Source organism: Magnolia sinica, chromosome 19 (genome assembly GCF_029962835.1).
Source record: "Magnolia sinica isolate HGM2019 chromosome 19, MsV1, whole genome shotgun sequence".
NCBI classification, from domain to species: Eukaryota; Viridiplantae; Streptophyta; class Magnoliopsida; order Magnoliales; family Magnoliaceae; genus Magnolia; species Magnolia sinica.
This window is the reverse complement of record NC_080591.1, coordinates 58,835,407-58,907,495: the sequence shown is the minus strand read 5'-3', so window position 1 is coordinate 58,907,495 and position 72,089 is coordinate 58,835,407. Positions and strand designations below refer to the sequence as shown.

At 39.6% G+C, this 72,089-nt stretch overlaps 1 protein-coding gene across 3 annotated transcripts; it reads right to left on the bottom strand.

The window, feature by feature from the left end:
- Positions 1-23,638: 23,638 nt before the first annotated feature.
- Positions 23,639-59,354, bottom strand: LOC131234818 (5'-3' exoribonuclease 3-like). 3 transcript variants are annotated; one of them, XM_058231792.1, is made up of 25 exons: positions 58,959-59,342; positions 56,066-56,171; positions 50,647-50,723; positions 50,351-50,542; positions 49,552-49,671; positions 49,269-49,310; positions 49,086-49,148; positions 47,870-48,046; positions 47,465-47,635; positions 46,435-46,512; positions 45,970-46,080; positions 40,845-40,910; positions 40,669-40,749; positions 40,416-40,508; positions 40,011-40,106; positions 37,284-37,354; positions 37,061-37,189; positions 36,911-36,987; positions 36,056-36,084; positions 35,867-35,941; positions 35,610-35,767; positions 35,379-35,483; positions 34,834-34,909; positions 24,655-24,728; positions 23,639-24,560 (listed from the first exon to the last, which is right to left on the bottom strand). In XM_058231792.1, the coding sequence occupies exons 1-25, from the start codon at positions 59,160-59,162 to the stop codon at positions 24,047-24,049; spliced, it is 2,985 nt and encodes a 994-aa protein (XP_058087775.1). In that variant the 5' UTR covers positions 59,163-59,342; the 3' UTR covers positions 23,639-24,046. The 3 variants fall into 3 exon arrangements, 2 of the variants coding, with proteins under 2 accessions (XP_058087775.1, XP_058087776.1); XM_058231793.1 differs by lacking the exon at positions 49,269-49,310 and having other exon boundaries at positions 58,959-59,340; XR_009165789.1 differs by lacking the exon at positions 23,639-24,560 and having other exon boundaries at positions 34,834-34,928; positions 58,959-59,354.
- Positions 59,355-72,089: the final 12,735 nt, after the last annotated feature.

The window sequence follows — 72,089 nt, the reverse complement described above, 5'->3', positions numbered from 1 at the left end:
CCAACAGCCAGTGCTGCCCCCTTGCATTAAGAGAGACGTACACCTTTGAAGCACAAGAAATACAACAACAGTTAAAGCATTGCCCTTCCAAATATGGATCTAATCATTTCAGTCCATGTGCAAGAAACTAAGATCTTACCACATCATACTTCCATAGAGGTTTCGGTTTACAGTCGACTATTTTTATAAGCACTCCACACAACCTTTCACACTTCATGGTCCCATGATCCTTGTGGTTCCCAGCACCATGAGTTCACAACAGGTCAAGTTGTTGTTCCATATATTGCTATTGATATGTTGAATATTATTAGAAATAAAAATGATTAATGACGTTTTAAAGACAGCTACGGTCCTCAAATTTACATTCCCGTAAATAGTGACGAGACGAATGCGCAGTTCTGTCTACCTCGTGGTCGATGGTCCTGGCGTGCTGATAGGTATCTTAGGTATAGGTCTATGGCCTATGTAACGTGGAAAATGTCTCATGTGACTATAATATTCATACATTGATATGAAACAATGAAGGAGAAGGGTTATATTCATACATTGATATGAAACATTGATTGAGTCGACCCATGAATTTGGGTCATAAACACTTTTCAACCAGACGAGTGAACCTGACTCTCTGACAACTCTCAACTCGTCCTCTTCGGCATCGGTTAGAGCTCGGTGGAGTTCACTGAACCCCCAACGAGGCTTTATTACAGTTAGAGCTCTGTCTGGATCATCCGTAACGCAACGTGGTCTCCCTTCCTCGCTCAGTTGCGGGGTAACGATGTTGAGCTATAATAAAATGACATATTATCTATGGAGTTCATAATATAATGTCTGATTTAAACCACGATCCAAATGTAATTCCACGTACAATTGCTCCCGTAGCGCAGCATTCTCATCTCTAAGATGGGTCATCCCAGCTTTAAAACTAGAGACCTAGCTGATCCCAACCTCAAAATTGGAGCTATTGACATTAACCATGATCCAATGTGGAACACAACGACCTATTTTTCATTTCATATACAATTATTTCTTGTACCTCCTCTCTAAGCTTCATTCAAGTAAGCATTCTCATGCCTAGGAGGACTCGTTGAATGGGCAAGGGCATGTAACAACGACCCTCACTGGATCATGGCCATTACCTAAAAAGGAACACAACATCGACAAAATATGACAAGGGAAAATTTCAATTATATACCTTTATTCGTTGTATTTCCTCCCCATGCTGCCTCATTTGCTCCAGCAATGAAGCATTCTCTACGATCAGAGGGCTAGTCGAAGGGACATTATCCTATAATGAGATCGTATATCAGAAATGGTTATTACAGCCACTGGAGCCTTGTTGTCATCCATAATGGGTCATGGTTCACATCCATGGAAGTTCGTGGATGTCACGAACGATCCAATATGTATGGTAATCACAATCCACATTGGATGGGAATAACGATCGCAACAGATGATGATAACAATCTACACTAAACGATAATCACGATCCACGTCTCATGGAAACCACGTCCATTGTCTAGATAGAAAACTATCATGTTATGTCGATCGCGACTCATCCACTATTCAGTGTGCATGTCAACCACGACCCCTGGTGTATGATAACAACGATTCAAAATAGATTCAACTTCATATACCTTCATTGCCTGGATCTCCTCTCTGAGTTGCTTCACCAGCTCCTGCAGTGAAGAATTGATGTCCTCTCTGATTTTCTTCACTTGCTCCTGTAGTGAAGCATTGATCTCCTCCCTGAGTTGCTTCACCTGTTCCTGCAATGAAGCATTGATCTCCTCCCTAAGTTACTTCACCTGATCCTACAGTGAAGTATTGATCTCCTCTCTATGCTGCTTCACCTTCTCCTGCAATGAAGCATTGATCTCCTCTCTATGTTACTTCACCTACTCATGCAGTGAAGCACTTTCTGCACTGAGAGGGCTGACCGAAGAGACAATGTCCGTATTGGGTCATGGCTAAAAGATATGTGGGTGACAGTTATGATCAAGAATAGGGTCGTCGTTATTACAACCAATGGGTCGTGGTTGTCGTCCATGTTAGGTCATAGTTAAACACACAATCCATCGTGGATGAAAACCACGATCCACTGTGTGTGATAAGAGTGATCCATATTTCATTTAAACCACTAACCACGTTACACGGAAACCACGACCCTAGGCCATCAATGTTGGGTCGTGGACCCTAAGTATATGAAAACTATGACCCTTCCCGTATGATAATAACGATCCTGTGTGGATGACAACCACGATCCATATTTAGTTTCCTTTACAATGAGCTATTAACAAATAGGTTGGATGAAGCAAGGAGATTTCACGTACATGTTTTGTATTCATATCATCTCTCATTGACGTCACTTCTCGTAAAGAAGCATAATCCTCCTTGAGGTGCTTTATTTCTACTCCAAACTCATTAATCCGCTTCAATTCACCCTTTATTCATTGCACCTCAGTGGCAAGGAAATCAATCCACTTATTAGATTTCCTTATTGTGGATCTTTTTTATTATTATTTTCTTTCAATACATTCCGCAAATGGGCAGATTTCCCATCGAGGTCAGTTGTTTTTTTCATTTCCAAGAGGGAGGCTGTAAGATCAGCCTCATCTTTATTTCTTTCGTCATCCTCCATTGTCTCTGTCATGGGTGCTGACCACAGAGCCTTGTCCTTCATATGAATGTCGTCGACAGTTATACTCCTGGCAACCTCGGTCTCTGCTTCTTCGACCGTTGGTCGAAGCTCTGGAGCTAGCACCACCTACAGGAGCAAAATTAATTTAATAATTATAAGCATACTGCATCATTCAAATTACAATACCAATTGAAAAAACCTTACCGGCACAGTTATGAATATGACGGATATGGTTTCATATTTGCCTGTTTTCTTTTAAACCCAATTTAGGATTCGAGGAATCCTTGTAGGAAGTCTTCTAACAGCCCACCTACGGTCACCGGTGAGTTGAGGGAACCGTTCGTAAGCCCAAATCTATATAAGAACAATTATCATGCATTACATATTGGTTGACATGTATGGAAGAAAAAGGGAACAATTCGAACTCAAGTATGAATCAGGACAAGATTGATGTACTTGTAGGGAAAACGTGCATCCGCATATGTTGTATGATTTCGAGTACCGGCCAGTCGCCCTTTCCCCCTGAATAATATCGAACACAGCATTAACCCCATTCTTCAGATAATCATACCCTACACTGCCCCAGGGGTAGTTATTAAAATATTCTAAGTCATCAACCATGTCTATAAATGTATCATTACAGTTATTCTTTTGCGGAGATCCAACCAATAGACTCTCAATGCAGATTACTAGAGCCAGCTTCACCACGTCCATATGTTCGTCTTTATCGGCGAGTGACAAATAAGCTTCTTTCAGTTTTTGTTTACTAACACCCCCAGCTCTCAGGTAGGTCTCCCTAATGCCTTTTCTTGCCGCTGCACTTTCGGCCTCGACACGACCACCACCATCTATGCTAAGTGGTCCAAACTTCAGACCCATTATTAGCCCAAAATTGAGCTCTGAAAATCTTATCTTGGTGCCCTGAACATCGAATTTCAGATCACCAACATGCCTTTGCATCAGGCAATGCATGATCTGAGACTGTGCCGTCCACTCGGCCAGTGGAAAGTCCAGCAGAAATCCAAAACAAGTGTCTCTAAATAGTTTCTTTCTATTGGGTTTCTTCTCCATGTCTTCAACCAAGACTTTCATAAACTTGACAGAGCACTTGGGAGAGACCTGTGCCTTTTCAAAGTCTAAGCATGTGGTCGTGGTTGGCTTCTTTCGACCTAAATTCCAGTATGGTCGTAGATTGTTAATTAATAATGATAGGATGGTCTTGCAAAATCTAACATGGGTCATAATTGTACTACACAGTGGATCGGGATTGAAATCCATGAAGGGTGGTGTTTATAATGACTTCTAAAGGAATGTGGTTATCATGCTAAATGGTTCGTTATTGTCATCTATGTTGGATCGTGGTTGTCATCTGTGGTGGATCGTGGTTGACAGTCGTGCTATAGGGTTCGTTGAAGTCATCCATGTGCCTATCACCAACGATCCATTAGGCAAACCGACCACGATCGCAACAACAGCCGTGGTTGTTATGGCATACAAATCGTTGTTGTTGTCCACATTGAATCGTGGTTCACAGGCACGACCTGTAGAAGATGTGATCCACGATCAGTTCAACTGTCAACTATGACCCATTATGCATCAAACCACAATCACGACAATGATCGTGGTTATCATGCCATACATATCGTTGATGTCATCTGTGTTGAGTGGTGGTTCACAGCGACGACCTACATAACACGTGGGCCACGATACACTGACCCTGTCAACCACGATCCATTCGGCATATCACCACCGATCACAACAATGATTGTTATTATCATGCTATACATCTCGTTATAGTCATATACATTAGGTCGTGGTTCATAGCCCAGACCCACCATTCGGCATATCACCCTTCACCAAATTTATCCCTAACATAATAACCACCATACACCGTCTCTGTCAACCATTACCTTGCTTTGCCATTTATATTGACTAAGCTGCACTAAACTTGTAGATGTACTCGTTAAGTGGCGATGGATGGGCCCAGTGAAGAAGATTCAAAACCAGTAGAAAAAAATGGTTAGGTTAGGGATAGATTTAGAAAGGGTCCCAGGGAAGCAGCAGCAGTATATATAGTCGGCATTCTGTGTGGGGACAAGCGGTTGAAGTTATGCTTTGGGAATCGTAAATGTCCGTCAAAGCATCCGTTGATGTTCTACGTTTCAAATGGAATCGTAAGCGTCCGTAAAAGCGTTCGTTGATGTTCTATGTTTCGAATGGAATCGTAAACATCCGTAAAAGCGTCCGTTGATGATTTGCATTTCGAATGGAATCGTAAGTGTCCGTAAAAGCGTTCGTTGATGTTCTGCGTTTGGGATGTTATAGTCAGTGTTCCGTAAGTCAAATTGAAGTGCCTTTTCTCTAATCCGCACAGTCCATTTTATTTCTAACATCAAGAAACCCAAAAAATGGTCAAAATATTGGAATCCAATGAACCACAATAGTTCAACCAATAGATTTCCGCCTTTAGCATGCCATCTTTCGTGTATGTACATGCGACATATTACTTCCATACAAATAAAGATATATGGGGTCCACAATGATATATTATATATATAAATGTCATCTAAAATGACCATCGTATGTAATGTATGTATATAAAAGCATATCATAAAAATAATAATAATAAGATTTGTAAGGTGGATGTATGGCCCACGTAGTTCTCGACACCTTCAAACCGTTAATTTCGGAGTGATCAACTATGCGATTTATGTACAATAACAACCACAATATATATCGTCGTGTCAACTACGACCAATCGAACATTAACACTATGACCCATATAACATTATAACCACGATACAGAGTTGTGGGCCAGAGATTTGGGCTTCAAACTAGATATGTTGAGGGCCATCGTTGTCACAAATTGATCAAAGTCATCCATACCTTGCACAATGACAACCATGACAATTGGTAGATGACAACCACTATCCTTCACGTTGTCAAATACATGATCAAGGCAAAGGATCGTTGTTGACTCCAAACCTTTATTTTTTAATTTTTTTAATAGTGCTTTTCATGTAAAATGGATTGTGGTTGTTATGATATATATGGATCGTAGGTTGTCAAAGTTACATGGATCGCGGTGCCGGTTGCTATGGCCATGGTCATCATGTTTTATAGATTGTTGTTGTCGTATTTTATGGATCATTGTTGTCATGTTATATGGATCGTGGATTTCATGTTTTGTGGATCGTTGTTGTGATGTTATATAGATCACTATTATCATGTTTCAAAATATCAAGTTCGTTTGCCTGGAAACCAAAATAGGACATTTCACATCGGGCTGGAATAAGGATCGTGGTTGTAATATTGTATATGTCATGATTATGATGAAATATGGATCCTGGTTGTCATGTTATATGGTTCGTGGTTGATGTGAAGCTTGATCGTAGTTGTCATTTGATATGGATTCATGGTTGTCATGTTATAAGGGTCGTGGTTGTTGACCGTAGCGTAGCCTTAACGATGCGCATGCGTCATGGATATCATATTGTTGTAATGGATCAAGGTTGACGATGCGCATGTGTCGTGGATATCATATTTGTAATGGGTCATGGTTGTCATCCATACTGGAGCATTGTTGACTACCACGACACTGAGTAAAGCATGACCGATTATCATGACAACCACGATCCATATATCATGAAAACCATGACCTATGTTATGTACACTATTTGGATCTTTGAGATCGTGGTTCATATGCATAAAAGCTCTTGATTATCGTCCATATTGGGTTGTGTTTGTCATAATACATGGGTCCCCACTGTCATTGTATATCACTGTCATTGTATATGAGTAAGGGTTGTGAGGTTGTATAGGTCATAATTGTCATGATACACGGACCCTGACTGGAATGATGTGGGTCGTTGTTGTCATGTTATATGGGTCGTGGTATACATTAATCATTGGTCGTAGCTGATAAGGGACATGGTTGTCGTACGTGTTGATCCAGCGCTGACAACCGCGACCTAATGAGAAAGATAACCCATATGACATTTCAATTAAGATCGTATTGTCATGACAACCACGACCCATTGTTAAGTTCTTGTTTTCCTATATGGGTCGTGGTTCAAATGCACAATGGCTCGAGGTTAGCATACACATTGGAAAGTGGTTAATATGCACCAAAGTTGATGAATCAATAAATAATAGGTGTGTGTATATATATATATATATATATATATATATATATATATATATATATATTACAGTTCACATTACATTATCACAGGAAATTTTAAAAAAAGGCAATTAAAAAAAAATTAGTCATCTCTAGCCTCGGCCTCATCCTCAGCTAGCAAGGACGAAGGTGCATCGCCGCCGATTATGACCTATTTGTATGCATCTCGAGCATCTGGGTGTTGGCCTATCTTCTCGTTGGCATGTAATTCAAACCCTTTTCAGTCTCCCATGAGCTCTTCTAGTTTCTAGAGGCTTCGTATTCTCACATGAAACCTTCACTTCGTCTGAAATGTCCCATTGTGTCTTGCAAAGCACCGTGTAAACTGACCACCCATACACTTCATTTCTCTTAGATTCACTACATTGTTCATTCCCCGTGCGGTGATGCACTTCCGAGTTGCATCATCGTACACAACTTTAATTATCAAATCGAATTCAACCGACGCAGTCTTCATAATCTTAAGGTAATGAAGCACACTGGGTCGTAATCTTATGGCAATGAAGTAGAGTGGATCGTGGTTGTCCTACACATTGGATCATGGTAACGATTTACACTGGGTCGTAGTTGTGTCCAGTGTCATATCCCTGACGAGCACGATCCATATAACATCACAACCGCAGTTGTGACAAGTGGCAGCTACGATCCAAATACCGACACAAACATGATGTCACGGTTGTCTACCATCCAACGGTGTAGGTTTGATCAAGGTGTGCCCTACGTTGCACTCCCTTTCGCATGACCACCAAAGTACCTGGGCTTCTCAACTCTGTCCATCCTTCACCTTGGCAGATGCCTACCCGCAATTGAAACAGAATAAAATACTAACCTCGTAGTGGAAGAGGGTTTCAGACGAGCGAAGAGATGAGGAGAAACAACGTCGCTCTCTGGCCATTCGGTCCCTAGATCTTGGCTTCTCTAGGAAAACAAGAGAAGAGGAAGGAGAGGGTCTTTCGAATGTACATAAGTGCAACATTAACCCCTTCCAAAACTCACGGTGCAGGCGATCGGTGGTCTGTGGGCCCCAACATGATGTATGTGCTTTGTCCAGTCCGTTCGTCCGGTTTAAAATACCATTTTATGGCCTAAACCGGAAAAAGAGAGTGATAGAACTCTCCGGTGGACCACACTGCGGGGAAATTATAATTATTGGATATCCACCATTAAAATCCACCTAGGCCCTCTGTGATTGGATCATGCTCATTTTTTATCTCGTGTCATAAAATGATCCGTATAAATATATGGACGGCGTGGATGAAACGCGCACTTGGTGGTGGAGCCCACAGAGCGCCGAGCACCAGCCATTGGATGGTGTCCCAGGGAGTAGCCGATCCATCCATTTCTCAAGGGTTAAGACAGGGGGTGACTTCTGCTTCACGCCAGGACCGTACAAGTCCTGAACCAAGGTCAGGGGCATTTTTGTCTAAAAAAAATTCTAAAAGCTGTCAGAAGGCCCTTTGGGAAATATATGGAGTGTTGTAGCGATCGAGGTAATTGACCCAAAGTTCGAGGCGAGTACGGTCAATTTCCCAAAAAACTATCTGTCAGTGCATGCTGACCAATTTTGGTGGGCTGTGGTGCTCGGCGGGAGTGTGCACACTGTGCACATGCGCACTTTCAGTGGGCTCCATTATGATGTATGTAGGAAATCTGATCCATCCATTCGTTCTGTCACCCTATTTAAGGGGTTGAGACCAAATTTGAAGTATATCCAGATAACAGGTGGGCCCCAGATTAAAGATTTATGGGCTGATCTGTCCGTTGGGCCACTTTCACAAGGATCCAATAGCTGAAATTTGATGTGTATGGTTAATTTATGGTCCTCAGGCCAGATATAAAGTTTCGAGCCGAACAGATGGTGGAAACCCTGTGATCTTGCATTCTAGATGACTTTCAGTCCCGTTTAAATCCAATATGTTGATTTTCTCGGATCTTTGGCGTGTAAATTCTTTGATCTTGGTCCTCTAGGGTCCGTCCCTTGCCTTGGTGATTTATAAGTGTGAAATCCATGCTTTTAGTACCCTCTTTCAGTTCAAGCTCCTAAATTCACCTTGCATCACAAACATGATTAAAATAGGGCGTTAAACAATATCATGTTCATAAAATCAAGTAATAACTGGGGTGTAATATGCAATATTTGACCCTCAACATAATCCACAACCAGCATTTTGCTAGTCCTGAGCAAAGTATGCAAAAAATAATTTAAGAGTTACGGGACAATTCTTATAAACCCGAGTGATTTTTGAAAAACAATTCGGTTAATAGAATTCTAAGATTCATGAATGGTGGGCATTACTTTCTCCTAGACTCAAGCGCACAGTAAACTTCATAATCAAGTTCAATGCATTAATCCATCCATTAGAAAAATTCTAAGCATTGAGTTCCATGGGTGTATAGTGCAACCTCGACTTATCACAATTAAAGGTTCAATCGTCAATTTCCATGATAACATTGATAACCAAGAGGAACACTCCGGATAACCGAACCTAAACCAAAACTTTCCTTACAGTTCAATTTAATATTCTATTTGATCGGCGGCTTTCATGCCGTATCATCCTTGGAAAATCGAACCCTCACCTATAGGGAGCAAACCTATGGTGAAGACCATTCGCCCACAACCACATGTATCGGGTAGAGCCAATGAGGGGAATCGAACCCTCACCTATAGGGAGAAAACCTATGGTGAAGACCATTCGCCCAACCCTTTCCGAAGATAATTATTTTTTTTAACATGATGGACAAATTCCTCAGGTTGGCTCCTTCCATGCCCAGTGACTATCAGGTTAACAATTCAATCTCGAATTGAAGCTTTAACGTGTAAGTCAGGTGTGACATGTGAAATCATGACTCAATCAATGTTTAAAACTTCTAATTATGAATTAACAATCCGAACTTAACTATGAAATCTAACAGATGGCTAAATCCAAGAGTCATAAATTACCAATATTACGTATCTTATAATTCTAAATCAAAATGGCCATCAAAATCACTTCAAATTCATAAGAATTTTCAGAAGATTTTAAAAAAAAATTCATAATTTTTGCTCAAGACCAAAAAAATACTGATTAGGTAATCTAATCTCCCATCCCCAACCTAAAATCTACATTGTTCTCAATGTAAAAGATATAAGCATGCAATGTACATGAGACAATGAAATTGAAGGTGAAGTGATGAAAAGATAATACCTGATGAAGGAGTTAAGAGGCTTCTTCCAAAGAGATCTTAGTGTGATGGTGGTTCGGCACAAGACTCAATCCAACAAAAGAAAACTATCCTAAAACAACTGGCAAACAAACTATCCTAATGGCATAAAGTCGACTATCCTAGAACGACATCAAGAAAACTATCCTAGTCCTATGAAAGTAGGGGAAAAACTACTCAGTCATGCACAAGGTTCCTCTTCTGGCTAGTATCTTGATAAATTTCTCAGTAGGTTTCTCAACAAGATCATCCAAAAGCTCTTTTTGTAATAGGCTTAAATGCCCTGGAGCATGAATTTTCAGAGAAATTTATGGACCTCAGCATGAAATCGTCATTAAATTGCTTGACGTATCCAAAGTATATATGATTTACTTATGACCAAGACTCCATTGTGAATCCGAGACTATAGGTAGATAAAATTCAGAAAAATTCTCAGAAAGTGATATAGTCTCAACACATTCCGAAGTTCCAGACTTCGGCTCCATTATCAGCTCCTCCTCCTTTAATGGTAGACATTCAGGATCTGGGGAAAGAGGGGCTTTAGATAAGGGTTCTCTCAGTCAGTGATAACTACCAAGATGTTGTCTTGCAAGGCATTCACTATGTCTCTTATTATGGGATTGTTTGAATCTGCAAAGTGTGTCAAACAATCATCTAAAGAGTAGGGAAATTCAACTAAGAGTGACTCATTCTCCACATTGAAGTTTGTGATGATCTACTGAAGGATTCCATCGTCTTTGAAAGTGGATGGATGCATGCTCTCTTGCTCTTGCCCTGCATAAATAGATTGATAATCAATAGGGTAAGCATTGATGTGAACACTCTGTTCATTAAAGCTACTCAGTAGAGATATTGAATCGTCAAAAGTGTACAGCTCAAATGGTGGCCTCAACTGGGTGATTTCAAATTCCAGAGTCATATCGAGCGACACATCCCTCTCCTGAATCATATCATCATTTAATTCAGGGAAGTGGTCTAAACATGTCTCACAAGAGTTAAAAGGGTCGGTCGTAAGGGGCTCATCCTCCACTTTTAAATCAGGCATGTCGAATGAGTGGAGTAGATCCTGATGACCGATCACTTCATGTACTTCTTGATCACTGACCTAGACCATACTTAAGATTGATTCTAGGGGAATTTGGACTGAACATTCATGATCGTCATCCCAATATGCATCATCATCTAATTCCGTGAAGTGCACACTTGGGATGGGATCGTTTTCCTCACAATTTATTCCTAAATTGGGTTAAGGTTCAAATAAACTAACATCTACCTATTCATTAAAATCATGTGTGTCATATGAGTGAAGTGTGATATTATCATCATATTTGAAAGAAACCCACGTCTCTTGCCCATTCCTTTGGACCGTCATTGAGATCGACTCTTCGGGATTTGAACCATATGCTCATTGTCACAGTCTAACTTTTCATTCTCAATAGCAGTATTTTCCATAATCGCATCACGTGAACTCAACTGTTGTATATCTTTTATAAGTTCTTGAAATCTTTGGAGCGTATTTTGTTGGATGAGCTCTAGATTTTGATTTGAATTCTGAAGTGAATTCTCTTGGATCTCAGAGGTATATGACCCAAGAGAATTGTCACTATAATGCATTATTGATTCAACTTCTCAATCTTGATGTTTCTACTCTTTATAGTCATACGGATCATAGGTGGGAGAATATGATGGTTGATAATAGTCCGCACTCCCATAATTATAATCACGTAAGGACCTATTAACCGATGGAGCATAATATTCCAGTCGGTTCTCGATGATGGTTTCAAAAAAATCTTGAGATATAGGTTGAATTACATCATAATCATTGTACATTCCTCCCCAATATCTCTTATCCATCTCAGCAAATTGATGTACCCACTCTTCCATGGTGAAACCCTAACTCTGAGTCTAATCCTAAAAGAAAATAAAAGAAAAAAAAATCTACAGCAATATGGAAAGTAGGTAGAGGAGAAGTTAGAAAGAAGTTACCAGATTTGAGTGCCTAAGTTAAGGTCCTGCAAAACAAAACAAAACAAAATAAGTCACTTTCTAAAATAGAAGTTCTAAAGTTAGAGAGTTTAAAAATTAATTTTAAAAAAAAGATGAGTTAGTTTCTAAAAAGAAAACCTAAAATTAGAAAGTTAGGTTAGTTTCTAAAAATCAGAAAAACCTAAACCGAAAGTTAGAAAAACCCTAATCTTTACCTAGTTCTAAAACCAGTTAATTTCAAAAAAATGCAACCGTCAGTCCCCGACAACGACGCCAAAAACTTGTTCAACACCCCAAGTATAGGGTTGCGATGTAGTAATAATCTCGGTAAGATTGAGGTCGAATCCACAAGGACTGTACCTTGTACGTAATCTAAAAGTAACTTGAACTAGAACTAGAAGAAGATGTAATCTAAACCAAGAAAAATTAAGGGAATAATTGTGAATTTAATTAACTAAAATTTGAAAAATTCAAAGGTGGGAAACTAGGGTTTTCAAGGATCCACTTGTAGAGATCAGGGAGATCTACGCTTGATTCAAGAACACAACTGGATTTAGAGTCCCATCTTCATCCAGTTAGAGAATATAACTATAAAAATCAAATCTGAACTTCCTTTGATCCAGTTTTCAAGAGATGAGAGGTATGAGAATTAGACTTGATTCCATCACAAAACCATGCCCATGAGACAAAGCAAACAACAAAATTTAACCAATTCACAACCAATCTAAGAGAGTTATGAACGTTAGGAAGGGTTCCGTCATCCAACCATGCCCGTGAGACGATGGTGAACAACAGGGCTCTCATGTTCACAATGCCTATAATGTACACACAATTTAGGATGTTGTTTTAGGTGTTTTGTCACGTAATTGACAAAAGGGGAGATTGAAAGTGCCCTGGTTTGTCAATTAGCGTGAGAGTTGAGTCGGTACGACAAGTGGGCCCCATATGAAGATCATCAAGCGTCTGCCTCAACTGGATGTGTGCTCCGAACTCATCAAAGCTAAACTTAGCCTCACATCCCATGTCCCAAAACACCCAGGTATATAAACTCTTAAAATGAGTAGAACAACATAGGTGTTTTAGTATGAAAACTTATTTTGCAAAATAGGAAAATTTTTAAGTTTTTAGCCTTTCTTGATATATCGATATCACATCGATGTGATCGAACACCTGTTATCGATGTCCTTGGAAAGTACTCAATATCATCAAATTGATGACCTCTTGTGTCCAGCAACCAACTTGATCTTTGGACAAAATTCTCGATGAATCAATGGAAGATTCAATATCATCGGAATTCAAATTCTAATAACATTGAGACAGCTCGATATAATCAAATTCTGGCTAGTTTGTGTCCAGCGTGCTGTTAAGGTAAATCTCATATTTATCGATGACTCGAAGCGAGCCTCGATGCCATCGGAACTCAAATTCCGATGATATCAAGGGAGCTTCGATGTTATCGAATTCGAACCAAACTAGTCCAGCGAGCTCAATAGGAAAATCCTCTGGAAATGTTCGAGGAATCGATAATGTCTCGATATAATCGTAATTTAAATATCGATGCAATCAATATACGTTTGATATCATCGAAATGGATCAATTAGAGTAATTCTTCTTATTGTTTTTAGGAACTTAAGATTGGACATAATTATCACTAAGCAAGGGAGAATTGTGTGTCATGGATCTCAGTACCCTATTGTTCCATGGCTACTTAGTAGGTTGCAGGAAAGACATGTGGTTATTATCATAATTATAGTGATGGATACGGTCATCCTGTGTAAAGAAATTGATGACGAGTGTGGATGTAAAGTCACCACCATCGGGCATGACGACAAGTCAACATGCCATTGTCTTACCCTACAAGTATGAGTGTGCCATGGGAATTGGCTCCTAGAGTTAGATGTATTGGCCGCTTACATTAGTTAATGACGCAGGGATGAACGTGATGAGGTCGATCACCGTCTTCCTCAAGCATAACTACTCCAAATCCACAGAGCTTCTCCGGACTCCTCACAGAGACTTCTCGAATACACAAGAAAGAAAGCAAGCAAAATTAAAAATAAATTCTATAAAAATCAAAATTTGATTGATGAATGAAATAAACGAGTTCACAACCCTTTAAATAGGGATACTAAGAAATGGGAGAGAAATTAGAATCAAACTACAACTAAAACTCCTAGAATTTGCAACTTACTATAAATAGTAAACTTACTATTTATAGACGGTCATGATGTCTACTAGTGGGCAAGGTTTTTGGCTAAAAATAGTAAGTGCCCTATTTGGCTTCACCAAGCTATTCTCCTAATTATTCTAAGTACTTTTCATGTTGGACACAACTCCTAAAGCCCAATGGATGAAGAGTTATAATCAAACTAAAACTTACTATTTATAGTAAAAATGGAATTAAAATAAGGAAACGACCATCGATACAGGGGTATTTCGCAAATCCGGCTTGTGCTCTACCCCAAAATCATATATTTTATGCCTGATAACTCATTCTGGAGTGTGAGATATGCCTGATCTAATGTTTGACGGTCCAAATCACTTCTGTCGTTGACCGGGCCTTTTCTTATCCATATTGGCCATGAAACTGTCCGCAACCCGCTCTACATCAGTTAATCTAGTTCAGGTCTCTAAACCTTATAGCCCATCACGCCTAGACTATGATTAATGTGATACTAGATCTAGATCTGATTAATCCTTAGACATAAGGAAGTATAAGTTCTCAAAGTCTTAATGAAATGTATTTTGGCTCACTTTTTGAGGTCATCATGTAGCTAACAGAAGTGGGTGTAGCCAGAGGTATCCATCTTGGTTTGTTAAGACTCACATTAGCCAATGAGGGATCTATTAGTTTCCTAAGAACTTATGACTTATATTTAGAAGAAGATGCTCATCAATTAGTTTCTCCAATGAACCTAGCTATAAAAAAAAGTTTTAAACATTTTTACAAGTATTTTCAACCATTAGACTTTTATTTTAACTATTAAAATGGTTCTTATCATACTTGATGATTTGATGGTTTTGGTATAGAGGTCTGCTATTTGATTTACACAAGTATTGGATCCTTGATGGATGGCCATGGCACGTAGAGGTGTATGGCATAAGAAAAGGTCAGGGGATTATAAATATTTATAATACAATGTGGCATATAAAAGATTATATGGTGGTAGAGTACCAAAACTAGTACAAAATCAATAGATGGTTTTGATTGCTTTCCCACCAAAACTTTAAAAAATAAAAGGTTGCGTTTGGTTGAACCAAATCATGACATTACATGATTTATCAGTATAATTTGGTGCTGTACACACCCCACCCACACAAGAGACTTGATCACTATAAAGAGTGAGACATGGTTGGTTCTCAAATTTCAGTATTTGCCAATTTCTACCTAATTCAAACCTATTCTGAACTTAAACTTGGCCCAATTCTGACCCAAACTCTACTTAAACCCTGTAGAAACTGTTGCAAACCTAAACCCAAGGACCTAGAGTTACAACAAGATCCAATGGAACAGCGAATGCTAAACTAGGTTATGCCACGTGGCAGGAGTTACTTTGAGTGCTGCCCACCTGCCACTGAAGCTTTTGCAAAGGGGACTTGATGGGGAGTGAGGATGGAGAAGTTACTCACTCGAGATAGGTGCCCAGCCGCCGATTTCTCTAAAATGACCCTAATCTCTTTTCCTAATTACCTTCTTACCACCACACTCACCAATGGGAGGGCGCCATGTGGCACTCAAACCCCCTCATCAAAACACACTCCCACTTAGCTTTTGCTCTCCAAACTAAAGCCAAACTACCCTTTTTTCCACTCCACTTATAAAAATGGCTTTTTCTCTCTTGTTACACACATCCTATTTCCATACCAAAGAGGGGGAGAGGAGGAAACTCTAATCTACACTCTCATTTTTCTAGTCTAGCCATAATCCAAGTCATTTCCTTTCCTAGCCTAATCTTAGTTAAAGTCCAAGTCCTTTAGCCTCAACCTACTCCAAGTTTCCTAGCCTCTTAGCCTATTCCAATCCCTTAGCTTATACCCCAACCTAGCCACGTAACCTAGCCTAAGCCATCCTACGCCCAAGCCATCCTTCTCTACACCCACACCATCTAGCTTACCATAACATCCAACCACTCATTTGACCATTTACCTTACCACCCTAGCCACAAAATCGTTTAAGCCCATATATCTGCACCATCAAGCAAGTTGAACCATCTAAATCGTCCAACTCACTGTTTCAACCAAATTCGTGCATTCATTTGTCTCAAGGGTAATGGAGTAGAGTAGGGATCAAGAGCTCTAATCATAAGTGTTGGGATTCTTCCTCTCTTGACTCTCGTTTATTGTTTTTTATGTCTCAAATCAATTCAAAAACAGGGTCTGTCGATGCCATCGACAGACCATTCGATGTCATCGAGCACTGTTCGATGCCATTGAATAGCTGCTTGATCCCATCGGGATATTCAAAATTTCTCCAGTTGGTTGTTGGAATATTTTGGTACTTTTTCGATACCATCGAGCTTTAGTTTCAATGCCATCGAGACCCATCGAAGTGCAAACAAGAAAATTAGATTTTCCATGTTTTGTCTCTGGATTGTTTTGGTGTTAGTTCAATGCCATCTAAGTGGGGTTCGATGTTATCGGCGGTTTGTCAATGACATCTAAGTCCAATCAAAGGTGTCATTGAACGTATCACAAAGTTATGTTGAGTCGTGTATCTGTAGGATTTGTTTCCGATTTCAATTATAATTCTTCCTAAGGCTATATATAGGAGTGTAATCGAGATTGGGGGTGTATCACAGAACTTTTCCAATTCGTTCTTAGGGTTTCAAGGGTGTAGCTTGGGGTGATTCGAGGGTCTTTCGAATCGGGTATTCTTTAACTCTTGTAATCTCTGCTTTTCATAATGATTATCTGTCGCTATTTTTTTTTCGAAAGGGTTTTTCCATGTTAAAATCGATTTGTTTACATTGTGCTTAATTGGTGCGATTGGATTACTTCACTTGATTCATCTTTATGTGCTTCCACGATCCCCCAACAAGTGGTATCAAAGCTAACATGGGGCATGGGGTTAAATCCGAAAGTAAGTATCAATGGTTGTTAATCCTAAGTATGATGTTGAGAAGTACTTCGGGAAAAATAATTTTGAATTATGGAAGGTCAAGATGATTGACCTATTAGTTCAGCAAGGATTAGACAAGGTCCTTGAGAAGCGGCCAGAATCTATGGATGACGATGAATTGAACAAACTGGACAAGAACGCGAGCACCTCCATTCAATTGTGCCTGACTGATGAGGTTCTCTACAATATCATGAGAGAGAAAACTATGGCGGGTCTATGGGCGAAGTTAGAGGATGTCTATATGAAGAAATCCCTTGAAAATCGCTTATACTTAAAACTGCAGTCGTTCAATCTTAAGATGGTAGGAGGAGGAGATGTCAAAGCCTACATTAGCAACTTTAATAAGATGATTTGCAAATTGCTGAAAGTAGAGAAAATGGTTAGGGATAAAGATCAAGCATGTATTTTGTTTAATTCTCTCCCAGCTTTGTATGAGCCTTTCAAAGACACCTTATGCGCCACTAAAACATCTTTTAGTGTTGATACTGTGATCTCAACCCTTCAAGTAAAGGCGATGAAAAAGAAAAATGGTAACATGGGGGCCTTTATCGATGCATTGTTTATGAGGGGTTGGAATTTTGAGCAAGACATTGGATCTTCTCAATCGAGATCTAAATCCAAGGGCAAAGGCAAAGGTAAATTGAAGTGTTGGAACTGTGGGATGACGGGGCACATGAAGAAGGATTATACAAATCCTAAATCTAAGAAAGAGAACTCAGAGGCTTCTTCCAGGGAGGCCAACGCTGCCACATCTGATGAAAGCACGAGTGAAAGTGATGTGTTGTAAGTGTCTGTAATCGAACACTTATACGATGATCATAGGGACGAGTGAATTTTGGACAATGGGGCTTCATATTACATGACTCCTCATCAGAATTGGTTCACCAGTTACAAAGAGTGCAAAGGTGGCCAGGTATTTATGGGTAATGATAATGCCTGTAATATTATGGGTGTTGGTATGGTGTGCATCAAGTGTTTGATGAGATGGAAGTAAGACAGGTTCCTGATATGAAGAAGAGTTTGATATCCCTTGGTGCACTTGAGTCGATTAGGTGTATATTCACCGATTTTAATGGTGTCCTTAAGATTTCAAAATGGGTATGTAGTGATGAAAGCACAAAGGCATGGAAATTTTTAAAGGTTGCTCGGGAGCACTTCGATGGGTGGAGCTATAGCAATGTAGAGAATTCCACGTTTGCACGTATGTAGCATGCACGTCTAGGCCATATGAGCGAGTGGGGCATGAAGGTACTTTCTAATCGTTGTTTAATTCTAAATTTTAAAAGTTTGGATTTAAATATATACAAGCATTATATATATGGTAAACAATCTAGGTTATCTTTTAAATATGAAAAATATGTATGTAAGGCCGAGCTTGATTGCATACATTCTTATGAATGAGGGCCATCGCCCGTGATTTCCGCTGGAGGGTCCTCATGGTTTGTCACATTCATCGACAACTACTCCAGGAAAGTATGGGTTTATTTCATGAAAATTAAATTCAATGTTTACACCAATTTCAAACAATATTGGAAAGAGATGGTGGAAAAACTGTCAGGGTAAAAGGTGAAAGTTCTAAGGATAGATAATGGTGGAGAATTTACTTCAACTGAATTTAATCAATATTGTAAAAATAAAGGGATCATAAGGCACAACATAGTACGCCATACGGCCAAGCAAAATAGTGTGGCCAAGCAGATGAATCAGACTCTCTTGGATAGGGCCTGATGCATGATCAGTAACGTTGGGTTGGGTAAGGACCTATAGACTCAGGTCGTTAACACTGCTTCCTATTTAGTGAATCGGTCTCCCTCTACGGCGATTGATTGCAAAATTCCATAAGAAGTATGGAGTGGTCAGAAGGTAGACTACTCAGGATTGCGTGTGTTTAGTTGTGAAGGTTACTCTCATGTACCATAAGTTGAGAAAGATAAGCTATACCAAAAAGCCAAAAAGTACATCTTTGTTGGCTATGGTGATGGTGTGAAAGGGTACAGGCTGTATGACCGGGTCACACAAAAGATCATCATTAGAAGGGACGTTAAATTCGACGAAGGGTCCTTATTCCGTAAGAATGAGTAAAATGAGCAAGAGGAACCAAAAAAGTTGGTTATAAATAGAGTTATACACGAGTAGAACTGAGTCGAGCTTGGCACAGCTCGACTCGGCTCGGCTCGGCCAGAGCTGACCCCAGCTCGAACTCAGCTCGGCTCAGTCCTCAAGCCTGACTGGCCAGCTCAACTCGGTTCGGTCAGTAGCTCGGGCCAGTTCAAGCCGAGTTTGAGCCTCTGCGATATTTTCTCAAACACATGGAATGCACCTTCAATTTCTCATAGTATGCAAAACAGCGGCAGCAGTTTGCATTCATTTCATCAAACACTCAATAGACAGCATCAAAATCAAAATACAAAGATAGTTTTATCATGTAAATTTTTTTAGTGATTTGTTTCGTATCATACCTTCCTCGCCACCAACTGATCCTGCAGAGAATGTATGCACCTAAAACACCACTTTGTCAAGTCATTTCATCAAACACTTAGTAAGCAACGTCAATATCAAAATAATTGAGTCACCGAACTGATTCGATCCGAGTTTGATTCGAGATGACGTTTGATCCGAGTCGATTCGAGCTCGGACAAGCTCAAACTCAGCTCGAACTCGGTTTCAAACCGAGTTGAATCAAGCTTTTTCAAGTCGAGTCGACCGAGTTAACCGAGCTAACTCGGTTCGTGTACAGCTCTAGTTGTAGACGTTCAAGTTGACACAAGTGATACTCAAGTTGAGACACATGCGCGACAGAGGAATAGGAGAAGGTGGAGTAGTTACCTGTGAGAAGGAATCCGCCTCAGGATCGTAGGTCACTGACGAGATACATGGATGACTCAAATATCGAATATGCCCTCATTACGAATGAGGGGGACCCGTCTACTCTTTAAGAGGCTCTCGAAGAGCCTGATGCAAAAAAGTAAAAAGCAGCGATGGATGACAAGATGGACTCTTTATATAAGAATGAGACATGGGAGCTGATAAAGCTTCCAGTTGGCCAAAAAGCGATAGAGTGCAAGTGGATCTGTAAGAAGAAACATGATAGATGCAAGGCAAGGTTGGTAGCAGAGGGTTAAGCTCAGAAAAAAGGAATCGACTTCATAGAGATATTCGCACTAGTTGTAAAGCAAGTATATATCAGATTCGTGTTGGCGTTGGTTGCTTAATACAATCTCGAGCTGGAACAGATTGACGTGAAGACTGCATTCATGCACGAGGAATTAAAATAGTAGATCTACAACCAGAGGGTTACGAAGTATAAGGGGTAAAGAACAAGGTTTGCAAGTTAAAGAGTTCGTTGTACGGCCTAAAACAATCGCCTAGGCAATGGTATAAAAATTTTGATTCTTACATGTTAAGTCAGAAGTTTTTTAGGAGTGAATATAATCACAATGTCTATTATAAGACATTGAGTAACAAAAAATTCATTATCCTCGTATTATATGTTGATGACATGTTGATCGTCAGTCATAACATGTTTAAGATCGATTTACTGAAAACTCGGCTATCAGGAACATTCGAGATGAAAGATCTAGAGGCTGCAAAGAAGGTTCTCGGCATTGATATATACAGAGACAGGAAGAGCATGCTTTGCTTATCGTAGGCAGAATAATTTGAGACGGTATTGATTAGGTATGGGATAGACAAGGCAAAGACGGTTAGCATTCCCCATGCAACTCACTTCAGGCTATCTTTAGAACAATGTCCTAAAATAGATGAAGAAAAGCAGGATGTCTCATGTGCCTTATTCAAATGCAGTTAACAGTTTTTTGTATGCTATGGTATGTACTAGACCATAAATTTCATAGGCAATTAGTGTTGTGTGCAGATATATGTCTAACACTAGAAAGCAACACTGAGATGTAGTAAAATGGTTACTTCAATAAGTTTGAGATACGAAAGATTACGTCTTAACTTTTGAGAAAACAGGAGCCAAGTTAGTTAGGTATGTGCATTCAGATTACAGGGGCAACATGGACTCTAGAAAGTTAACTTCAGGTTACTCGTTTGTGCTAGCCGGTGGATAAATCAGTTGGCTGTCGAAGTTTCAGTTTGTGGTGGCTCTTTCCACAACCGAAGTAGAGTATATGGCAATGATAAAGGCGTTCAAGGAAGATATTTAGTTGAGAAGAATGATAAATCAATTGGGGCTTCAGTAGGAAGTCATGCTGGTTAATTGTGATAGCGAGAGTATTATCAATTTGATTAAAAGCTCGGTTTATCACTTACTTACTAAACATATTGATGGTTGTCACCATTTTATCCGACAGGTGCTTGAGGAAGGAGGCGTGACTCTAGAGAAGATTCACACCAACATGAATCTAGTAGACATGCTCACCAAGGTGATTCCTGCAGAGAAGTTCAAGTTCTATACAATTTCTCTGGGTTTGGTGAAGGCATAAAAGGAGGATGAAGTGTGCACGAGAAACAATGATGAAGTTATGATGCAAGGCAGAGATAAGAAAAGAGGACAAGAAGCTATAGGAATAAAGATTGAAGACATGATGGAGATTATTATTTTTTGATGTCTTAAATCAATTTAGAAACAGGGTTTGTCAATGCCATTGACAAACCATTTGATGTCATCGAACAGCTGCTTGATTCCATCGAGAAATTTGGAATTTCTCCAGTAGGTTACTGGACTATTCGTGTACTTGTTCGATGTCATCGAGCTTACTTTCGATGCCATCGAAACTTCAGTTCGATGCCATCGAAAGACCCATCAAAGTGCAATTGAACGTATCACAAAGTTACATAGAGTTGCGTATCTGTAGGATTTGTTTCTAATTTTAATTATGATTCTTCCTAAGGCTATATATAGGATTGTAATTGGAATTTTGGTATATCACAGAGTTTTTCCAATTCATTCCTAGGGTTTTAAGGGCGTAGCTTGGGACAATTTGAGGCTTGTTTGAATCAGGTATCCTCTAAACTCTTATATTCTATGCTTTCATAGTGATTATTTATCGCTTTGTACCATGGTTTTTTTCTTGAAAGGGTTTTCCACGTTAAAATCAGTGTGTTTGCATTGTGCTTAATTGGTGCGATTGCATTACTTCACCTTATTCATCTTTGTGTGCTTCCGCAGTCCCCTAACATTGTTTACACCAAACTTCAAGTCGAGCTCTCACCCTCTCACCCTCCATTTCCTATATTGCATCTTGGCATAGCATCAACCCATCATCTTCCAACCCCCCTCTTATCTTACGCTTCTTAAAATGTATGCTTTATAACTTGTCAGCTTCTTGAATCCTACCACATCAAAATCTTAAGATTGCCCAGTCCTTTTTATTCTATTTTTAAAAGAGCAAAATAACTCCTCGACCACCGGTTGATATGAGAAAATATTCTCCACTTTCACCCCGAATCGAGCCCCCCTAGTCAGCTTCAGATCTTGCCTACAACTGGAAGGACAACGGAAGTCCTTTTTATTTTCTTTTTAAAAGAGCAAAATCACTCTTCAGGTAGATGTGACTAACAACTCTCCACTTTCACCCCCGAGGTGAGTGCCCTAATCCGGCTTCGGATCTTGTCCACAGCTGACTAGATAATGGAAGTCCTTTTTATTTTATTTTTTAAAACATTAAAAGCACTTCTCGGCGTTGCATTCTCCACTTCCACCCCGAGTCAAGGCCCTCTTTAGTCAGCTTCAGATCCATAACCAACTAGATAATAAAATTTTTCTGGAACTTATAATCCCCTAAAATCTCATGTATCCTATAAAGTAGAAACTGGACTTTTGCGCCGATAAAGAAGGTGCCTAACCCATTCCTTCTCTATCACCCATGCTTCTTACTCAAAATCTCCAATTTGTGGATCAATCATAGGAGTCATTGTACAACAATAAGTCTCTAAACCCCTAATCTCTAAGATTCCATAGGGCTTAGCCGATTGTGAAATTCTAAGTAAAAACTGGTTAGCGGTGACTTCAAACTAAACACATTAGATTCTTGAGTCAACCCACTGACAGTGAAGCAACCACTAAGAAGAAAAAAAAAAAAAAAAAAAAAGTCCAAGCATCTCATGCCGCTTTAAACAGAGCAACGGGTTTTTATTGGATACAGTATCCAACATTTGACCAGTAAAAATGTAATCGACAATTAAAATGAAAATTAGATAATGGCCTGAAAACACCCACACACACACACACACACAAAGACGTCCAATAGATGAGAGCTCAGGACCATCCAATCTATATAAGTTGTGGTTATGGATCAGATCAGTGTAGGTCCCATGATTTGGGTCGCCTCATTTGAATTATCCATATGAAACATTGCACTCATCGGGAGAATCAAACAACTCCTTGAATTAACATACACAATGCTGTCTTTTGTTTCATTAAACAGGTCACCAATGGAGTGACATTGTAGTGCTATTGAAGCATACAACTTGCAAACAACATGTCCTTCCCATCCAACATACCAGATTGACCCATTCGAGTTAAGGGTGCTAGAAATACACCATAAAAAACAGAATCAAAATCACCTAACAGTTTTCATTGCTTTCCCTTATTAATTATAATAAATGATAAGGGCATGTTTGGTTGAACCAAATATCATGATCATGATTTATCAGTCTAATTTGTTGCAAATTTTCCTATTTCACAAAATAGGGTGCAACCAAACACATACTAAAATGAGACGCGCACACACACACACGATCCCTGAATAAATTACTGTCTTGACTACAATCTTCGCCTCCAAGAAGTTTGCCCAAAACAACCATGAAGGGGCACATCCGGTTGTACCAAATATCGAGGTATCTCATGATTTAAATGATGCAAATTTTCATATTTCATGAAATTGGGTGCCTAACACACCCTAAGACAAAAACCAAAACACCCTATACAAGATCCCCAAACAAAATGTCTTAACTACCATCTTCGATTTGAAGAAGACGGCTCAAAACAGCCTCTTCCTCGGCCCTGATAAGTTGGTGCTGCCGGAAGTTGAGAAGTGGATCTCCAGTTGTCACTCCTATCGGCCCTTGAACCATTTCCTGATGCGTTGAAACTTCCATTTCTATCATAAACTCCTCTGACTGCCACCGAAGTCTGACCAGACCTCGTTTCTTCAAAAGAACGATTTCCTCTCCCTCGGCCTTGACCATGCAAATCATTGTCGGGTGGAGTATTGTACTGCCAGCTTCCACTCCTATGGGCCCACATTGCATTTCTCAGTTCCCCAAAACCACTGTTCCTCACCTGAATTCCCCTACAAGTCTCCGAACTCCAACTACAATTTGAATTTTCCAGAGACCCTTTTCCTCTCCCGCCACCCCTACCTGACCCCACCCCTTTCCACATTTCTCGTTCCGATGATGGGTCGGATGAAGTTGGATTTCCAACGTTTCCTGTTTCCATCGCATACCTTTGACAATTTTGCAATCTGCCAAGTTTTCATACACAAGTTAAAACAGAATGACTGAATTTGCAATTTTATCATTTCTTGCAAAAGCGACATTTTGAGAAAGAAAATTCACCTATTTTCCTTCGATTGACGGCCATTATATTCATGCCAGAGCACTCTTTGTTTTATATCTGCTTCAGTGATCGTCTGGAGCAGACAATTTTAGTTCAATGAAATTTATACAAATGAATTAGATATGAGCAAAATGAAAGTACATCAGATACGAATCACAAAATCGACTTAACAAATGGTAATTACAGGCTGCATGGATCACTGTGCAAGTACTTTCCAGTTCCCAAAATACAGCCTTATCCATTACTCAGGTGGGTACAAGGGAAGAATGGGGGAGATTAGGGAGGGGGGTGCCCACAGTAAAAACTTCCAGATAGAATTTGGGGTCTGCCGTGCAGTGTATATGTCACCCAAGCAATTAATCAGGTCCAACCCACCAGGAAGAAGGGACACATAAAAATAAACTAGTGCAAAACTTAGGTGGACTATAACAAGTGAATGTAGAGGTTTTAGCCATGATTGTACATTGCTTAATGTGGTGTCCCACCTGACTTTTGGATTGAGATGATTCTTGAGATGTACAATGAAAACGAGTCACCAGATGAACGGTTTGATTCTTCACATACATCTTGGGTGGACCCTACAGAGCTCCAAAGTAGGGTAACTACCATATCTTTGAATGAATGTGATCATTAACCTTCATACAATATAGCACCGTCTCCGAAAGTGTAATTATCTATCTCAGAAAAAAATTGTATTTTCAGAGCCCAAAGTCACTGATTCAATGACAAAATTGAAGAAGAGTCTTTTGCCCAATCACAGAGATGTAATTCCAAATCACACAAATTCAGAGGAATCCATAGGAGCTACGTTTTGCAAGCAAGAAAGGAGAAGGAAGAAGTTGGGGATTTGAGGGGTTTAGAGTGCAATCCAGCAACCAAACACCTTTCTAGCAATCACAAACCAATGAAAACCTCTCTCCGATCTCCTCAATTTTCATTAAAAACTCATAACTAAGTAAAATTGCAGAAAAAGATGGCCTACTATACAAAATATCAGCAACTAAACCCCCTGAACCACCTAACTCATGCTGAGGTTTCAACACCTTAACAACCTAACAAACAACTAACAGAAGATGGACATTACCAAAACACCCTAGAGAAACTTTCTCAAAAGAGGTAAGAACCCATTTCGTCTGTTGAGAATCATTGCCGAGTCCTTATTTAACTAGGTTGATTATTAAGCATGGTTTGGTTGAGTCAAATTAGGAAAGAGGTCAATTAGAAAATTTACTTCTTAAGAGTTGTGGTTTTAGTAGGATTAGGAATAGGAAGCCCACTTCTATATAAAGACCTAGCATACACAAATGGATGCCCCAAAGCAGCCATGAAGGGCATGTTTGGTTGTACCAAATATCAAGATATTTCATGAATAGGGTGCCAAACACACTCTGAAACAAAACCCAAAACCCCCTATCCAAGATTCCCAAAGAAAATAACTGCTTTAACTACCATCTTCGGCTTGAAGAAGATGGCTCAAAACAGCCTCTTCCTTGGCCCCAATAAGTCAGTGCTGTCAGAAACTGAGACGTGGATCTCCAATTATCACTCCAGTCGGCCCTCGAGCCATTTCCTGATGCATTAAAATTGTCATTTCTAATCTGAATTCTAATTACCAGCGAAGTCTGACCGAACCTTGGTTCTTCAAAAGAACCATTTCCTCTACCTTGGCCCCGACCATGCAAATCAATGTTGGGTGGAGTATTGTACTGTCAGCCTCCGCTCCTGTGGGCCCACATAGCCACCGTTTCTCACTTGAATTCCCCTACAAGTCTCTGAACTCCAACTGAAATTCAAATTTTCCAAAGACTCTTTTCCTCTCTCACCACCCTGCTCCCTTTCCACATCTCTCATATCAATGATGGGTCAGATGAACTGGGTTTTCCAACATTTCCTATTTTCATCGCACAACTTTGCTGATTTTGCAATATGACAAGTCTTCATACACAAGTTAAAACTGATATAACCATTGTTCCAAGTATCCCCGATATTATCGGTATCTCCAGCTCAGCGATACCGATAACAGTAGTAGTATCAGAAATTCCAGATATCGGCGATATATCACTAAGTATCGCCAATATTTTCAACTATGTAAATTTCAGGTATCGCTTATATCACCAATGTATTGATATCACCCATGTATAGCCTCTATTTTTTACTGTATAAATTTTAGGTGCCACTTTTATTGCCAATGTATCACTGATATTTTGATAATATCGCTAGAGCTGGACACAAACCAAGCCAGCTTGAAAGCTTGCCTCGGATTGGTTTAAAAAGCTCGGCTTGGATTGGTTCAATTAGAAGTTCAAACCAAACCAAGCCTCGGGGTCAAGCTCGTTTAAAAAAAACAAACCAAGCTCAAACCAGGGCAGTACCAGCTCGGCTTGATTCAGCTCAGTTGATTCGGCTTGATTCGCCTCGTAGATTGTATGCGCAGTCTCCTGTGTTGTGATCCACTTGAGCTTTGGATATGATTCAATTTTGGGATCATGTCCTAAAATGATATGTAAAAACAGATGGACAACATGGATAATACATAATACATATACATGAATGCACTGTTTCCTGTGGTTTGGTCCACCTGAGCTTTGGATATGATTCAATTTTGGATCATGTCCCAAAATGATATGTAAAAATGGATGGATGGCGTGGATAGTATATATACATGATGGTGGACCCACAAAGTTTACTCAATACGCTTAAGTGAGATTCGAATTGGCTGGTGACCTCAACACTCGCCACGTAGCTAGTATCAAAGCTCTGTGGGCCCACCATGATATATGTGTTTTATCCAGTCGACCATCAAATTTTCCATCTCATTTTACAGTATGAGACCCAAATTAAGGAAGATCCAAACCTTCGGTAGACCACAACACAGGTTCCAAACTTATTGGGGTACAAAAGTTTCAGAATCGGTTCGGCTTGGCTCGGCTAGGATATTTGGACCAAACCAAACCAAGCTCAAGCTCGTATAATCTGGACCAAACCAAGCTCAAACAGTAGGGATAGGCTTGAAGCGCGGCTCGTGTAAAGCTCGAACAAGGGTGTCACAAAACAAGCCAAACCAAACTTGGGTCAAACTCAGTTCGGCTCAGCTCGTGTACAACTCTAATTATTAGAAAATCTTCCGCACCAAATTCAAGATATACAACTCACAAATTCATTCTAGCCGACTAATTATCTGGTCAATTGATTCCCGGAATCAAAATATTTGGGGACCTTCACCTATTTATTCCACAAGTGGTTTGTGTTATTATGTTGTGTTTATGGATGATTTCTTTAAATATTACTGGCCATTTCCTTTACATTCACATGCTCAACTTTTGGATGTCTTTGCTAATTTTAAAACCAAAATTGAAAATTTGCTCAATTGCAAAAATCAAGACTTTTATGTCAAATGGAGATGGTGAATTCGTTAATATCAATATCACCAAAAAAAAAAAACTGTTTATTAAAAAAAATTCCATTTCAATTTTTTTATGGGTGCATGGTTGTATGATGAAATGCATGTTTGCATGTGTGTATATGCATGCATGCATGGATGGATGGATGGATGCATAGATGGTTGGTTGAATGTGTGTGCGTGTATGCATGCATGGATGGATGGATCATGCATCTGTTTGTATGGATGTATGTGCATGCATTGATGGATGGTTGGATAAGATGGATGGATCCACCATTTTCCCCATGTTTTCCCAATGTTTCCCTAAGTCAAAGATACGTGCTTTTAGGCTCCATTAAAGGAAAACTTATTATTTAATTCTTAAATATGTAAATGTGTATTTTAGCATCTCTTGAAGATGATTGAAAAGTTCCAACAATTTTCCCATGTTTCTCAAATGTTTCCATTACTGTTACATGCTTTCAAACCTCATTAAAGAGAAACTTATTGTTGGGGATTGAGCTGTGGAATCACACAGAGATGGATTTAGGATAACAATCCAAGAACACCAAGCGAACACAAGAGAGCACAAAGATTTAACATGAAAAACCCTTTCGGGGAAAAACCACAACACAAAGTGACAGAAATCCACTATGAAAGCATAAATTATAAAGAGTAAATACTTACCCGATTCAAACAAGCTTGAATCTCACCCTTGTTTCACCCTTTACAACCCTAGAACCCCTCCTAGAAACCCTTTAGAATACTTTAGGAAGCCTTAGAATACTTTAGAATGGCCCTAGGGATTCCTATTTATAGTTGGGGAACTCCCACTTACCTCCCGAGAAACCGCCTCAAATTTACGCAGTCCACGCATAATCCGCAGACAATCTTTGTAACCCTCGACTAGTTGAGCCAGAGCTTCGACTGATCGAAGGGACCTTCGACTAGTCGAGCCTGTCCTTCAATTGGTCCAGTATCTCAAAAATTTCAATATACTTTGTCGCTGGACTTCGAGCCGAACTTTCTCAAGGCTAATCGAGTTTTCCAGATTTAAGACATTTGTAAACAACAATCTCCACCATGTCTTCAATCTTCAAACGTGTAGCTTCTTGCCCTCTTCTCTTATCTCTTTGTCGCATCATAGCTTCAACTAATGCTTCTCGTGTACACTCCATCATTCTTTTACGTCATCGCCAAGCCCAAAGAAGTTGCACAGAACTTAAACTTCTCTGTAAGAACGACCTTGGTGAGCATGTCTGCCGGATTCATGCTGGTGTGAATCTTCTCCAGTGTTATGCCTCCTTCCTCATGCACCTATCAGATAAAATGACGAAGGTCAATGTGCTTAGTACGAGAGTGATAAACAGAATTTTTAGCAAATTGATAGTGCTCTCGCTATCACAATGAACCGGCACGGCCTCCTGCTGAAGTCTCAACTAATTTATCATGTCTCTTAACCAGACACCTTCCTTAAACGCTTCCGTCAACGCCATATATTCTGCTTCGGTTATGGAAAGAGTACCACGAAGTGAAGCTTCAACATCCAACTAATTGCTCCACCTGCTAGTACAAAGGAGTAACCAGAAGTCGACTTTCTAGAATCCATACTACCTACGTAGTCTGAATCCACATACTCTACCAACTTTTCTCATGTCTTCTCAAAAGTTAAAACATAGTCTTTTGTACTTCGAATGTATCAAAGTAGCCAGTTCACCGTTTCTCAATATTGCTTGCCGGGGTTTGACATGTATATGCTCACAACACTGACTGCCTGTGAAATATGTGGTCTCGTACAAACCATGGCACATATTAATCTGCCAACCGCATTCGAATAAGGCAAGTGAGACATAACTTGTTTTTCCTCATTTGATTTAGGACATTGTTTTGAGGAAAGCTTGAAGTGAGTCGTGTGAGGAACGCTCACCAGCTTTGCCTGGTCCATCCCATACTCGATCAGCACCTTTTCAAGGTATTCCGCCTGTGTTAACAAAAGTCTGCTCCTCTTCCTGTCTCTATGAATATCTATGCCGATAATCCTCTTTGCAACCCCTAGATCTTTCATCTCAAATGTTCCTGATAACCGAGTCTTCAGTACTTTGATTTCAGAAATATCATGACTGGCGATCAACATATCATAAACATACAATATTAGGATGATGAATTTGCCATCACTCAGTGTCTTGTAATAGACACAGTGATCGTATTCACTCCGAGTATATTTCTAACTCAACATGAAAGAATCAAATTTCTTATACCACTGCCTAGGCGACTATTTCAGGCCATACAACGACCTCATTAATCTACAAACTTTTTTCTTTGCCCCTTTAACTTCGTAGCCTTCTGGTTGTTTCATGTAAATCTGCTCTTCCAACTCCCCGCGCAAGAATACAGTCTTAACATCCATCTGTTCCAGCTCGAGATCGTATTGGGCAACTAGTGCCAACACGAATCTATTGGATACTTGCTTAACCACCAGCGCGAATATCTCTGTGAAGTCGATTCATTCTCTTTGAGCATAACGCTTCGCTATCAGTCTCGCTTTATATTTATCCTATTTTCTTTTGAATAACCACTTACATCCGATCAATTTTTGGCCCACTGGAAGATCCACCAGCTCCCATGTGTTGTTTTTGTGCAACGAGTCCATCTCATCGTCCATAGCCGCCTTCCACTTTTCTGCATCAGGCTCATTAAAAGCCTCTTGAATAGTTGATGGATCCTCCTCATCTGTAATGAGGGCATATGCGATATTAGAGTCATCCCTGTATTTTGCTAATAACCTGTGATCACGCGGTGGGTTTCTTTTCACAGATGGCTGTTCTACCTGATCATGTACCTCTGTCTGCGCATTTGTTTCTGCCTGAGTATCATCTGTGTCAATCTGGACGTCTACGATCAACCTTTCTGGTTCCTCTTGCTCCTCCTGATCATTCTTATGGAATAAAGAGCTTTCATCGAACCTGACATCACGGCTCATAATGACCTTGTGTGTGACCTTGTCGAATAACCTATAACCTTTCACACCTACACTATAGCCAACAAAGATATATTTTTTTCTTCTATGGTATAGCTTCTCTCTCAACTAACGGTACATGAGAGTACGCCTCACAACTAAATATGCACAAATCTAAGTAGTCCAGCGTATGACCACTCCATACTTCCTCTGGGATTTTACATTCAATTGTCGTAGACGGGAATCGGTTCACCAAGTAGCAAGCCGTATTAACGGCCTCAGTCCATAAGTCCTTGCCCAACACAACATTACTTAACATGCATCTGGACCTCTCCAAGAGAGTCCAATTCATTCTTTCAGCCACACCGCTTTGTTCGAGTGTGTGGCGCACTGTGTTGTGCCTAATGATCCCTTCATCTTTGCAATTTTCATTAAATTCAATGGAAGTAAATTCTCCACCATCGTCAGTCCTTAAAACCTTTATTTTTTGCCCTGACTGTTTTTCCACCAATGCCTTCCATTGTTTGAATATGGTGAAAACTTCAAATTTACGTTTCATGAAGTAAACCCAAACTTTCCAGGAGTGGTCGTCAATGAATGAAACAAACCATGACGAGCCCCCAACCACAACCACAACCACTGGCGATGACCCCCATACATCAAGTGTGCATAATCAAGCACTCCCTTACATACATGTTTTCCAGATCTAAACAATAATCTAGATTGTTTACCATATATACAATGCTCGCATATACCTAAATCATAATTCTTAAATGATGGAATCAAACAACAATCACATAGTACATTCATGCCCCACTCGCTCATGTGGCCTAAACGAGCATGCCACATACATACAGAAGTGGAATCTACAACAGCTGCTACTACTCTACCTGCTGAAGTGCTTCCAATCAACCTGTATAGGTTTTCGTGCCTTTGCACTCTCATAACCGCGAGTGCCCCCTTTGAAACTTTAAGGACACCATTAAGGCTGGTGAACTTGTACCCTATAGCCTCGAGTGCACCAAGAGAAATTAGACTTTTCTTCATATCAGGAATGTGCCTGACATCAGTCAAGGTACGCTCCATCCCATCAAACATCTTGATGCGTAGAATACCAATAGCCACAACATTACAGGCATTATCATTGCCCATAAAAACCTGCCTACCATCGCGTTCATTGTAACTGGCGAACCAACTCCGATGAGGAGTCATGTGATATGATGCTCCTGTGTCGAGGATCCACTCATCTCTAAGATTGTCATGCAAGTGTCCGACCATAAACACAGACAGAACATCACCTCCACTTGTTTCTTCATTAGATGTGACAACATTAGCCTCCCTGGAAGAAGCTTCTGAGTTTCCTTTCTTCGTTTTAGGATTTGTACAATCCTTCTTCATGTGTCCAGTCATCCCACAATTCCAACACTTTAGTTTTCCTTAGCCCTTGCCCTTGGATTTGGATCTAGGTCTTAAGGATCCTATACCTCGATCAGAATTCCTGCCCCTCGTAATCAGTCCATCAGAAGATGTCTCTATGTTACCGTTTAACTTTCTCATAGCCTTCCCTTGAAGGGCTGAGATAACGGTGTCGACACTCAGGGTTTTATTTGCGGTGCACATTGTGTCCTTGAATGACTCATACGATGTCGGAAGAGAATTCAACAACATACATGCTTGTTCCTCATCTTTGATCACTTCCTCCATATCCAGCAATTTGCAAACCAATTTATTAAAGTTGTTGATGTGGGCCTCCAGATCTCCACCCTTTGCCATCTTGAAAGTATATCACTGTAGCTTCAAGTGTACGCGATTTTCAAAAGATTTCTTTATATAAATATCCTCTAACTTCGCCCATAAGTTAGCCGTAGTTTTCTCCCTCAAAACATTGTAGAGAACCTCATCCGTGAGACATAAACGGATTGATGATAAGGCCTTCTTATCAAGAGTATTCCATTCTTCATTAGTCATAGTAGATTTTCTTTCCTCAAGAGCACCATCCCCACCTTGTTTGGTTAAGGAACTGATCATCTTGATCTTCCATAACTCAAAGTTATTTTTGCCTGAGTACTTCTCAATATCATACCTAGTGCTTCCCATTGATGTTAATCCTGCAGATTCAAATCTGTGCCCCAACGATTTCTCTAATACCACTTGTTGGGGATTGGGCTGCGGAATCACACAAAGATGGATCTAGGATAGCAATCTAAGAGCACTAAGCAAATACAAGAGAGCACAAAGATTTAACTTGGAAAACCCTTTCGCGAAAAACCCATGACATAAAGCGACAGAAATCCATTTTGAAAGCATAAACTACAAAGAGAAAAGACTTAGCCAATTCAAACAAGCTTAAATCTCACCCTTGCTACACCCTTTACAACCCTAGAACCCCTTCTAGAAACCCTTTTGAATACTTTAGGAAGCCTTAGAATACTTTAGAATAGCCCTAAGGACTTCTATTTATAGTTGGGGAACTCCCACTTACGCCCCTCCCTGGAAACCGCCTCAAATTTATGCAGTTCGTGCACAATCCGCGCACAATCTGCATAACCCTCGACTAGTCGAGCCTGTCCTTCGACTGGTCGAGTATCTCAGAAATTCCAATATACGTTGTTGCTAGACTTTAAGCCGAACTTTCTCAAGGCTAGTCGAGTTTTCCAGATTTAAGACATCTGTTAACAACACTTATTATGTATGTGTATTTTTGTACTTATTTGATTCCCAAATATGTAAATACATATTTAGCATCCCCTAAAGTTTCATTGAGAATTCCACCATTTCCTTGTGTTTCCCCAATGTTTCCCTCAATCAACAATACATTTCCGGGTATTAGCGATAATACCTACAATATTGATACATATTTCTGTATCCCCAGCCAGTGATACATGTAACAATGCCAATACTACTAACACTGGATATCAGGCCAAAGAGTACATTTCTACTCCTTGGAGTAGTGAGCCAAGGATCTGAAAACCTTTGGAAGGAGAAGTGATGTTGTTCTTCTTCCTCATTTCTCCTAGAATGACAAGGTAAGACTCTTATAAGATTTTGAAGACACTATCAAAGAGATCAAATTCCTTTCAAGCTCAATTCCAAGATCAAGCATCAAGGACATAAGAAGAAGATGGCTTGTAAGCCACTTCAGCACATTCCCCTCCATCTCCTTCTCAATACTCTCTCTAATACTCAAACTTCTAATTTTCATTTTTTATTTTTTTGCCTTTTGGGGGCAATGAACCATTTGACAAAATTCCAACTAGGGATTTCATTCTCCTTGAGTAGAGACCGCAATATGGCAAATGGAGTAGGATGTTTAACCCCTTCCTACTACATTTCCGTGGTCCTTTGCTAGGAATTTGGTCAAAAGACCATAGCTAAGTCAAATTTCCAAAAATCAAGAGAATCATTACTTTCAATTTTGGGTCACAAACAACAATTTTAGCCTTGAACCATACACAAAAAAGGGCTACGTTGACAAAACTAGCTCTACCATCTAGGTGGGGCTTTGTCCCTATATTGACACATGGTTAAAAAGAAAATGATCAGCAGTCCAAACTCAATGGCAAATATCAGGTGATTGAGATTCCTCTCTCCCCCCAACCCATTTATAGTGTGCAAATAAACTAGCTGAACTAGACTGATATGTGTGCATCCCAAACATACACTGCAGGAATCATCACCAATTAAGAACTAGACTGATATGTGTGCATCCCAAACATACACTGCAGGAATCATCACCAATTAAGAGTGGAGAATGTCTAATATGAAGTTTACAATAAAATACAGCAAAGAACAAAATAGGTAGAAAATGACTTTTAGATAACTTGTAGCAAAACATAAGAGTACCTTTTCAGGCATTGTAACATTTTTAGGTGGCTCAGGAATATGATAATCAAACAGTGGGTTCTCAAACATTGCACATCTGCATCAAAGTCAATAGCCTATGATTAAAAAATAATAATAAATAAATAAAGAAAAATCCTTAGACATTCTTTCCCTGAACAAGGAGGCCCAACATCAATGCACATAGAGAGTTGTGTGACAATCCAGCATGTATTTCCAAATGCAAGGTATTTCAAATGCCATTTTGATATGTTTTTGGCTTCCGGCATACGCCTTGAATGGTGGATGAGGTATGCACCCGTTAGACAGGCCACATGCCTTGTATAGCCGATTCTATAGATAGACGATGTATAAGTAGAAGATTTTGTATTTATCATTTTACCTTGTATAGTCGTTGTAAAACTGTATATATTCAACCCTTCAGGGTTGTCTCAAATACACAGAAAAGCAAAGGAAAATCATTTTCCTCAAAGCCTTCATCGTTTTCTCTTTGTTTACAACACCAACTCATTATGCATACTGACGCTCATAGGAGGAAATTAACTTACACAACATCATTCTCCATAGTGTATTCCATCCCCTTCACGAGAGAGCTGCCATCATCCAAGCATGATTGCTCATCGCATCTCATAAGAAAACCATTCAAGCCATTGCTACAACAAAACATCAATGTAATGTAAATAACATGTCCAATATGCAATAAATGGGTGTGTGCCTTAGAAAGCGTAATCATGTTTTGCATGCAAACATAACAATGTACACAATGCTGGCAAGAAAACCTTTTCTCACTGTCAATGGTCATTTTGTTTATGATCTGCTCATTCCCTGATGCACATGAACATCGAGAACAAAGAGAAGAAACTTGCAATCCTAAATCATGACTGGCCCGAACAAAAATCATTTCGTGCGCCACAACATTCCTTCGAACTTCTTCATCCTACAATGGTTGCAGAAGATAAAACACAATGTCAATACCAAGTACCAACCAAAGGTTTATGTACGCTAATACCAACTTCTGAATTGCCGTTAGTCATACTTTTAGTTTGTTTTCTAGTTTCTCAATCTCCAAAAGAAGGCGTTTCTCATCAATAAATTGCAGCAGTGATAGAACCTGTAAGAAACTTCATGAAGATTCCTTAAGTCCAAATTTCTATGATTGATACCCATGAGAATGAGAATTAATAATTTAAAAGATTGCATTCATAAACATATGACTTCCACGTACACACTCTCCGTCTGTGTCAACTTCAAAATCTGATCCACACAAGAAATTCAAGATGTTAATTACACTAGGGGTATGGCAAGTACAATGCACATGGAGTGAGGAGAGGAGATAAAAAGATAAGGGAGAGATTCTGAGAGGCAGGAGAGATGCAGGAGAAAGGTGCGGCAATGGGATCATCTACTACGCATGTTTTATGATGGCGCATAAAACACCCAATCTCCACAGGGCCCACCATGTTGTGTGTGTGAAATCGGCTCCATCCATCAGGGAAGAACCCTTATGCTTGCACCATACATACAAAATATCAGCCTGATAAAAGACTAATGGTCCCCACCAATGGGACCAGTGTAAAAATAGTTTATGCATTGGGATGTGCTTGAGTTTTCTGCTGATCTCTGTATCTTCACTTCATCCCGGTGATTCACACCTGATGAAGGGTTTTAATAAAGAAAAACACCATGATGGCCACACACACAAAGCCATCATTGGCATTCCATCCCCACTGTTCCCTGTGCTGAGGCTACCTGAGCTGTAAATGTCTGATTTTTGGATGCAGGGCCCAGCATCTTTGAAAGTACCTGATCGACGGCAGATTTTGCATAGGCAACATTGTCGGCCATTATAGCTTTAGTGTTATATGCGCCGCAATCTATGTCATCCTTTGTACAGTAAAATCTCAATTGTTCCCTGACAACCAGGTACATTTCTATGATGAATTTACCCTCGCTCAACCAATGTTGTGAAGACTAAATGTGAGGGTAAAATTGTCCAAAGCCATTGGCTTTATATATAGTAGAGATAACTCGTAAACTTCAGTAAGTTATTTTTATTTTTATTTTTTTTTAAGGGTCTTACCGGTGGGGTAAAAATCTATGATATTTGATTCTGAACAAGTCATTAGAGTCCTATATGCTTCTGGAAGTGCATGGGCACTGCAACAGAAGATGTTAAGTCATGTCTGATGAAATACAAAAGAATATAAGAATCCCGCAAATGGATGCTCACCTTCTTGGCGGAAGGACAGCCATAAGCTGAGCTAACGGTTTAAATGGAGTTCCCAACTGAAAGTCTATCCATGATCCACCAAGGCCCTTGAAATCGGAAGCAAATGGACCAAAATGATGATTGTAATACCTGAAAGCCCAATATCCAACTTCTTTAAACTGGACAATGGACAAGAGAAGTCTGATCAATGTCTAGGAGAGCTGCATTCAACAACCTATCTTACCAGCTCCATGAGCACACTCCTTCGAAATAACAGCGTAGGACCCAACATAGGCCTTCCACATATTTTTGAACCTGCAAATCAAAACTCAGAAAATTAAAGCAATGGAATCAGACAATGTCAACCAAAGGCTGCCACCAACATCCAACAAGCTGATGTAGCATTGGGATAGAATAATTGTATTAGCTACATAGCAGCGACAAGGACAATGATTCAATAATAAATACTAGCATCCCGTAAAATTCTCTTAAATTGAGAAGAAACAGACCACAATCAGTTGCACCTTCTTATTGAAACTGGAGGTTTTAGATATGTTAGGTTATATTTAGCTTTCAAAAGCTAGAAGGTGGGTTGACCCACATGCCAAATGGTTAGGAAGTTGGGGTTGCCATGTTGAGGTAAATAGGTCCAATGCTGAATAACAACCCAGCATAGCCAAGTCAGCTCGACTCAGCTAGATTTCAAGCCAAGTAGCTGGGAAACTCAAATTGCACTTGGAGACTATGCCAACTCGACGCAACTCAGCGAGACTCAAACCAAGCCTCTCGGTTCCTGAGTGGACATTTTATTAAAAATAAAGAAGGTAGGAAAGTGTTTCGAACACCCAACCTCACCAAAGGTAAGCAACGCCCTTAACCAGTGAAGCGTCCATGTTGTTGGTAGTTTTGAGTTATGTTCTATATCACTTACACTAGATTCAACTTATTTTAAATATTGTCAATTTAGGATAACTAAATATCGAAAAGATGTGGGTTGAGTCTTGGATTCAACCCAATGCAGCAAGAACATCAAGCCGAGTTTATGGGTTTTTGAACTTGGAGGCCACAAACAGATGATGAAATTAGTTGCCCACTCAACACCATGGAGTTTGAGATATGACTGCTAGATGAGATGATTCAAGATGCATATATTTGAACAACAGTAATTGATGTACTATAAAACATAATATTTTTATTGACATGACCATTTTGTCTCTTATTTAAATGAAATAAAACCCAATAGGCGTCTGTTATTCTCAAGCTCCAAAGTTCTCTTCATCCTATTATGTTGCCCAATGTGGTTTTGAAACTTGAAAGTGTGGGCTTCGTTTTTTCCTAAGCTTTTATGCAGCTTGGATGGATTATAAGCATTCAAATAAGGAGCAAAGAGTAATTTGTTTATCTATCTATATATTGACATGATTTAGGGTAATGCTGATGTCCCCATCTTCATGGGGACATTAGCAATATCCCCAATGCTTTTAAACGATTCATCGAATCATTGGTGGAGTGTAAGAAATTACCCCAATCTTTTTCTTTCTTGCTTTTTTAAAGGACGACAATCTTATTAGAAAGCAGCAAAGCAAAAGAACACAGAAAGAAAAGAAAATGAAAGGGAAAACAAAGAAGAGAAAAGAGCCCCAAAAAGCATTCAAAGTGCTACACCCCAAACAAAGAGGAACCCTCCATCTTAGAAGACGCCACCGTCCATTCCAGAACATTCGACTTAGCCCGGCGGAAAACAGCTTGCAAGTTTCCACATAAATTTCAAAATCATCTGTTGTTCCATTCTTTCCATAAGCCCACATCCTGGCTAGAAGAGAGAGCCTCCAAACCGCTGCTCAGTTGTTACTGGGGCTGCTGGCATGCCATTGACTGAAAAAGCCATTGATCGACCATGGCATGACCCAATAAATATCAAACAGACGAAAGAAACTGGCCCAAACTTCCCTAGAAAACGGATAGTGCAAAAAGAGACAATTCACTGATTCTTCATTCTGCCAGCAAAGGGGGCAAGCGTTGACGATAAACAGACCCCTCTTCCTTAGATTGTCAATTGTCAGAATTTTGTTCCAACCAGCTAGCCATTCAAACGCAGCGGCCTTAGAAGGGGCTTCGTAGGAGCAATGACCCCAATCATGGAATGGCCAATCATCAATAAGAATACCACTTCAAATGGTTGAATCTATAGTTGCCTAAAGCATGAAGTCACGCAGCAATACATTGAGGTGCAGGATCAAGGAAGCATCTGTTTCAAAATGTTAGCGAGTATAAACAACTAGGAAGCATAAAGTAGGAGTACGAGTCCGAAGCACAAATTGTAGAGGGTAAGTGACAATGTATAGGATCAACAGATTGACGAACCCCGGCCTTTGCTCACAAAAGAAAACAAGGGAAGAAAAGGGAGAACGAAATTAAAGGAAAATCAGATAGTATTTGGATTGCAAATTACAATGCAAACACCCACCCAAATTCAAGGAGAAGGGCTCGCTAGCATCTTGCTAGATGAAATAAAATTTTAATTTAATTCAAACCAAAAGTGCTTTACAACTACTGATGAGAATAGTGATGCCAACCATTCACCATTCCAAGCACCATATGAACAAGTTGCAGTACAAAAATGTTGGACCCACATATTCAGTACATAGGGACGGCCCCACAGAAGTGCATGCAAAACCAATTTGTATCAGTCAATGAGAATTTTTCTATTTTGGGTCAGAACACAGTAAGGGTTCACCATTTGATTGACAAATCAAGCCAATTCCAGCAGGAGGTGTTGGCAAAGGAAGCAGAACAGAACAGAAATGACATTATTTCCAATTTCTAACATGTATGCATCGAAAGGAGAACCAATGCACAGAACAGATATGAAAAGGACATGTACTTAGACACTACAATCGAAATCATGGTGGAAGAACAACTACAATAATTCAAGGTACCAGGTTCCATATATCAAGGCAGCTTAACATACAATTTCTTTCCGTTTGGTTTCAATTTCATCAGGCTTTTCTACAGAAAATTTCTCCTTATAATATTGAGCTTTCCAACCTTCAGAACCGAGATTGACCTGTGGCAAAGACATACACAAACCCATGATCCATTAAGAAAAACAGAAGATGGTTCTAGCTTTCATGAATTAAAAATCCAATATTACAACCAATACACCACATTAAGGGGGCCTATCCAAACAGTTAGAATCAGCCAATGCAAGAAATTTATGTGATCCAAACCATCCATCATTCCAAACATCGGACCCACATCTACAGTATATTGGGATGGGCTGCCTAAGGCTATTAAGCACTGTAATTTTCCTGACATCAAGCATTGTATGTTACTCCATTTGCATGTAACCCACCTAAAACCATACGGAACTAACCTTATCTGTAAGCAGGTTATTTTTTAACAGGTCTGATTTCTGTTGAAGCAAATCCTTTAACTTTTGTATGAATTCCTCGGTGTCCTCATAATACTAGAAGACAAAAAAAGAATCATGTGAATACACATAATAAGTTAGAATACATCTCTAAAAGAATATCTACAGCCAGACTGATAACTGTTTCACGATGATGTGCCTGTCGGTATAAAATGCAGGAACCCAAAACTAGTAAGATCGAGACAGACGGACTTACATCAGTTACCGAACATCTGATACTTGAAAGACCATTAAAGTCCAATGAATGGGAATTTAGTTGGAATTTTGAGTCTTCTTCCTGTATGAGAATGTATTGCAACATTAGTTCCATGACACTGTAAATGAAAGGGAATGGTCTAATAGCATGGTGGCCGAAGGATATCCAATTCTCACCACATTATCAAAATCTTCTTCACCCCTGTCTTCAAGAATCTCACGCAGGATCCGATCAAGCCTACGCTGCAACACCAAAAGAGGAAAAAGCAAGGATCAACCAAGCTGTTCAAGAAAAGGCTTTTGGGGGGCATTTGGATTATAAGTTACTTAAGATAAGCTACTTATGCCTCAAGTAGCTTATCTTAGTTTCTACTTATTAAGAAGATAAGTATGTTCGGTAAATTACATACTTATCAACTTCTCCTCGCTTTCATCTCTCCTGATGCCTCTCTTCAACAACTTATGAAAAGTAGAAAAGCTTTAAAAAATTAACTGAAGTGATTATGTACTTTCAAGTAAAAAAGCTACTTATAACTAATCATAAACCAAACTTATCTGAAATAAGTTAGCTTTTTTTTTTTTCTTTTCTTTTTTTAATTCGCACACACCATTGCTAGTACACACCCCACTTGGGAATCGATACCAAGACCTTAGTTTTGAAACAATGTTATCTTCACTCAGTCTACCACTTGAGCTATGGATCGGTGTATCTGAAATAAGTTACTTATCTACTGTTGTAAGTAGAAAAAGTATAAGTAACTTAATTGATGGTATCCAAACAGGGCCTTAGCAAAAGCTATGTTATGCAGTATTGTAACTACAGAAGTTCTACAAAAAAATTTATAAGAATGCCACCTAAAAAGATTTGGAAATTAGTTACAGATGGTAATTTTAAATTTTAAAAAATATATATATAATAATAAAAAATAAAAAATAAAAAATCCTTCTTTTGAGCTTTACACTGGGGGTCAAAGTGACGCATTCATGTCCAAAAGCATGGGAGGATCCAATTCCACAGAGTTGAAGCATTTGCAAGGACTGCAATTCCAAATAAAAATTTTACCCTACATGTACCAAAAATATGTATTATGTGTCAAATTATACTTTCTACACTATAACGTTGCCCGAGATATTTGGGACTACTCCTTTGCGCTCATAGGTATGATGCGGGTGCTAAATGTGTCTATTAACGATGAGATTAGAGGGTGTAGGGTACAATCACAATACATGGAGCATTTTGTGAATGATAACTCCCTTGGCCATCCCATTACGACGGTTGACAGAGAGAAATAGTAGGACATTTGGTAAAAGAAGCTCGCCTGTGGGAGTTTGATGTAGAGCGGATCACAGACACTTTCATGGCAAAGATGGACGAGTGAAGGCCTTATCGGAGGTGGAAATGATCCGGACCGTCAAGACCTTAAAGCAATCATATCTCGCAAACCGGGACGAGTTTTTCGACATATTGTATATGAATTTGGGGTAGCAGGATTTGCGAGATTCCATCAGATCAACGGTCAAAAGTCCCATTTAATTTCATTTTTACTATAAATAGTAAGTTTTAGTTGGAGTATAACTTTTGATCCTTCGAGTTGTAGAAGTCCTGCCCAAATTGGACACTTATTATTTTTGGCCAAAACCATGAAGTCTAGCAGGAATAGAGATCATCTATAAATAATAAGTTTACTATTTATTGTAAGTCACGTTTTTAGGGTGTTTGAGTTGGAGTCTAAGTAGTGTTCGAAATATCGGTATTGTGCAATGTATCGCACCCTTGGTATACAGATACGTATCGGTTATCGCACGGGATAAATCGTTCGTATCGCGTAATTTATTGCACTTTTTGGGAAACATTGGGGAAATGTTTGAATTTTTCAATGGAACTTTAGAGATTATTAAAAATAACCTTAATACACACTTTTAAATCATAAAATCTCAAAAAAAAAAAAAAAAATTTGCACATAATAGGTTTCCTTTGTATAGTGTCCTAAGTTATGCGCTGTCCGATTGAACTAAAACAACTATATTCAAATATGTTGCATAACATTTATAAATGCATCAAGACGTGTATCCACACCGTCCATCTGTTTTGCCACCTTAATTTACGGCACCATACCAAAAATGAAGCATATCCAATTATCAAGTGGACCGTGCCATTGGAAACAGTATTGATTGAAGGCCCTGCCATTAAAACCTTCTTAGGGCTTACCTTAATGTTTTCATAGTGTTTATTTACCATCCAATCTATTGATAAGTTCACATAAGCCTGGATGAAAGGAAAAATAAATAAATAAATATCAAATTGATCCAGAACTTTTGTGGCCCATTAATAGTCAATCACAACTTTTTCCTTTGGTATGGTCCACCTGATAATTGGATGTGCTTCGTTTTTTGGATAATACACTAAAATGATTTGGAAAAATGGATGAACGACATGGATACAGAATACATACATTAAGGTGGGCCCCCCATTAAGGGCCGCACGTCATGGGTGAGTATTGGCTCAAGCCTAATCCACTCTCTGATTCCTAAAGTTGATATTTTACTTTTTGATAGGTCTTGGCTCAAAAAATGAAGCAAATTGTGTGTGCCCCATGCATTGTATCCATGCCGTCCATACATTTTTTTGGATCATTTTAAAGCCTGAGGAAAAAATGAGGCAAATCCAAAGATCAAGTGGACCACATTAGAGGATGTAAGTAATATGGTGGGACCATGACTGTGGGGCCACCTCGACATAATATTGTGTATATACACCGTTAATTCATTTTGGCATATTATTTTAGGGAATGTGCCAAAAAATGAGGCAAATCCAAAAATGAGGTGGACCGCACCACACGAAAAAGTGGTCATTGAATGGCCACTATTAAAAAAAATTTAGGGGCTACGAAAGTTTTGGATCAAGCTAATATTTATGTTTTCCCTTCATCTAGGTCTATTAGATCTTATGAACAGATTAGATTGCAAAATAAAATTCACAATGGGCCCTAGGGAAGCTTCAACGGTGGATATCATTGCCAACACGACTTCTTGTCATGTGGTCCACTTGAATCTTATATTTAACTCCATTTTAGGCTTATACCCTAAAATGACCTATCAAAATGGATGGACAGTGTGGATAAAACACATATCATGGTGGGCCCTACATAGCCTCTGACTAGACCGTCCGTTGAGGTTTTCAATCCGCACTGGACGTGGATTTCCTGCAAAAGGCCTTCGCAGGAAGTTCCTAAGCTTGGATGTTAGGTGGGCCCCACTGTGATGTTTGTGAGAAATCCACCCCGTCCATCCATTTTACGAGCTCATTTTAGGAGATGCGACCGAAAATGAGGTGGATCCAAAACTCAAGTGGGTCATACGAGAGGGAAAACTGGGGAAAGAGTTTTCTACCGTTGAAACTTTTCTGGGATCCACCTTGATGTTTATATGCCATCCAAATCGTTTATGAGGTCATTCCCACTGGGATGAAGTGAAAACATAAAAACTTATACCGATACGAAACTTCTGGGGCCATAAAAATGTTTCAACGATGGTCACCGAATCCCTACTGTTTCCTCTCACGCGGCCCACCTAAGTTTTGGATCCACCTCATTTTCAGTCACATGTCCTAAAATGAGCTTGCAAAATAAATGGACGTGGCGGATTTCTCACAAACATCACAGTGAGCCCCACCTAGCATCCCAGCGCAAGTACTTCATGCGTGGAAGTCTTTTGCACGAAATCCACATCCGACCACCCGATAGAAAAGGCTCGGAAGCCCTATTTCGCAACAGAGAGGGTTTCGGCCCCTTAGAACACTAATTTCTCCCCCAAATCTCCGGATTTTTTTCACATTATCTTTCAAAATCAATTCCCTACAAACTTCAGAAATCAATTCCCTACGACTTCAATTCGAATGGCCCACTAAATGAGCTTCCGGTCAGCGCAAACTCTTCTACAGGTACAGAAATCCACATTGTTGAAGGTTTCTCTCTTTTTTAATTTTTTTCCTGATTTTTTCAAATATTTACATACAATAAAAAAAAAATTCTTGGTATCTTTTGACGGGTTTCGTATTGCTGGACTGCGATACTGATAATATCGGCCGATAGTATCGATATTACGAACACTAAGTCTAAGTCTAAAACTCCATCCTAAGTTTGAGTTCCTGATTTAAAGAGTTGTAATTTCGTTTTCATCATCAATCAAGTTATTTTGAATTTATTAGAAATTATTTCTACTTTTATCCCTCGTGGATTCAAGGAAGCTTTGTGAGGAGTCCAGAGAGCTCCGTGGATTCAGAGTAGATATCCCCTGAGCAAGACGGTGATCAACCTCATCATGTCCCTCCCTGTCAGAGTGATTAAATGGAAAATAACATTGATGATTACAAATACAGTACTATTTAATCTTTGAGGTAATGACCTATATGGATATTTTAACAAAGTGGAAACCCAATTTTAAAGAAAATTACATTTGTCCACTGAATTTATTCTACCAGATCAAACTATCATTATATATTACACAGCAATAGATTATCGCTTGTTCTGCTACTGTTGGGATCCAATAAATTGTGGATACAATTATGTACAAATGCAATATGTCATTTCCAATAGAGACTGACATTGTATTACTTCTATCAGTTCCTAGTTCTAAAACTCACCCTAGTCAACTCAACGAGATTTCAAGCCAAGTGCGCATGAAAACCAGTTGTAGGCATTACTCGGCCACAACTCTCTGTGACTAGACCAAATCAACTCAATGACTATGTTGCCTTGTCTCTTTGTAACTTATCGAGTCTACTCAATGACTCCAAATTGGCTCAACTCAACATGACTCGAAGCAAGTTAATTGCTTGATAGGACTTTTTTTCGCAAAACGTAAAATGCAGGTTTTGAACCCCAGACCTCTAGTAGAGGTAGCAACATGTCTCACTAACAAGAACTGCAATACATTAGCATCTTTTTCCATTATATTTATATTTTAGCCACACACACACACAGAGATCTAATAACACTAAATTTAAAAAATAAAAAATAAAAAATAAAATCGAGTTGAGTCAGGTAAAGACTCATCCATGTCTTCAAGTCAACCTGATCCAGGTAAACATTGAGTCAAGTAGAGTTTTTGAACTATCCTATCACTAACCAAAAAATTTAAACACGTGAATAAGTGCCAGAAGATGAAACTCCCAAATGCCTACAAAACAGATGAATGGTAGACCACAAGGCATCGAAACAGGAGTGCCAAACATGAATCAGCAAAACTAAAATGCAAAAACACACATCACACAAAAAGATCTGCATGTATGGTATTAGTATACCTTCCGGATCTCTGATCTTTTCTTGAAAATTTTATCTTCATAAGAACCAACAGCAAGGATAAGCTGTTCAACTCTTTCGAATTTTATATAGGCAGCATTCTCATCTTGCAACTGACCATGAACAGAAGTAATATCAATCAGTATTTTCAACTATTTGAAATCAATTGCCTACAGTCCATTAACATTCCATGGCACAGCACGGAATGGGTGAAAATGTCAATTATGCCCATTCAAACAGTGCCACCAAGCATCATAAGACAGTATTGGAAAGTGCAGAAACCCAATGCAGCATTAAGTGAATGGAGAAAGTCCATAAAACTGGTGTGAAATAGAAAGTGGGCTCACTACAGCAAGTGGTCAAATTGACCAGATTGAAAATTTCAGCAACTGTCCCTACCGCTCAATGCAAATATAGTTATCATGCACGCCTTATAACTACAAAGCAGATAAAGATCAGTATTTTACTCGGCATGTATCAGTGAGATATCCACCCATGCTTTTGAACTCCTTTTTGTAAACAGCCATTAGCAAATCCATAGCGCCCTAAATCATGTAACACAGCATCCCATTAAATATTCATGAAAAAAGGTAAAGAAGAGGAGAAAGTTGACAAATTTGCATTTGACCTAATTCAGCTGCTTATCATTTTTCTCTTTTTCCACCATGAAATAATAATTTCAAAGGTTTGCTTGACTACATTCCAACCTATTGCAAAGTGATACATGGGTACTTTAGTCTTTGGATCTAGATCATCTTCCAGCAATCAAACAGTTTAAACAATGTCTCAGCTTGTGTGGTGGACAACCAACAAATAAAATATCTTAACTGGATTATTTCAACCACTTGAAATTTAGCATTTTACCTTTCCAAATGGACAGTCACCATAACCTTTGTGTGATCAAGGGGTTGAAACTATTTCGATCTTATAATGTTTTGGGCATCCTATCCAAAGGGAGCCCTATCACAAAAATGATCTGGGGTCATTGAAAAAGCCCTATTCCAATGCATAATGTCCCGACATATCATATTGCAATACGTTGGGATGTATTCCAGCAAACCTCATAATTCCATTAATCTTTAACCTCATAAGAAATGTTGAGAGCATTCATTCAATACATGGAGCTGTTGATCTAGATATCCCCGCCTGAAAAATACATGCCTAGCCCACTTGATGAAGGCATTGACCAAATTTGCAAAGAAGCAATCCAAGCAAAGGAGATCCCTTGAAGAGGGGCACAGGCACAGCTATATTACACACATGTGGCTCATTTCCACGTGCACCATGCACAGTTACAAAATGCAATTGAGAAGCTGTAAGTGCACTCGAGCTATCGCACTTGGCATTTGGCAAAAGGCATTCCACCTAACCTAATCCCAAGGAACTTTCCATACAAACCCTTATATGAGAACTTGGTCCCATTAAGAACAAACAGTCCAAATTCTTCTTCAAAATGCATTACCACCAAAATATGTAACTACAGGCTAATATACATACCTCATGAGTTCCCAACAAAGGCAGCTCAGGCAAAAAATCATTTCCCAAGAAGAAACACAGGAAGACGAAATCATCTACAATACGCTCAAAGTTTATCAAGAAATCTTTGGGAAGTTCAGCAATTGTCATGTCGAGTTCCAAATATTCTCGTAATGTCCAAATATTTAAGAACTGCCAAGATGTACAAAACATGTCAATAAAGAACAATTCAAAAGAGATCCGAAGGTCACAAACTTCAAATCTGGGAGAAATTTAGGGAAATACCCACATGTTTGGGCCCACGAGCCCAATACACATTGCAGTAAAAATATTTGCATGAAGAATGAAGAAATGATATTTAGATAGATAAATAGTGATAGATAGATAGAGAGAGAGAGAGAGAGAGAGAGAGAGAGAGAGAGAGACCTGAAACGGCGTCTTAGCTAATGAAGCACTATCACTGGTAGCTAACGAAGAACCATCATTAGCCTGATGGAACTTAATAAACCACTCTCTTGATCTTACAGAATATACATTCTGCTTTGGACGAGATGTTTCTGGGGACGATATGCGGCTTGCTTGCTGCTCCCTGGCAGCTGCATCCTGGCGCATCAATAGCAAAAGAACAATAACAACTCCCTTCTTAATAAATGCCTTAACAATAATTCATCTCTAAGAATCCGTAATATATCTAACTTCGTGACATGGGTTTCCATTTCTTGATCTTGTTGATTTTTTCCACGTCTTTTTCACTTTTTTCTGATTTTAACTTTTTTTGAACGATTTTGGCAACTTGTCTAATAAATGAGTCATATCGGCATCAGCAATACAACTCATTCCTGTACCTTAGTGAGTTGCACAATGAAACTTAGACCTCAAATTATCAATGAGGGTGTATCTGTACTAGAGATGGTAAGTGAACTGGATTTGGCGGTGTCAGATTTAGATACTGCTACCATATATGAATTGGCAGATCAAAATCCAAATGGATTGGCATATCCCACAGGGTCCTATCAGGTCTAATTTCAAGCACAAATTAGGATACAAAACAGCTTTTGGATATGGAGAGGTCAGTCTTAGAACCGAATTAATATCCCATTCCAGAAGATCGCCCACCCATGATTTAGATAATATAGATAATTAAATAACAGACAAAACTATTTTTAAAAAATTGTATATCTGATTAACAAATAGGTAGCCAAGTCGTTGACCTGATCTCAACCAGATTTATGGTCGGATCAGATTCCATGGACCTGAATCCAACACAATTAGTAAATCTGACTAAACTGGTTTCAGAGAGTTCAGATACACATTCCCCTGCCTACGCATCCTCAGTTCAGCAGATGTCTAAACAGACCCTTAACCAAGAAACCAAGCATTGAGTCCTATCAAAAGGGTGTAATTATCTTTAGCGGTTTGTTCATATCACTAACCTATTCGGTCCTCTAACAAATATCAAAATTTTCTTATATTATGTGAAGCCTTTGCTTGCTTTAAGAAGAGAAAAGGACATGCAACCCACCAAAATTTAATGTAAACTAGGGAGGAGGGAGAAAAAATCTGGTTACTCAAGACATTGCTTATAAACTATTTTTCACTTCAACATATGCAAGTTTCTTTAAAAAAATGACACTAAACTCACCTCCCTCAATATAGAGAAATGAACTTCATGTGTGGCTAAGGCCAACATTATCAGATCCGCGTCCTGCAAGTTAAAAAATTCACAATTACGATGAAGATAATAATTGCAACAGAAACTAATAACCTATCAAATAATGAGGCGTGCTCCAGTGGTACTAATAACACCGAAAGCTTATGCCAGTACCAAGCAAATGTGTGGTCCAGTGATGCGTTCAAAGAATCCAACCTGTCCATAAGATGTGTCACCTCAGAAACCTTCCAAAGCCTAGAAATCATACCAATCCAAAATTCAGATGCGCCACAGAACAGGGAACATATTGAGAGAGAAAAACACCCAACGTTGATATGCATAGGGGACCCAGCGTGTTGTAAGCTTATGGAGGTACCAGAACCACTAGAGTGCGCCCCTCAAATAATAGAAGTCTACTATTTTTAGCTCATTCAAATAGCACTAAAATTAATCATACCCCTCCATACACACAGTGACGAGTATTAGGATTGTATCCATCACGATTCCGTTGTAGCCGTATGAATGACATAATCTTATGCTTTCCCTCACCAGGAACATTAGCATCGGACAGTATGACCTAAGAAAAAAAAATGAAGAAAAAATAAATAAATAAATTCAACTTAATGAGCATGTGAAGAAATTTGAAGATGACAACGAGCGTCCAATTCGGAAATCCTACTCTCACCACGTCTCAATGAGTGTTTCACATTCAGGCCATTCAATGCACTCGTCACGTATAAATGTGATGGCAAGACAGATCATTGGATTGGCCACAAGTATATGAAAAAATTGCATGATGTGGCCCACCCGATGACCTGAATGGCCAGATTTCCAAGCCATGGAACAAATACGACAAGGTCCACTTAAAGAACCGTGTAGACTTCATGGAGTTGACATATGATCACAAAAACCTTCTGGCCTGTTTGGACACAACAGAGCAAAAGGTGTTTTCCTCAAGTCAACATTTTAGTGCCTATTCTATCAAGAAAGATGATGAAACAATGGCTTGCAAAGTGCATCCAAACATGCTAAAAACCCCAATTTGGCTCAAAAGCGGGTTTATGCCTCAAATGCCCCTTTGGAGGATGCATCCAGTAGAGCTCATTCGAAAAACCTCTTACCAACAACAAGTCTTGATTATTTCAAAATTCAAGGCTTTAACAATTATTAATGAAAAAATTAAAGGAAGCGAATTACAGTTGCTAATACTGTCTATGTAATTAAAAAATAATTTCCATTGTAATTTGTCATTAAACCTTGATGTCTTTCCAACCCGGGTCAGTTTTCAGTCTCGAACAAATATAGCATTTAAGTGCCTTCGACAATCTATCCATGAATTCAGTTCCTGGTGTTATAACAGTAGGATCCGAAACCTCAGATGAGATTTTTGGAAGAACAACATTCTCCTTGATTTCAAACTCTCTTCTCAATTTTTCCCGCCTGGCATCCTAAACAACAAGAAAACTAATTCAAGATTAAGAACACATGAAAAGGAAAAAAATGCAGTAATGCCTTTTTGATCATTTTCCTTGTTTGCCTGTGAAAAACTCACTCTGAGTTCGGCTCCTTTTGCAGTTAGGAAGCGCCTACATCTTATCTTATCCATTTTGGCCGTTGACGCCACTCCGTCTACATGTAAATTTAAGCCAGTAAAACGTTATAACATATGCAGTGTAAATAAATGAAAGTTGCACACAAAGATGGTATGAGGCATAGAAATAGGACATTGAACGTAAAGAAGTTTTAATGGTGTCCATAAGGTGATGAGGGCCATTCAATGTTCCAGATATGGATTTCGACCACTTCTCTTCAAGCATTGTAATAAGGTTCCATTTTCAAATTCAAATCTTCAATTCTCAATTGAATTTGAAATTTTCATTTTCAAATTCAACTTTATGCTCTTAATTATTTATTTTAAATTGTCAGTTACTTTTCTACAATTATTGTTGTTTAATTGTAACTTTATTGTAATGCTTATATAATGGAATGCAATGCAATCCCTTGGGAAGCAGAGAATAACAATTATCCTTCAATCTTGCTTTCCTTCTAATCGTTCTTAATTATCTTCATCCATATTCTATTCTAATCTTTCTTCCTTAACTCTCAACTCTCATCTTCTATCTTATTCAATTCTATTTCTTCCACACATTCGGTAAAGCTACATATTAGATTGTGATTTGAATCCATCATTTGGGAGAGAAATCAACGCTCAAAAGCTCCATGGGCCAGAATACCTAAGGTACAAAAAATGAAAAATATTATGTTTTTCCTTTCTTTTTGTACGGATTTCACTATATTTATGTCTATGCATGTTTCTCATGCATTGATGTGGATTTGAGTGGAAAATTGAGAAATTTGAGACTCAAAATAGGGACAATTGGAAAAATCTAAAATTTCCCCATATTCTCATCTAAATTAACTAATTGAGGACTGATTTTAAATTATTTAAATTTTCCAAAAAAAAAAAAAATCTGCTTAATTTGAAAAATAATTTCAACCTATTTTTTTATAGATAATTATTTTTTTTCTTATTTATGGTTGTATGTTGATGATGTATGGGGACCATTTCCTAATGAACATATTACATTTTCAAAGATGAATAAAAATGTATTTACTTAAAAATATATCTTTCTATTTTAAAATTTACTTTTCTATCGAGTAGGTGTGCATAAATGAATAGACGGATAAGTCATGATGGACGTGTATGTATTTATGCATGAATTGATGGATGGATGGATGGATCGTATGTATATGAATGGATGTATTTGTTGGGGATTTGTGCTGCGAAATCACACAGATCTAGATCTAGGATAGTAATTCAATAGTAACAAGCAATCACAAGAGAACACAAGGTTTTAACGTGGAAAACCCTTTTGGGAAAAAACCACGGCACAAAGCGACAGAAATCCACTATGAAATAGAAATTACAAGAGAGAGGACTTACCCAATTCGAACAACCTCGAATCTCACCCTTGCTACACCCTTTGATTTCTCTAGAACCCCTTTAGAAAGCTTTAGAATTATTTCCCTCAACTAGAAAAACCCTAGGGACACCTATTTATAATTTAGGCAACTTCCCCTTTCGCACCCTTGCGAAAGGCGACACAGAATCTGCAGTCCGCATCAAATTCGGAAACGAATTTGAACCACGACTGGTCAAAGGATGACCACGACTGGTCGAGGGACCCCCTCGACCGGTCATGACATCCCCTCGACCGGTCGAGCATCCTGGACATCAAAAGACCCAAGTCGCTGGACTTTGAGTCGAGCAGGCTACGACTGGTCGTATAACTCCCACGACCGGTCATAGCAGTCTCACGACCCGTCGTGCACAGTAATTTTCAGATTTAAGACATCTGACAACAGTACTCATAGATAGATGGTTGCATGTTTGTATGCATCTATTCATGGATGGATGGATGTATTAGTGTATGTATGCAAGGATGGATTGATGGATGTATTAGTGGATGTACATATGGATGTATTGATAGATGGATAAAGATGTATTTATGTATGTATGCATACATGGATGGATGGATCGTGTATATTTCAATGAATGGATGGATGGATGGATGGATCATGTATATTTCAATGAATGGATGGATGGTTGGATGGATGGATGCCTTATTTATTATTTTGTACCAACATTTGTATGATACGAATTACCATTGCACTAACAGCAGATGCTTTAGGCCCATATTTAATGGAAACTTATTATGTGTGGTTCTTTTTTTACAAATTTTTATTCCTAAATATATAAATATATGTATTTTAACATCTTCTAAAGCTTCACAGAAAAATTCAACTGTTTTTCCATGTTTCTCTCAATCCGCGATACATTTCCTGGTATCAACAAATAATATTGTCGATATCGAAACATGTTTCCATATCCCTGGCTAGTGATACATAATGATACTAATACTACAAATACTAGTCTCATTACAATAAATCTAAAATTACAAAAACAAATAAACACCTTTTTGTAGAAACCAAAAAAGGAAGAAGAAGATGAACAAGTCCTTTGTCCTGAAATAAATAACTAAATAAAAAGAAATTACAGAAAAGAATTCACTTAAAAGTAAGAAATGAACACAACTTGCAAATTTACCACTAATACCATAGGAAATATAGTTTGTTACTTAGGTAGTTAAAAATACAGATTCATCTCAAATGGCCCCTTCCCATTTTGATCGCAAGTTTTTGTCGCATGTAAGTAGCTTATTTGATTGCAAGTTTTTGTTGATATATAAGTAGTTTATTCAATCGTCCCATGGAATAATGCTGATTGCACACAATATCTAGCATGCATTCTTCCACATTGGCACTCATGGGGACAGCTAAACCAGTAATCCAATGGGCCACAACAACTATGAGCAATGCCCAAAAGCAAATTTAGCCAGAAAATCCAAAGAGCTCAATTTGAGGAAGGTACATAGATGCCCAAATATGACTGAGGATTGGAGCATCCAATCAGTCTACTGAGTTTTGTGGGATGGCCCCTTCATGGCATGGCCTATGGATGAGTAGTCCTTATCACTTGCAGGTTTGCCACATGCCCGTACAGGGACTCATGTGCCAAAACACCTAAAAAAAAGTGGGGTGCACACTTAGAATTCCTCCTTCCAAGTAACCCTTTCATTATTGACACAATCCAGCTTACAAGATCATTTATTTCGAATTTTCACCACCATCACATTACACTTTTTGCAGCCCTATTTACACACAAACCACTTAATGCCAATCGTAAACTTGTCAAATCTTAAAATGGCCCATATCTATTGATTTGCTAATTTACAAAGAGCGAAGACTCAACAAGGGACATTGTTCAAATTATCTCCAATATTATCTGTATCTCCAGCTCAGTGATACCAATAACACTAGTAGCAATACCAATAACACCGGCAGTATTAGAAATTTTAGATATTGGTGATGTATCACCAGTGTATTGATATGGTCAACATTCTCAACTGTGTAAATTTCAGGTATCGCTAGTATTGCCAATGTATCGATATCGCTAATATTTTCAACAATGTGAATTCCAGGTGTCACTTGTATCACTAGTGTATTGGGGATATTTTGATGTTATTGCCAAAAATCTGTTTATTAAAAAAAAAAAATCATTTCAAAATTCTTATGGGTGCATCATTGCATGCAATGCTCAATTTGTCGATGATAATATTGATAATATCACAATATTATTGTTATTGCAACATGGACAATATCAAGACCACAATATTTCATTTTCTTTCCAGTTGTTGGCAAAATATCGTGTTGTCGATATTCCGAAATATCAATGGATGTTTGGATGGAAGGTTGGATGGATATATGGGATGGATGAGACGGTTGGACTAATTTCTTACAACAGCACATGCTTTTAGGCCCCATTAAATGAAAACTTATTATGAATGCATTCTTTTTGTAATTTTTTAATTCATAAGTATACAAATACGTGTATTTTAACATCTCCTAGATTTTCATTGAAAAATTCTACCATTTCCCCATGTTTCCCACATTTCTGGTTATCAGCGAGATTATGGACGATATCGATATTGTTTCCATCCCCCCAACCAACGAAACTTGTAGCGGTACCATACTTGGCAAGGGATGGTGAAAGGACAATTTTTCCGTCAAAATGATGTCATTCACTGAACATGCAAAAAAAATACCATTTTGCCTTTAGGGAGATGCCCCTCACCTAAAGCCAACAACATAGGGGCAGTGTCACCCGGCACAGTCAACTTGTTAATATTTTTTTTCTTTGGCACCAACATAACCGTTTGTTGCCCTGTTAAATTTACTAAAATACCCTTACAAGCTAGCCAATTCATAATACCATGGCCCCATTTGTATATGCTAGCAAGCTAAGAACGTTGAGCATGGTTTTAAATATTGGCCGATATGTATCGTATCGGCCGATACGTATTGTGTGTCCGTCGTGACCAATGTGATAATCAATACTTACTATGTACAAAAGAAAAATCAGAAGGAAAAAATGCATATCTTTACTTAATCCTTAAATAAAATATTGATACCATTTATTAACAAGTAGAAGTATTTTTAATTGAAAAAACAAACATAAACAAGAATACCGCATAAAATATAAATTCAATATCTTTTAGTACTGAAAATTTCACACTGACACCTAGGGGTGTACATCGAGTCGAACCGAGTCGAGCTGGCCTCGGCTCGACTCAGCTCGGCCACTAGCTGACCTCAGCTCAAACTCGACTCTGCTCGGTCCTCCAGCCTGACTGGCCAGCGGGGCTCGGTTCAATCAGCAGATCTGCCAATTCGAGCTGAGTTCGCCATTGCAGCATTTTCACAAATACTTAGACTGCACCTTCAAAATCTCACTGTATTTGAGACAGCAGCAATGTTTTTACAAGTATTTTATCAAACACCTTCTAAGCAACATAAAAATCAAGAAAAAAAAGGGTGTTGGTTTCATATACATACCTTCCTTGCCACCAGCCACACTTCTTTGAGTCATTTCATCAAATAATTGGTGAGCAACATCAATATCAAAGTAACCGTGTCACTGAACTGGTTCGATCCAAGCTGGGTTCGATCCGAGTCGAGTCGAGCTGGGGCCAGCTCGAACTCAACTTCGAACCAAGTCGAATCGAGCTTTTTCGAGTCGAGTCGAGCTAGCTCGGTTCGTGTACACCTCTACTGACCGACCCCCCGCCCCCAATGGGTCATATTGGTGATACAATATGGATCGTATCAAGAATCAGTAGTCACCAATATGGATATGATACATAATAATATGAACCATGATACTAGCAACTCTTCCTCATTAATAATGTAGAACTAAACTCCTTAATTTTAATGTCAACACCAATTTTTCTAAAGCAAAATCTCACATTTTCATATTGTTTCAAGAATCCTTGAGAAAACATTATGCATTTACCAACCTATATAGTGAGTGACAACACAAAGTTGGAGTAAGAACAATGGGTGCAACTAACCAATGGCCATGTACAATAGCTTCCTCGGCCTCACTATGCGAAAGAGCCAATCGATGTATTCAAAAATGGTACTAAAGACCTCGTCAAATGTCGAAGGGCGAGATAACTGCAACAACACAACCAAAAACCAAAATAGCAATTCAATGCACGATTCTCTTATCAACAATTGCATATTGTATATGTCCAAGCTCTAACTACACATACATGAATATTACCAATTCCCTATCAACAATCCACACCTTTCTCCCATTTTAGGTGATGGTTACAACTATTTGTCCTCAAATGTATGTTGCCCATCTTGGCCGTACTTTTGATCCTTAATCATAGGTAGGTCAAATGATGATTGGTCTCATCTTTGTCATCAATTAATCTGGTTGGGCCCATATTGAAAATCAACAGCCTGGTTAGACTAGTGATGAAGCCAAATGGTCCAATTTTGACAATAATGATGGGCAATAGTTTGACTTGACGAATTCAAATATGATTAGATTAAAAAAAATGAAGATCAATCGTCCAATTGGACCAATATTGAAGATAGCCGATTTGATTGTGTTGAAATAGGAGATGACTGGTCCAATTAGACCAATATTGAAAATCAATGGTCGAATTAAACCTATGACAAAGTTGACAGTCTGATTTGGAAGATATTAATAAGCAGTTCGATTTGAAAAATATCAAAGATGAACAGCGTAATCAACCCAAATTGAAGATTCACGTCTGTTATTGTGACGCAGGGATGAACGTGATGAGGTCGATCACCGTCTTCCTCACGGATAACTACTCCGAATCCACGGAGCTTCTCTGGACTCCTCACAGAGACTTCTCGAATCCACGAGGAAAGAAAGCAAGAAAATAGAAATAAATTCTAATAAAATTCGAAATCGATTAATTGATCAATAAAAACGAGTTCACAACCCTTTAAATAGGGGTACCAAGCAATGGGAAAGAAATCAGAATCAAACTACAACTCAAACTCCTAGAATCCGCGACTTACTATAAATAGTAAACTTACTATTTATAGACGGTCGTGATGTCTACTAGTATGCAAGGTTTTCGGCCAAAAATAGTAAGTGTCCTATTTGGCTTCACCAAACTGTTCTCCTAATTATTCTAAGCTCTTTTCACGTTGGGCGCAACTCCTAAAGCCCAATGGATGAAGAGTTATAATCAAACTAAAAATGAAATTAAAACAGGGAAACGACCGTCGATCCAGGGGTTTTTCGCAATTCCGGGCTGCGCAACCCGGCATAGCAGGGTTGGTTGGCTAAAGTAGCTCGTTCTACCCCAAAATCATATATTTTACGTCAGGTAACTCATTCCGGATTGGGAGATACGCCCGATCTAAGGTCCGACGGTCCGGATCACTTCTGTCGTCGACCGGGCCTTTTCTGTTCCATCTTGGCCATGAAACTGTCCGCAACCCTCTCTACATCATATTGAAAATGAATTATCTGATTTAGTTAGAATTGGAGAAGAATCGTCCAAGTGAGCCGATGTTGAAAATCAAAGACCTGATTTGACCAATGACAAAACCAAATGGTGTGATTCGAATGATATTGATGAACAAGAATCTAATTTGAACAATATCAAATATTTTTTTCCCAAAATGTGGGAGCACATTACATGTAACTTTGTTACTCAACAGAAATGATTATACAACCTTTGGGTGGGCCCCACAAAAAGAAAAAGGCCGCACCTATCACATAACACAAGAAAATTAAAGATCAGCAATATAATTGACCAATACTGAAGATAAACAATCTGATTGTGTTCAAATTGGAGATGAATGGTCTGATTAATCAAATATTAAATATCAACAATTTAATTGGACCAATCCTGAAGCCTAATGGTTCAGTAGAACAATGCTAAAGATCAACGGTTAAATTGGACCAATGTCAGAGATAAACAATTTGATTGGGCAGAAATCAGAAATGAATCATGCAATTGGGCTGACCCGATAGTGAAGATGAACGGTCTAATTGGACCAATGCAGAAGCTGCATCAGACCATTGACGATCAATAACATCCCAAGCATACGATTCATCTCTAATTTCGTGCCAATCAAACTGTTCATCTTTGATATCACTCCACTCTATCCATTGATCTCCACTATCCTTCGATTGAACCATTGCAGCTTCAACATCAGTCAAATCAGACCAACCTTCGATATTTACCCAATCAAACCATTCATCTCCACATTCAGCACAATCAGATTGTTCATCTCCAATATAAGTCCAATCAGACCATTGATCTAACATTTGATCTTTGATGTCAATCAAATCAAACTATTGAATCAGACCATTTGGCTGCATCCTCAGTCAATCAGGTATTGACTTACAATACTGGTCCAATTAGACCAATCAATAACAAAAACTAACCAACCATTTTGTAGGCACATCTATTATTATGGATCAAAGTGTGGCCCACCTGGACTTGGACCATCAATCATCTGGAATCAATAAAACCATTTTGTGGGCACATTTATTACTATCAATTGATCACATAACCAGGGCCCCTACTTTAACCAACTGGGTGCAACAAGACACTATTTGCAACAAAACACAGAAAACATTTTTTTTTTTAAAGGCAAGATAATATATGGCCAAGATCACTAAATCTGGATTATTTTAAGATTCTCCGTCATCATGCTGGGGTACTTTAGTTTGACGATTCTGATCAAATAACAGAGATCCCCACTTGTACCAATGCAACAAATCAAAGCAAATAGCAGAAAAAAGACCAGATAATAGATAAAATCACTAATCTGGAATTTTTTCAAAAATTTCCATCATCAAGCTGGGGCCCATTAATTTGAAGCTTCTGATCACATAACCAGAACCCCCACCTGTACAAAACATGGAAAAAAGAAAGGAGAGAGAGAAAGAGAGAGTACCCGGTTACTAATGCGATAGCTGCCATGGAAACAAGGATAGATGACGGCGTTCATGTCGAGATAAAGGTTATCGAATTCAATTCCATTTGGGTTTTGCTGAGTGGTGTCAACAACACCATCTTCTCCTCTTTTCTCTACCCATGCATTCACCACTATCTTTGGATACTTACTCACCAACCACCAGATGAACGACGGCACTCCCATTCTCTCTGAAAATCCAACTAATATAGACACTCTCCTTCTCTCTCGACCATCTTCTTCCTTCTTAAACCTTTACTCAGATGATGGATTCTTCTATTTCCTTCCTTGAGAAGGAAAGGCCACCTCTCTCTGTACTAAAAAGTCATTCGGTCGTTGATTAGTCATTCGTTCGGACGAGTACTGAATACCGACCCAGCAATTAACAACAGTAGCAACTGGATAGTGCTCTGGCCCCACCATGATTTTTTTTGTTTTATCCACACCGTCCATCATTTTTCCAGCTCATTTTAAGGCATGGGTACATAAATCCAAATCTGAGGTGGATAACAACACAGAAAATAGTGGTGATTGAACGCCTACCGTTAAAAACGTCGTGTGGCCCACTTGAGTTTTGAATCTGCCTCACATTTTATATCATATGCTAAGATGACCTGGAAAAACGGATGGAACAGGGTGGATTCCTAACAAACATGACGGTGGCCCCACACCCACGTAGCTTCTGAACCTACAAGCTTAACTTCCTTCGGCATGTTGCCGCGGCCTGCTCCTCTACCTTTTCCATTTCTCTCTGGGCCAGCTTCGGTGGATCGGGGTAACCACCAAACTCGATGTCTCCAGGAGTGTGGGGCGCAGCTTAATGCATATGATTTAAATCCACGCTGTCTACCCGTTTTGAAAGATCATTTCATGGTATGAAACCAAAAAAAAATTAAAAATGAAGTAGATAAAAATTTAAATTTGGACCACACTACAAGTAACAGTGGCGATTAAATTCTGACCATTACATACTTCTTGGGGTCCACATAAGTTTTGGATCGATCTGATTTTATTTTTTTCTATTCATCTAGATCCGTGTAACCCTATCAACAGGTTGGATGGAAAATAAAATTTAAGCTGGGCAATAGGAAGTTTTCAATGGTGAATGTTTAATCCACTTTTTCCTGAAGTTGTTCTACCAAAGATTTGGATATTTTTAATTTTGGGTTCATGCTTAAAATGAGTTGTGAAAACAGATGGATGGCATGGATATAAAAATAAATAAATCAAGATGGCCCTGCACTCCCGGAGGCACCGAGCTTTGTGCTTCCTCGATTAAACGAAGCCGGGTCCATTTCTCTCCTCTTCATGACTCAATTGGGGGTTGAATAACTTTAATGAATGGTAGCAACTTTCCAAAATGTAGACTGGTGCAATCTGGAAATGGATCACGACCGTCCAATTAGACGGTATATTTGATGTTACTTTGATCTAGAGTGAAGCTGGTTCAAAGTTCAAAGCTATTGCATACCTCGCTTAATTTGGACGGTCAATAAAAAATTAAGATCTATACGCACGGAAATGGCCTGATCATCATATATTTACAGATATTCAATTGATGAAGTTCTAGATCTTCTTCACATCCATGAGGCCTATCATTTGATTGGTTCAGATTGCTTAAAAGTCGAGAAACTTTCCAATTTCATCGATCTTAGCGTTGGTACCATTTACTAAATTGCACTGGACTCACACACGATCCGATCCTGGCTTTGGGTTCTCGAGATTATCCAAATTTAGGGTGGTTGAGTGCAGATAGCGTACTCATGAAGCTGTAGCGTGCTGACTAAAAAGCAGAAGTGGGCGTAGAGTCGAGTCGGACTGAGTTGGGGTTTATTCCACTCGATCGGGTTTTGAAATAGTCCTAACCTGAACTCTACCCGATTCGGTAGGATGCCTGACCCAATCTAAGTCCAGGTCTGACCTAGGCTAATCCGGACCGAGTCCGACCGATCACAAGTACCAAGTCGGGTCAAGTCTGCACTGAGTCAAGTTGGGTGCAACTTTGGTGCAACGGGTATCCATGGGCTGAAATCATGACTCTAAACTCTAAGTGCACTTTTGACGGGATCTGAAGCTTAAATTTTAAGTTTATATATAGTCGAGTTAGTACCGGGTTCTATTTTGTGTCGAGTCAAGTGAGTTACTTGGTGACTCAAATTTGACTCAGTTTTACAAGTTCAAATTGGGCCAAGTCAACTTGATTCAGATTGTCTCACCCACTCGATTCGGATCAAGTCGGATCTAAAAGAGTGGAACGAGTTAAGTTTGTCGAGTCAAGTTGTCCCATGCCCAACTCTAATATCGAGTAAGATTTATGGGGCTCAAACATGATGTATGTGTCTTATCCATGTTGTCCATATATTTTTTACAGCTCATTTTATGAAATGAACCAAAAATTGAAGCATATCAAAAGCTCAAGTAGACTACACCACAGGAAAGAGTGGGATAATGACGTCCACCTTGACGCCTTCCTAGGGCCCACAATGACATTTATTTGTCATCCAACCTATGTATAAGGTCACACAAGCATGAATGAAAAGAAAACACCGAATATTCGATTGATCCAAAACTTTTGTGGCCCCCAAGAAGTTTTCAACAGTGCCCATTCAATTCCCAATGTTTCTTGAGGTGTGGTCCACTTGAGCTTTTGATATGCTTAAAATTTGAGCTCATGTCTAAAATGAGTTGTAAAAAGGGATGAAGGTGTGGATAAGGTATATACATCACAGTAGGCTTACAAAATTTACTCATTATGCTTACTCAGCATGCAATCCCCTCTAGAAAAGTTGGAACAAGCTGTTTGGAGGGCCACATTGTGCAAGGCCCACTTGCTAGACGATCATCAGCATCCCATTAATGGGCATTCCTTGTGGTGGCCGAGACCATTGAATGAAAATCGTCCACTCGCATAGATTAGAGGCTAGGCCTGAAATTTTGGGTAGTGTTGTAAAACACCAACATTTTTTACTACTAATGGCTAGCATTTTACAAACTGAAGTCTATTATAGGAATGGCTAATGTCAAAGTCGGTGCATTTTGTGCACCATGGTCCATCGGTAAAGGGTCCACACAAAAGTAGAGGTGGGCACAGGACGACTCGATCCGGCTAACTCGACTCGTCTGACTCATTCCAATCCGGCTAACCTGAACCGAATGAGTGAGTTGGTCCGAACCGAGTAAGCTTTGCCAAATTTGAACTCAAACCGAGTCGAGTTCAAATTACCCAATAACTCGACCTGACTCAACCCAAAACTCGATCCGGTTAGACTTAACTCTTTCACACTCCAAACTTGGAACCGGGCTCATAGAATTCTTGATCGCCAAATCCAATACCGACAGCCTCCGTAGTACCTCATTGTCGGCTCTCGGCGCCCATACGCCAGATTCCGATCCTTGGATCCTACAAGAAGGATTTTCCAACGTACATTTATCTCATAAGAAGCATAACCACAAGTTTACCTAAATCATAAAGGCAACATTATTATCACATATCCACTAATATAAATATTTGAATATAGTGCTAAAAAGGAAATACATATATCGAAAATTAAAGCTCCAGAAGACAGCTTCATGCTCCAAGCTCAACGCTGTTGCGACCTAACGCCACCTGCACGCATCTATCGTGTAAAAGCTCATAGAAAGTTTAGAGGGTGGTGTAAGTGTGTGTGCAAGGTAAGTGTCAACTATGCAATATCAGAGCAATACGAAAACATACTGGTAAGTCCATAAATATCATCAGCCTTATACAGGCTGTGTGATGCAAAAACATAATAAGCCAATAGTATGTACTAAGGAAGCAATGTAGATCAACTATGCAATGTGGAGACATAGTAAACCAAATGCTATGCGCTGAAGATGCAATGCAATATGCGGTGCGAATGGAATGACCAAGCTAGAGTGTGAAGTTGGGATGATAGTACGTAGTATCCCAGGCTATGAGGTCCACCACAAGAGACTTCTATCCAAACCAGTCCCATACCTAAATTTGGATCACCGGGGTCTAGTACACTCCACACTGACTACTGCCTCCCTAGCCGCACAGTCCAGCGGGTGGAAGAGACCACACTATCTGCCTGCCAGCAGTATACCAATGCCTATCCAGTTCATCGATAACGGACCCATTTAAAAGCTGATTAAACTCAGCCTAGCTTACAGCCCCCTCACTCGGGCAGATAAGGTCACACCCCCTTCCAACCGACCACGACACAGTGGGAGACGCGGCCTACTAGTATTTGGTACTCAGGCGCTCATGTATCTACTCGGTCTAGACGATGGAGCATCTCCTGGCCACATAGGTTTAAAGACTTTCACCTAGGGACATTTATAGTACCGCATGTAGAAAAAGATTTCCGGTGTCCCATCTGGCTATCCACGATATGCCTGTGAAGGTTACGACCCTAATATCACTAGGGCGTACAATAGTTATATCCCAAAATACGAGATGCATAAGTCACACAGTCCAATCATGCATCAATCCTGCACATACCGTGCGCTCACGTGTGACGACTCTACCTATCAGGGAGTCCTATAAACAACCTGCCCTATGGCATATGCAATGGTCAACCACCTTTCATAACAAACATGCAGATGATGCATATGGGCATGTATCATGATACTATGCTGTCACATACTCATAATCGGTATCAATAACCGGCCTCGATAATCGGCCTATATGCAAGGCAGAGTCCATAGATGAACTCCAAGATTAAAACAATCCTACTAGCAACTAATGGGGGCCCAACATTATGGGTTATCCCAATATGAATAGATGAGTCATGCACATATCAATGGGGCCCAGTAATTAGGGTCAACCCACTTAGAGAAAGATGTGAATGGGCCTAATAAGACCTAAGGGAAGGTCACAACGTAGACATTTAACCATCATTGTCCATCAATGTGGACATTTAACCAACATTGCTCCCAAGGAGTGACCCACATAGAGCCTAACGTATATTGCACCCATGACCTCACACAAGGGCCTCGTACAATCACAATGGACCACATACAATTTCGATGGGCCTCATACAATCACAACAAGCCTCATACAATCACAATGGGCCACATACAATCTCAATGGGCCTCATGCAAGGGTCTCATACATCACAATGAGCTTCATCACATGGGCCTCGCATACATCATATTGGGCCTACATTACATACATCTAGGTGGGCCTAATACACCATAAAATGGGCCTAATGGGCAACCCATAATCCAGGAAAAGCAAATGGGCAGCCTGGATGTACAACGCATTCATCAGGGTGGGCCGCTGCCCTGGACAGTGTGAATGTACAACACATATATCACGGTGGCCCCACGCCCACGTGGACAACTTGGATCAAACATGTACATCATGATGGGCTCACGTCCAGCCCATCTGGATGGACGGGATGGATAAAACCTATGCATTAAGGGGGTCCCATGGAGGGACGGTGTGTGTACAACACATACATATAAGGTCGGCCACACGTCCAACCTAATGGACGATGTGAATACAACATTTACATCCTGGTGCATCCAACACCATCCCAAACAACTAGACGGTGTGGATGTACAACACTTATATCACGTGGGCCCCACAACTGTTGGACGGCATGGGTGCAACACATACATCAGGTGGGGTCCACGTCAGCATGGCCCACCTACTTTAGATCAAGGCAATATTTATGTTTCCTTTTCATCTAGCAGGTCAGTGGATGGTTTTTGGGAAACGAGTCATATACTCGGGTCCTGAAAAGTCGGGGCGTTACACATACACAGTGGGCTTCACACACAAGAGATGGGCCTCACATACTACACTGGTCTTCACACACAATAGGTGGGCCTCACACATACATAGTGGGCCTCATATATATCAAAATGGGCCAGCCAGTGGCCTGGACTATGTGCATACAACACATACAACATGGGTGGGCCTGTTGCCGCTAGACAAACTGGCAGGCCCTGCTGCTGTTGTGGTGTGACCCATAGAACCGCTAGATCTGGGCCGCTCACAAATGGACAGTGTGTACACAACACACCTCAAGGTGGGGTCCACGCATGTGGGCCACCCCATGCATCGGATCATCTGATATTTGTGTTTGCCTCCCATGTAAACAGCAGAGGTGTTGGCCCACTGACAACAACACAGACGGTGCTGTTGTTGCTGTTTTGGTGCAACCCTTAAAGGCCCTGGACTTGCAGATGGACAGTGCAGGATATAATCATCAAGGTGGGGTCCACGTCCCACGTGGATGGAGTGGATGGCCACATACATCATGGCAGATCCCACCGTCCAGCAGGCTGGACAGTGTGGCTATAATACATAAACCATGGTGGGGTCCTCGTCATAGCTGGATGGTGGAGACCCCACACGTGCAGGGTGGGTCCCACTGTCCTAAGGACGGACTTGATGGATAAAACATACATATCAGGTGGGTCCACATGTGTGGCCCGCCTGCTTAGATCAAACTGAAAGTTGTGTTTTAACCTCGTCCAGGCCTGCTGGACTTTCAGCGAATGGACGGCCTAGATAAGGCACATGGGCCTGCTGGGCTGCTGCCCTTGTTGGGCTGGACGGTGTGGACACCGTCCACACCTCAAGGTGGGTCCCACGCCCCAGGAAGTGGATATGGCACATGCCTCACGTGGGGTCCAGGTAGGTGGCCCACCAGCTATGAACTAAGCTTGTCTTTGTATTTTCCTTTCAACCAGGTCCCTCTAGAACGAACAGCCAGCGTGCTGCCACTGGACGGCTAGCAAGGTGGTCCTGCTTGGCGGACGGCGTGGGTACAATACATATGTATGATGGGCCATCAAACAAGGAAAGAGAGAGAGAGAGAGAGAGAGAGAGAATCAAGTGATGGAGGGCTTCGCCACTATGGGTCCTCCTAGGATTACAATACGTACATCAAGATGGGTCCCAAATGGGATCCATGCCATCAATCGGTGGGCCCCACTTGGTCCATCACAAAAATCACAATCTAATCCTATAAACACCCACCAATTCCTCTTCTTCTGGGCTTCTTGGACTCCTTAGCTCCTAGGCTTTCCCTTTGATGGTGGAAGATGAAGATTAAAGGGTGGAGATGGGAGATTAAGGGGTAGGAAGTGGGCCACACCTACTTCTCTTCTTGGAAAGCTTGGACGTCCACCCTTGTTGCTTGGAAAGAATGGTGGAGAGAATGAGAGAGAGAGAGAGAGGAGATGTAAGGAGAGAGGGATGGATGATGGATGGAGTGATGGGTGATGGGTGGTATGGGTTGTGTAAGAGAGTGACATGAGAGGCATAGGTTGTGTTGACTTTTGGCTGAGAGAGGGATGGGTGTTGTACTTAATTGATTGATGGGATTGATTTGATAGATTGTATAGATTCTCTTCTCAAGATTGCAATGCGTAGCGTTTTCTCAAAATAAACGCGGGCCCACAACTCCTGGCCTGGGTTTCGCATCGACGTGTGAGACGCAGTGTTGGAACCATGGCGATGGCGTGTCGTAAGGGTATAAGTCTCGGGTCGAGCCGACTCAGATCTATGGGATGTGACTTAAGGTCACGCGCAAACGCCGATTACAGGTCGCGTGTTGCTGGATTTCGACAGGGAGGATTGTGAGAGTTTACAGAATGGTACGAACTAGGATGTGGGCTTGACAGACTCGATCTAAAACCCAATTCGACCCAACTCTGTAACCCTACCTTTACCCAATCCCAACCTCTCTCTCTCTCTCTCTCCATCCCTCATCCTCCTCCTCTTTTAAGCCCAACAACCTCCCACCACCATCACCCTCCTCCTCTCTCCTCTCCACTCCCTCTCTCCCTCCCTCATCCTCCTCCTCTTCCTCTTCCAAGCCCGTCAACCGCCCACCACCATCACCCTCCTCATCCTCCTCTCTCTCATCTCCACTCCCTCCCTCCCTTCCTCATCTATCAATCCGACTTGGTGCCAGCTCGACCTGACTCGATACTTATGACCGGATCAGACTATGTCCTGATCAATCCAGGTTAGACCGAACTCGAATCGAGTTAGGCATGCTAGACTCAGTATCAAGTCAGATTGAGTTCGGGTTAGGCCTATTTCAAAACCGGATCGAGTTGAGTCAGCCTTAATTCAATCTGACTCAACTCGATGCCTAGCTCTACACAAAAGGGTGGACCTCATTATGGGTCACATGGACTAGAATTTCGATTAGTCCCATGGACTACCAAAACTAGTCAACATTCTTTACTTCTCGTTTTCCACTAGCAAGGGGCAACTCATCGATCGGACACGTGGCATGTATGTAAGCAATCTAGGTTGTTCAGGCATTTGAGCCCCCATCATATATATAAAGCATAACTCGAACATCACACTCATCATTGACTCCACCTCTCCGATTGGTGGCCATCCAATGGATAGGTAAAAAGAATTAATGGTCAACCATCCAAACTCAAAGTGCCAAATCAGATGGTTGTGATCATCCAATTAATTCCCAGTATATTCTCTAGCCAAAATATTGTCCTTGATTGGACGGCCTGGATTGTTGTACATGGATGCAGCAATGCATGAAGGATGAATTGCTACTATTTAGTGAATGGTACATGACGCACATAATCAAACGTCCAAACAAAGGTTGGCTGCAGGTTGGGGGCATTTGGCGCATGGTATTAAATGGGATTAGGAGGGATAAAATTGCATTTGGTCCTGTGCAATTCCATCTGACAGTTGGAGAGGATGGGATTAGGTGGGATGAAATTGCATTTAGTCCCATGGAATTGCATTTGGTCCCATGCAGGATTTCCATGGATTTTGAAATTCAATCATTGAGCAATAATGATGTTAATCCCATCTAATTTCATTCAATACCATTCAATTCCACGCTCCGAAATAGGCCGGCTCGAGGCTACCAGCCAGACCTATTAAAATATTCCTGCTTATAGTCCGTAGACTATTTGGGTGATGTAGCTGGATGATCCGAACCGTTCGATAGGCTGGCCCACCATCAACAAGCTAAGGCCAACTAATTGACTTTTACTTTGAAAAGTGCGAACGCCTGTGTGTGTGTGTATAAACTTCCTTTTAGAGTTGTACACAAGTCGAACCGAGTCGAGCTTGGCACAGGTTGGTTCGGCCTGAACCCAACTCGAACTCGACTTGATCCTCGAGCCTGACTGGCCAGCTCGGCTTGGTTCGATCAGCAGCTTAGGCCAATTTGAGTTGAGTACAAGCCTGTGCGGCATTTTCTAAAACACAAAGTGCACCTTCAATTTCTTACGGTATGCAAAACAACAGCAACAGTTCACGGGTATTTCATCAAACACTCAATAGGCAGCATCAAAATCTAGATGCAAGGATAGTTTTATAATGTAATATTTTTTTGTAGTGATTTACTCCATATCCATACATTCCTAGTCACTAGCCGATCCCGTAGAAAATGTATGCACCCGAAACAACACTTCATTGAGTCATTTCATCAAACAATTGGTGAGCAACATCAATATCAAAATAACTGAGAAACCAAACTGGTTCGATCCGAGTTCGATTTGAGCTTGGACAAGCTTGAACTCAGCTCGAAATTTTTTGAGCTCCAAAAATCAGCTCCACTCAGCTGAACTCAATTTCGAACCAAGTCAAATTGAGCTTTTTTTAGTTGAGTCGAGCGAGTTAACTGAGCTAATTCGGTTCGTGTACATCTCTCTCTCTCTCTTTATATATATATATATATATATATATATATATATATATTCGAGATATATAATACATTGCTCGAGTGCTAGTTGTATCGAATGTTTGGATATTAAATTATTGAGGTGGATGAAACTTTGATTGTCACAATAAACAATATAATTATCTTATATCAAGCTAAATTCTTGAAAGAACCTCTTCATCCACAATATTGTCTTGCAAGCTTTTGTCACCGCAATATACTCAACTATGGCAAATAAAAATAAATTGTGGAATATAGAAACAGATAGTTGAAATAAATAACAATCTCAATTGCAATAGTATTGAGAGGGATACAAACGTTGTTCAAAGGACAACCTTATACCAAAAACTAAGGTTTATGGTAGGACAACCTGATTTCTTGAACTCAGTAAAAATCAAAAATTCAAACCAAAGTAAGAAGCAATAGAAAGAAATCTAACTATTACAACATTCACCACATGTACATGAAAGAGATACAAGCATTCAACACACATACATCAAATACATCATCATCATCATCATCATCGTCCACAACTCCAAGAATTATAGTGGTTTGATGTGTACACTAACTGTTTGCAAACAGCCACACCTACTCCACTCCCAATATTCACAACCCACGTGATATTGGTTTTCACAAAGAAAGAAGGTTTTCCAAGGTTCACCTTAAAACCTTTACAATTGTATTTTTCAATTGGGCTTACACAATTAAAAACCCTGCGCTGAGATTTTCTGGCTGATCTCAGTCAAAACCAAAATTAGAGATTTACTGGCTAATCTCACAAACCAAATACAGAAAATATAAAATATTTATCTAAAGATTCTTCTTCGATGTAGCCCGGTAGAACCACTTCTTTGAAGATGAAGATGTTCAATGTTCAATCACACAAATGGAAAGGTTTTAGGTCTAAATGAATTTTAAATTAATTCAACCTTAGGCTACTTTGATTCAATTTCTTGGATCTCAAAAGGGATAGATCAGAATTATCTTTTATAAAATCATATTGAAGTAGCAAGAGATCAAGAAATTATAAATCAAAAAAGCTATAAAAGAATCTTAAATTACCGTACAATAGCTTCACAATCACAGGGACTTAACTCTCAGAATGGTGGCTTGATTTAGCTTAGAATGAATGAAAAACTCTGAGGAAAGACCTCTATTTATAGGTGGAAAAATAGTTCCTTTGATTGGTCTAAGGTCTCCCTCGACTGGTCCGGAGAACAACTAAATTTCAAAAATTTTGGCGCGATCGAATAAAACCGACCCTTGGCTGGTCGAGTGGCCTGCTCGACTGGTTAAGTTGGGCAAAAAATAGTTGTTGGAGTTCGAGTCGAGCCCTGCTCGACTGGTCGAGAACTGTTCACACGACTGGTCGAGCAGGGTGCTCGACTGGTTGTGACCCTACCAGAAAAATCTAAAATTTTGAGTTATTTTCCGGATTGGTCGAGACAAACCTTGGACTAGTCGAGTCAGAGCCTGGACTAGTCGAACATACGCTAAAAATAGTCGAACCAAAGCCTACAATAAGTATATTAACCCATATAGAATATGTAATATGAATGACCTAATCCCAAGGTCTTTCTAGGGTCATATATACCTGAAAGTTGAACATTAAACCATGTAACTTTAGTTGCTTCCAATTGATCTTGTACTTGAAGTTCTTAAAGTATAATCCTGTACACTTGAAACTCTTGAACCTAATCTTGAACATGTAGTGCCTTTGAGCTGACATATAGACTTGAAGTAGCACATGAACTAGGTCCAGAACTTGCACTTGAGCTAGCACTTTGACTTGATCTTGAATTTGAAGCCGTACTTAAACTTGAAGCAATACTCCATGACGTGAATGTAGCACATCTTCACTTGAAGGTGAACTTTCCATCACTTTATAGGTCCATCAATCCAAAGTGGTTTTTCACAACAAAATTTGACAACTAAGAGTGCTAAATATACAATACAGCCCTTACAATCTCCCCCTTTATCAAATTTGGGACAAAAATCAACTTGAAAGATCAACCTGTACATACATAATGTACATGTTCACAATTCCTCTTCATAAAGAAACTCCCCCTCAATCTACTTCCCTCAGTTTGAGCTTGGTGACTTGTTGTAAAGTACCTGCATTAACAAATACACATATATTAAAAAAAAATGTACTCTACTACACCATACTACACTAATCAAACTTCTATAACCACTAAGCCTACAAAATTCTTCCCCTTTTTGTCACAACTTGATAAAGGAAGAAATTAACAGTAAACAACCATAGATGTGATTATGATAATAGCAGTAGAATAAGAGTAAAAAAAATGTAAAACAAGTAGAGTTTTATATGAAGATAGGCTCAAAAGTGTCATAAAGTTAAGCATCAAAATACCAAGCAGTCATACAAGTTCAGCAAAATATAAATTTATAATCTAAGTTATACAAGTCCAAAATGTAAAGAAAAACATCATTAATCTGATCCAAAAGAAGATGGAGGTGGAATAGATAGATCAATCTGACGAAGTCTTCTGGTAATGCGATGAAAGTATTTTAGCATATATTTCATAGATGATTTTTGACTCTCATTCAAATTGTCTTGAGAAACTTTTAAGGTATCTACCTTTTCTTCTAAAGAGTGAAGACGCTCATCAAACTGAGGTGCCTAAAAATCAGGATCAGCTTCGACATCGTCGGAATCAAGTTCATTTAATATATCTTCCATCATGGTCTCGGTTGGTAATGCATCTTCTTCACCAACTTCCTCTGCTCCCACATCCATTTGGCCTGGATTCAACTTAAGTTTCATCTTGTTTATGTTTGAGTTGTTGAAGGGGAGAACCAAAACTGGAGCTTCACCAGGAGGCATAACCATATTACAGTGCATGGCTAAGGTGGTCATCAAATAGGTGAAGGGAATATATCCCTGGCCCAGGTGAAGATGTAATTGAATAATAATGTAGCATATCAAAGATGGAAGATAGATGGGAATACCAAACACAACGGAATGCAAAATACGAACCATGAATGAAGTAAGCTCGGCTTTATTTCCAGAGCGAGGATAGGCATTTCAAATAAAAATGCGATGCAGGACCTTATATTTGGGCAACATTTGATTGGCCTGAAGCACATTTCCATCATTCCATTCCGAGTCCATGTTACATAATTTACGAGTTACCAAATGTCTTTCTAATTCATTCATTCGATCGGCTAAAGTTGGTATGGGCAAACCATCATCATTCACATTGACATCTAGTAAACTTGAAATTACGTACCTATCAACTTGAAAATTACATTCCCTAAAGGTAATTGTGAAAGTCAAAATTTTAAGTGATACGTCGCTCATACAGGCAAACATACCCTGCATAATGGAGCGGTATGCGGGTCTGCCCTAATTCAAAATGTTTTCCCAACCTACAGCCACTAGAATGGGAAGAATCTGAAACTGAGCTAAATGATTGGAATTATTAGTACGCTC

What these genes read in the sequence shown, in the direction of transcription:
- LOC131234818 (XM_058231792.1), bottom strand. Translation starts at nt 59,162, where the DNA reads ATGGGAGTGCCGTCGTTCATCTGGTGGTTGGTGAGTAAGTATCCAAAG. An exon ending in CGGGTTGGAAAGACATCAAG is followed by an intron (nt 49,672 to 50,350) that starts GTTTAATGACAA and finishes TTTTTTTCTTAG; the next exon opens with GTCATACTGTCCGATGCTAA. An exon ending in AAACCAAACGGAAAGAAATT is followed by an intron (nt 37,355 to 40,010) that starts GTATGTTAAGCT and finishes TTTGATTTGCAG; the next exon opens with GTTCAAAAATATGTGGAAGG.